Below are 69,963 nucleotides of genomic sequence, written 5' to 3'. Positions count from 1 at the left end.
TATCATCCACTGTACTGAAACATCTCAATATACTGTAAGTAATCATGGTATGTTTCACAAAAACTACCACTTTGGCTGCAAAAGGAGCATTAGCACCCTGCAATACCCTGTACACGTGATGTGGTAATGTGATATACTGTAGTACAGTGCTGTAAATACCATCTGAGTAGAGTAGAAGGTAGAGAGGTGAAGACATACCGGTTTTCTAGTCGGAATGTTCTTATTACAGATGCCACTGTGAAGCGGCTTAGATGTGGATGGACTCTCTGCCCAGCTTCCCTCATAGTCAGGCCATGGTTGATGACATGGTCCACCAAAGTTGCTCTTATATCATCAGAAATAGGGGTCCGTGCATGGGCTCTTCGACCTTGACCTTGACCTTGACCTTGTCCTCTTGCTCTTGCTCTCCCTCCATCCATGCTTGCAAAGTTCTTGAAATGGCTAAACTGAGGGCTTTTTGTAGCTGGCTGATTGGTGTTCAGTTTTGCAAGTAAGTGCCTTCAGGTGTGTATTTGAGTGGTTGCAATTGCCCGATGTGTTTTGTATTTTGGATACATGTGTTTTCTAAATGGCACCCTGAGATTTCATTTTTGAACAAAGTGTCTTATGTATGAAATAGAGTGTAGTATGCAGGACCAAGTGTGTTGCATAAAGGAGTAAATGTGTTGCAGAATTGCAACTAGAGTGCAAAGCAGCGCTTTTGTTTAAGTTATGGGTACATGTGTTTGAGGTATGGTAACAAAAGCTTCAAGTTGTGTTACTTTAGTCTAAGCATGGGTCTATAGTGTTCAAGCAACGGGCAAAAACTGTAAATACAGGATCACTTCATTTGCATATTGATCAGATGCTTCAGTGCTCTGAGAGTGTTTATAGTGCTGTGAGTTTAACACTTCATCACTGACACACACAACAATCTTCATCAACATGACCTTCATCATCATCTTCATCTGGACTCTCACAGCGTTTGCTCAAGGTTTGTGGAGCACAAGTTTGATATCAATTCATTTCTTCAAGTATATTGTCAAAGTTTTGAGTTGATTTTCTTCTTGTTGTGTTTCAGAGTGTAGAGGACAGATCACCGTCACTCAGAGTCCCTCAACGACAGCAGCTCGACCAGAAGAAACAGTCAAAATCAGCTGTAGAACCAGCACAGATGTGTACAGGGATAGTGATGGGGATGAAGATTTATACTGGTATCTACAGAAAACCGAAGAAGCTCCTAAACTCCTGATTTATTTTGCAAAAAAACTCTACACTGGAACTCCATCTAGATTCAGTGGCAGTGGATCTAACAGTGATTTCACTCTGACCATCAGTGGAGTCCAGACTGAAGATGCTGGACATTATTACTGTCAGAGTTTTCATTGCAGAACAGATTCTGATGGTGATTGTGTGGGTGATTATGTGTTCACACAGTGATAAAGAGTCGTACAAAAACCTCCGTCAGTCAGAGTCACAGAGACTGAACTGATCCTGCAGCTGCTCAAACACTATCACTCACTACTGACACACAGAGACAAACACAGCAACTACACATGAGCTCAGAACTGAGTTAGGAGTGTCCAGTGTTCACAATTCATCATCATCATCGTCACCATCAAACATCAATAAATGAAAACAAATGACTACTGTTTCTTGATTCATTTTAAAAGAATAATTAATAATTTATTCATCAAAAATCATAATATTCATCTTATCTTTGAGCTGGAAACACACTGAATAAATGAATTCACAAATTAGATTTAAATAAATGTGTTCATTAATGAGGGGATGATTTCCAATGAATGGCTTAAATCTCTGTCTGTTCCTCACAAAGAACTTCACGTGACTTCATGATGATGAAGAATATAGAGTACTAGTGATATTAGTTCTGTGATATTTTATGGTGCTTCTTTATCCTGTCAGCACTCAACATGCTGCACTAAAGCACCTCTGATCAATAAATGCTTTTGCTTGATGGAAAATAGCAGCAGGAACATTCTGATAAAACTCTTTGGAGTTTGGTTCGTTGCCGCTGTCGCCTCTTGCTTAGTTGGGGACACTTTATCTCCAGTGATATCATCCACTTGATTGCACAGATACTATTTAAACTGAACTGAGCTGGACGATGACATCACTGAATTCAATGATTAACTGACTTTAACTGAAAATTGAGTGTTTACTGTTTTGCATTATTACACACTATTTTTCCTATTTAAGGCTGTGTTCACATTTGGCATCTTTTTTGAAGCTGCCAGCGTCTGTTTTACATTACAGTCCTATGGAGTAAACTGTGTTTTCAAAAAAGTCCTGAGCGCTTTTTAAAACGCTGGTGTTTTTTTCTGCAGCTCAGAGTGATCAGAGAGATCCTTTCAAGTTGAAAAAAGTTCAACTTTTCTGAAAAAACGCCCTACGTCAAGCGAGTCGTTTCCATAACAACAAAAACAACAACAAAAAAGGAGTTGTTTGATATGAGCACAAAACTATATCTAGTCTAAAATTTGCTACAAACCGTGCATCATCCAACCGGAGCTCCTGGACTGAATTGTTGTAAGCACTACTGTTTCCTTCCCCGTATAATGTCGTGCACCCACAAACGTCATTGTTATCCAACATTATCCCCCCGTTAACTTCAAAAGCCAATGCCAGAGCCAACTTTTTACTCTTTCTTGACATTTCTGCAGCACACAGCGGTAGGTTACTGTTGCAGCTGTTGTTATAGCAACAAAAGACGCCCTCGGCTGCTATTTGTAACCAAAACGCTGCCAGCTTTTTATTTTACTAAAAAAGTGCTCTTGTCAACTTTTTCTCATCAAAAAAGATGCCAAATGTGAACACGCCCTAATACTGTAAAGCTGCTTTGACACAATCTGTATTGTTAAAAGCGTTATATATATATAAAGGTGACTTGACTTAGGTTTCTAAATGATCATGCATTTTTCAATGCATTTTTAATCATTAAAGCAGGTTTAATAATAGTTTTGATGACCTGTTGCCTCTGGAACGACTTTTAACCTCCTAATTGAGTTCAATGACATACTTAGTAATGCAACTCCGTTGTTTGAATCATCAGAAAACCCGTAGCTTCAGACACTTGAGTCAATGTTTTTGACTCATTACATGAGAAAAGATCCTAAACACTGTAATGTTTCACGTGCATCATCTGCTGTAACCCGTAAACAGATTTACATAGAGATGATTTGCATTGCACCACAAGCTTCAGGAGATTTTATAGCTCTGAGTTTGAACTCTGAGAATCTGAACCAACAGCAACCATGAGCTTCATCACCATCTTCATCTGGATCTTCACTAGCTGCTGTTTCAAAGGTGAAGAAATAAACACACTCTATTCTAACTGATCTTCTGTGCTAGAAATACTGTTCTACAACAAATACTGAATTCTGAATGTCTATTCACTTTTCTTGATGTAGAATCAGCAGCTGGAGTGACAGTCACTCAGACGCCTGCAGTGAAACCTGTTCAACCAGGAGACACAGTTACTATCTCCTGTAAAACCAGTCCTGAAGTTCGACAGGGTTGGAGTTATGAGCCTCTAGCCTGGTACTTACAGAAACCTGGAGAAGCTCCTAAACTCCTGATTTATAAAACAAATGTCCGCTGGTCAGGAACTCCATCTAGATTCAGTGGCAGTGGATCTAAGACTGATTTTAGTCTGTCCATCAGTGGAGTCCAGACTGAAGATTCTGGACATTATTACTGTCAGAGTTACCATTACATCAACAGTCAACGTGTGTTCACACAGTGATAAAGAGTCGTACAAAAACCTCCGTCAGTCAGAGTCACGGTGACTGAACCGATCCTGCAGCTGCTCAAACACTATCACATACACACGCAGAGACAGAGGATTTCAAACGTTTATTCTTCCAACACAGTCCACCAGAGCAGGGCCGCTGCTGGCCAAATGGGTGCCCTAAGCAGAATTGTATTGTTGTGTTGTAGAAAAAAAAAAAAAAAACAGATTTATATTTACAAATTACAATTGTAGCTCTAGACAGGTACCTACGGCTACGATTTACAGTTAATCTTAATCTTAGCACTCAGCATACCCAGTTAAAAAAATCACCGCTCGCCACTGATATATATATCAAAACCAGTAACAAAACCATGGTTCATTTGTGGTTACCATGGCTACAAGAACCATGATTTTTGGTTTTATTTGTAGTAAAACCATGGCTAACTTTCGTAAGGGAACATGGAAACTCAAGAGAGAATATTAGATGCATTGTTCGTGGTTAAATTATAACCGACATTAAAACGCGAAAAATGCCAAAAAATGAATGTACCTGAAAAAGTGATTCACGGACTTCATCTTTTTTCTTTTTCTTTTCTCGGCGCCGGATTGCTGATGTCTTTTCACGGGTATAGTTGTCCATAAATTATGATCATTTGCATTCAGCCGCAAACATGCGTTCACCATAAAATGCTTTTTTTTTATAATGATATATATGTTCATGTTTATATTTTTATTTATGTATGTTAATTTTAATATTAATATAGAACAAAAGGTTTATTATTAATGTTATTATTATTTATTTATTTATTATTATTTTTTGAACAACTGGGATGGTGCCCTACACAAACTGCTACTCTGCGTATAGGGAGCAGCGGTACTGCACCGGAGTAAACACATCTGTAAACAAACAAAACAGGCCTGATTTTTGTCTTATGGCGCAGGTTATTTCAGTGTCTTCTGGTGATCAGCAATTCTGCCAGGACCACTATCGGCCGAGATGATTGACAATTAGTGTATAGTTTGGATTGGAGGTATGGGTATCTAGGTATAAATCTAACAAAACGTATCTTTGCATTGATGTAACTTGGAGTAATTTGGTGATTTTAATATGAAAAAGGTTGACTGTGGGAGGAGGGATAGGTCATAGAATAATTTTTATAATTTTCTCACCCTTATGTCACTCCAAACCCATAACTCTGAGCTTTCTGTTTAGCAGAAAGTTCAAGCTTCTCTTATTTTCCACACAAAGGGAGTTGATGACTCTGGATGTCAAACTCTAAACATGAAAAAAGGCTTCATTAAAGTAGTTCACATGATACATTCAAAGTCTTCTGAATCCATGTGTGATGAGTAGCCTATACAGAATTTAATTAGAGAAATCTTGACTTCCACTCTACATCTCGTACAGTAGCTCCATTAGTCTTAGTAAACATTTATTTATTTATTTTATATGAAAAGAAATCGTACGAATCACCTGTGAGTTCTGACGCAGTAAACTCAACTCTCTGCTGGGGATTCTGATTCATCAAAGTGACTCCAATCTTTGAGACTTCGAGATGTCTCGGCACATTAAACCAACTTAAACTTGTTGACATTCTCTTGAAGCGTTTGCATAGAGAGTGTGTTTTACATGAGCGACACACGCTTCAGTGCTCTGCATGTGTTTATAACTCTGACAAACATCAAACATGATCAACAACTGTTTCTCACTCTAACTGAACCTACAACCAACAAAAATGACTTTCATCACCATATTGATCTGGACGCTGACAGTATTATGTAGAGGTTTGTGTCAGTAAAGATTACATGTGTTGTTATTTTTTATGTTCTGAAGATATATGTTTGTAAAAGTGTTTGTGATTTCTAATCTTCCTCATTTGACAGAATCTATTGGGCAGGTGACAGTGACTCAGACTCCCTCAGTGCTGCTCGCTCAAACTGGACGATCAGTCACTGTAACCTGTACATTTAACAGAGATGCAAACTGCTGTCATAACGGAAACCATTTTCTTAGCTGGTACCTACAGAAACCTGGAGAAGCTCCTAAACTCCTGATTTATGCAGCAATCAATCGGGGATCAGGAACTCCATCTAGATTTGCTGGCAGCAGATCATCTGGGAGAGATTTTACTTTGACCATCAGTGGAGTCCAGACTGAAGATGCTGGACATTATTACTGTATGAGTGCACACTGGATCAATAATGGCCATGTGTTCACACAGTGATAAAGAGTCGTACAAAAACCTCCGTCAGTCAGAGTCACAGAGACTGAACTGATCCTGCAGCTGCACAAACACTATCACTCACTCAACAGTGTAGCTTTTCATGGAAATTAAATTAAATATAAAGCACTTGTTAGAGTAAATATGTTAATCTAACACCATATTTGTGACATTCATAATATTTCATCATATATCTGCAGGTGTTTTTTCATGGCCAATTGAGAGAAGTTTCTAAAATTGATCCTGATTCAAATAAAGACCCAAAACAAAAATGACAAAAAAGAACATAGTTACAATTATATTTTATTTATTGAGTAAATTTTAATAGCATTACCACTGAATGATAAAGCACACATATAGTCTTGTACGAAGCACAGAAAGCGGAGCAGCTGCAGATGAGAGCGACTGAAGCTGGATGTGGAGAATGAAGGAGTCGCTCATGTGCTGTTAGTCTCCATGTGAGACATGAGTGAGAAGAGCAGCAGATCTACTCTGAACACTGCTGTCTCGTCACGTGTCCAGTGAGCGCAGGCTGGCCGCTCCGTGTGGCCTCACAGCTCACTGAGACGCTCTCCATCCACTCCTGCTCAGAGAGAGTCAGGCTGCTGCTCCAGCTGTACAGACCGTCCTTCTCCAGGAGCCCAGCGCTGCTCTCCTGAGACCTGCTGCTCCCGTCCACCTTCCAGCTCAGGCTCCAGTCTGACGGGAAGCCCTTGCTGGCCACACACACCAGTGTCGCTGTCTTCTTTGAGGAGATCTCTGCACTGGAGGGCGGCAGGACGCTCACTTTAGGACGAGTGACGCCTGACAAACACACAACACTCAACTCAGTCAAGAAGAAAGCATTTCTCTCCTTTCAGATTCAGAAAAATATATGAACAATTAATACAGTGATAGTTTTATTAGTCATTTTAACAACATTAAACTGCAAGTCATCTGAATTCATTTTTATAAAGCCTGTGATCGGCAAAGCAATGAAAGTTTGGTGAAATATATTGATTTGAAGAGACATTTACATAATCAACTTCAATATTAGTCTATTTTATTAAAAGCGTCAAAGATCAGATATGAATAAACAATAAATGCAGGAATTATTTACAATTTTTGACGATAGCATGAGAAAATTGGGTAAAAATGTTTGAAAAAGTAAAAAAAAAAAAAAAAACCTGAAAATATACTTTCGTCTGACAAAAATACAATTAAGCAACTAGAATTTCCCATTTGAAAATATCTGCAGGCTCTGTATACTCAATAAATCAACACATTAATATAAAAAGTTAAGTTTAATTACTGTCTTAAATTTTGAAGTTAAATGGTGCCACATGACAACCTCATCTACTTTTGATTTCAGTGCACCTTTTTAACATGTATAATCTAATTACCAATGAGGAAAAAATTTGTGTTTTACTTTATATCATGTGACGTGACTCACAATCAAACTCAGTTGATTCAGTGATTGACAGAGACTCGTGTGATGATCCTCATGTCTGTAAAAAACCTGCAGAAACATCCATGGATTTGGCATTAAATTTATGAATTAATAGTCGTGTTTCTATCCAACTACAGTCAAAAATATTCTCAAAGTCTCACAGGAGAGAGTCAGGATCATATACTAAAGTTGGCCTTGAAGATTTATTCAGAAATGAATGATCTGATAGAATTTATAACAGCTTGGCTATTAGAATATGTAATGTTATGATTAATTTTTCTAATTTCAGTAACTGTATTTTGTGTCTGTTAATGAGCGACAGTCTTCAGGTAAATGATCTGGAGTGTGTTTGCATATTGATCAGATGCTTCAGTGCTCTGAGAGTGTTTATAGTGCTGTGAGTTTAACACTTCATCACTGACACACACAACAATCTTCATCAACATGACCTTCATCATCATCTTCATCTGGACTCTCACAGCGTTTGCTCAAGGTTTGTGGAGCAAAAGTTTGATATCAATTCATTTATTCAAGTATATTGTCAAAGTTTTGAGTTGATTTTCTTCTTGTTGTGTTTCAGAGTGTAGAGGACAGATCACCGTCACTCAGAGTCCCTCAACGACAGCAGCTCGACCAGAAGAAACAGTCAAAATCAACTGTAGAACCAGCACAGATGTGTATTACAATGGAGCTTATTATTTTTTAGCCTGGTACTTACAGAAACCTGGAGAAGCTCCTAAACGCCTGATTTATGCTGCACAGCTCCTCCAGTCAGGAACTCCATCTAGATTCAGTGGCAGTGGATCTAACAGTGATTTCACTCTGACCATCAGTGGAGTCCAGACTGAAGATGCTGGACATTATTACTGTCAGAGTTACCACAGCAGTGGTGGTTATGTGTTCACACAGTGATGAAGAGTCGTACAAAAACCTCCGTCAGTCAGAGTCACAGAGACTGAACTGATCCTGCAGCTGCTCAAACACTATCACTCACTACTGACACACAGAGACAAACACAGCAACTACACATGAGCTCAGAACTGATTTACATTGTTATGTCATTGTGCGTTGACATCATTGCGTAATTACGACGCAAAAATGTGTCACTACATCAAATCTCAGCAAAAAAAATATATTTTATATATGTTAATATTAAAATATAAATAACTGTATTTTTAAATACAACACTGAATTATTGAACACTTACATAGTTTTGAACTATTAATTTTTAATTTATTTAATTTTTTATTAGCTAGTGAACTTATAAAACTACACATTCTGAACAGTTTTAAGCAGTGTATTAGTAGTTAGTTAGTGTGCTACAATCTAAGAAAAGTCTGTAAAAATAGGGCACAATCTACTATGTTAACATTAAGGAATTTCTTTTTACCTGCATTTTTAATTACGCATTGTATTTTGTGTTTCCGGGTTACAGGGTTACAACGGATAATGGATAACACATAATGTCCTGAAAAATCACTAGTACTAGTTCCATTTTTCTAGATATTTTTCTTACAGTGTACTAAATGATCAACAATCGCAGGTACAAGCTGAGGTGTATCATAAATGAACAATTATTCAGTTATTAATATCAAATCGAACAATTAAAAATAGCAGCTAACTTCATTCATGTGATGTGTGTGTGCTGGGCATCTTTGCTTTCCTTATTTTGTGTAATTTAGATGGAAATTGTGTGCCTTTTTATCATTTGAGTCATTTATCAAAAGTTGCTAAAAAATTGCCAAATAAATGTAAAAATAGCTACATTTGTTACTAGGTGCTTTTGGAAGAAAAAGTTGCTAGGGTAGTGTGAAAAGTGGTTAGGAGTCAATTCAGCTCTATTAGACTGTGATCTGTCCTGTGACCGACGGGTTTGACTCAGCTATGCTCATGACTTTGAGACAAAATGATTTTGAGAACAATTTTCTCAGTTCCAGTGTTGTAGTTTTTGAGCTTTGTTTTGGCAGATTTTACTACAATCATAATGTATCCCTGATTAAATTATCTTATGAAACTACCTCTCAAACGTCATAACTGTCTCATCACTGCATGAGCAGAAGTGAAACTGTTCAGTTCAGAGCGTTGAACCGATCAAACAGTGAAACTGTGAGTTTGGTGTAAATCAGATTTGCATTGACAGCTTTAGTGATTCTGATGGTCTCAGAATAGAGCAGCTCCGTCTCCAGAGACCATGTTCAAACCCCAAGAGCTTCAGTTCACATTTACTGCTAAACGCAGCTGTTCTCAACTATTACAATCCATCAACAGCAGCTGAAACTTTAGTGAAGGAAGGACACACTGATCAATGATGCAGTCGAACACAAATGTAAGGCGTTCAGAAGCTTTATTGAATGAACAGCAATGGCAGCAGATTGAAAGACTGCTTGAGTATTGAGCTGTAAATCACGTGACTGCTGTGAATCCTGCTGCTCTTCACTGGAGAAACATCAGCACTCGGAGCTCTTGAGGAACGAGGTCTCTTGAGCAGCTCCGTCATGTGTTACTCTGCAGGCAAGCGCTGTCGTCTTCCCAGCGTGCTTTGCTGAGGCTCAGGACGCTGCTGCGGCTGTAGCGTCCGTCCCGCTCGCTCTCTGCGCTGGTCTGAACCCCCTCGGTGACCTCTGACCCGTCCAGCGTCCAGCTCACCTGCGCCCCCTGTGGAGAGTAAGAGCTGAGCAGGCAGAGCAGTGCGGCTGAGTCTCCAGAGATCTGCAGAGAAGAGGGAGGCAGCAGAGACACGGAGGGCTTCACTGCGGGACCAGCTGAAACACACAAACACACACAAAACTCACTTCTTCACATCTGCAGCTACAATCTTCACTGCAGCAGACGTGATAATGCAGACAAAATCACAATCACTTCATCTTTACTGTAACTCCACATCACTGCTGCCATTCATATACACAAATATCCTGAATTAAGATTGAAAATATGTCCAGTTAAATCGATATTCAGTACTACTAAATGTATCGTGTACTTTTAAATATAAATATTTTCTCTAAAGCAGACATTATATACAGCAAATCATACAGTAATTTGATATTTTTGTAATAAAGTAGTTTAATCTCAAGCTGATTTTAAAAACATAGTCCACATGCAGATTCATGATTCATATATTTAGAAAACTAATTTAAATATTGGATTTTGAAGATATTAAGAGACTCACAATCATAAATATTAATAAATATGTTCAAATTATGATTTTTTTTCTGTCTGATAATGACGCCTACAAAATTTGAATTATTTTGTCCGTATCATTAAACATTTTGTATCATGCATTTCAAAGACTCTTAATTTTTAAATGTACCAGTAATTGTGGAATAATTGTGTATTTTCAGAAGTAATTGAATGTCAGAAAATATTGCACTCTATATATTAAAAATCAATGAAACGTTACAAATAATAACATCTGAAATTAAATATTTTTTAAAACAATAGGAAATATGCCTTGAAATGAAAAAAAAAAAGAATGTCATGAATTCAATAATGAAATGCCTTTAACTGAAAATTGAGAAAATTGAGTGTTTAATCTTATCATTATACATTACTGACACTCTGTCCTCCAATTTGATACTGTTAAGTGCTTTGACACAATCTGTATTGTTAAAAGCGTTATATAAATAAAGATGACTTGACTTGACGTATCTTTGAATATAAATATATATTTGAAAAAAGCACACAAGTTTTAATAAACGATGAAACAGTTAAATTCATCTTGAATATATTGCAATTAATATTTTTTCACTTTAACATATATATTTTTTAATTTTTAAATCTTGTTGCTAAATGCTTGCTTAAATCATCTAAAAAATAAAACATTACATTTTAATGATAGAATTGAAGAGACTTACTGATCGTCAGTTTAGTTCCTCCACCGAAAGTGTACCACAGTGCTTCATTCTAGTGAAAGCGTCGTACAAAAACCTCCGTCACACTCAAATAAACACAAACTCCAGCAGAGAAAGAGAGAAACACACTCACACACACACACACATACACAGACACACACACACACACACACACACACACACTCACACACTGATATGAGACTCAACATCAGCTCTTATCATCACACATGGATTATTGGACTGAAGTGACTTTCACAAAAACATCTTTATCATCTCTAAATGTTTCTTGATGCATGAAAACTAGGAGTTAAATCTAAATAGATAATATAATCACACTCTGTATTGATCACATTTCACTTCTTAATTTGGGGTTTCTAAATGATAATTTTTAATTCTTTTTTATGACCTTTGACCTCTCATGGAGTTCACAGTGACAAACTTGTTTCTTTTAGTGATTCAGCTCTGCTATTTCATAGCAAATGATAATGAATATAATTTATTGTAAGATCAATGAATTGAAGAATTAACAATGATATAAAAATGAATGTGAAAATTAAAGATCAGATTTCCCAACAGGTGCTGTTCACCATCAAAAAACAACATATGCATATCACCATATTTATTTAAATTTATTTTATAAAGATTCATGAAAAGTGAACATGTTTTATATCACGTGTAATGTGACACAATCAAACTCAAACAATCAAAGTGATTGATAGAGACACGTGATGATCCTCACGTCTGTTAAAAACCTGCAGAAACATCCATGGATTTGACATAAAATGAATTAACAGTCATGTTTCTATCCAGCTACCAGAGGTGGAAAGTAACTAATTACAAATACTTTCGTTACAGTACTTGAGAACATTTTTACATTTTTTAAAATGTAAAATAATTAAATTGTGGTACTTTTACTTTTACTTGAGTAGAATAAAATCAAAGTATTCAACAAAAAATAAATAAATTGCCTAAGAAGGCGCCGATGGAGAAACAGAGCGAGCCGCGTTTGACGGGCACTTTAACAGCCAATAACAGAGAGGTCTGACTCGGGTGCAAAACCAATCAAAACCTTCAGTTCAGCTGCGGGGGCGGGGCGTCCGTTTGCTTTGACCGTCAATCAACGGCGTTGTCGTTTTAAATCAGCATCTAGTGTTTCCGTATTTTAGTGAATGTGAGCTATGCTCTGATTTTAAATCGTAATTTTGTCAGCTCCTGAAATGGGTCATACCTGATATTACCAGAGCACACAGCAGTATGAGTCATAATATTTTTCAGTACTTTTAGTTGTACTCAAGTAAATTATTCCTTAAGTAGCAATATTTTTACTTAAGTACAATTTCTCAGTACTCTTTCCAGCACTGCCAACTACAGTCAAAAATATTATCAAAGTCTTGACAGGAGAGAGTCATAATAATATACTAATGTTGGTTTTGTAGAATTATTAATTCAACTTTATGATTTGATACAATTCACAACAGTTTAGCTATTAGAAGATATAATGTTTTAAAAAATATTTTTTTATTCTCACTTCAGTAACTGTATTTTGTGTCTGTTAATGAGCGACTGTCTTCAGGTAAATGATCTGGAGTGTGTTTGCATATTGATCAGATGCTTCAGTGCTCTGAGAGTGTTTATAGTGCTGTGAGTTTAACACTTCATCACTGACACACACAACAATCTTCATCAACATGACCTTCATCATCATCTTCATCTGGACTCTCACAGCGTTTGCTCAAGGTTTGTGGAGCACAAGTTTGATATCAATTCATTTCTTCAAGTATATTGTCAAAGTTTTGAGTTGATTTTCTTCTTGTTGTGTTTCAGAGTGTAGAGGACAGATCACCGTCACTCAGAGTCCCTCAACGACAGCAGCTCGACCAGAAGAAACAGTCAAAATCAACTGTAAAACCAGTAGAGATGTGTACAGTTATTATGGGTCATACTATTTCAGCTGGTACTTACAGAAACCTGGAGAAGCTCCTAAACTCCTGATTTATGCAACAAGCAACCGCCAGTCAGGAACTCCATCTAGATTCAGTGGCAGTGGATCTGGGACTGATTTCACTCTGACCATCAGTGGAGTCCAGACTGAAGATGCTGGACATTATTACTGTCAGAGTTTTCATTGCAGAACAGATTCTGATGGTGATTGTGAGGGTGATGATGTGTTCACACAGTGATAAAGAGTCGTACAAAAACCTCCGTCAGTCAGAGTCACAGAGACTGAACTGATCCTGCAGCTGCTCAAACACTATCACTCACTACTGACACACAGAGACAAACACAGCAACTACACATGAGCTCAAAACTGAGTTAGGAGTCAAATTAGACTGTGATTTGTCTTGTGACAGACGAGTTTGACTCCGAATCAGAGAAAACAGTGTGTAAACTGATATCAAACAGACAATAATGGCACCATATGTTGTTTTGTTTTTTTAAGTTAATGCACATTACATTGTAAAGTCATTGTGTATCAGCAGTAGCAAAGATGTTGTGAACCTTTTTCAAGAAAGTGCTTAATCTCAAGCTGATAATGAATTTATTACTCCTCCTCTGCACCAATCAGAAGTCTGCAGTGATGATTATGATCCGCTGTGATGTTGAGTTTAATGCTGCATTCACGTGCTATCAGAATTATCGTAAATACAAGCTTCCTAGTCGGAAATTGGACATAAACGGCCTTAGAGAGGCCATATAGGGCCAATTTCCGACTAGGAAACTCGTATTTACGAGCACAACCTGATATTGCCAAGTGCAACGTGTTCCTGGGTCAACATATTTTGTTGACCCTGGAACAACATTTTAATCCAAAAATATAATTTTAAGCATATACCTACACCTAAACCTAACCTTACCCATGAGTAATCCCTAAAATCAGAGGAACTGATAGATGAATTACACTGATGTACAGGCACCAAACACTGATTGTAATCCTAAACTTCACAAAAATTATAAACTGGTTCTTGAAATCCGATTGGTTAATCACAATGTTGTTCCAGGGTCAACAAAGATGTTGACCCAGGAACATGTTGCACTTGGCAATATCAGGTTGTGCTATTTACGATAATTCTGATAGCACGTGAATGCAGCATTAATCGCAGTGTTCTGTGATGAGCAGCAGAGAGTTTTGATGAAGTAGCTGCTGTCAGGCTGTTGAATGCGTTTCTCTCTTGAGTCTTGATTATTGTTCGTTGTCTTTTTTTTCTTTTATCTGAATGTTTTGCTTTTCCGGTTTGAGTCTGTTGTGATTCAGAATCAAACACTCATGTAGTTGGTTTTGTGTGTCACAACACCTTTCAGAACTGACTGATTGAGTTCAATTTCTTTTTGGTTTATTTACCAGTGCATTGTTGTTGAATTCTTAAAAACAGTCATTAACAGCCACATGTTCTTGTTTCATCATGAATCTGCAGATGTTTTCATGCTCCAGTGAGTGGTTTATTTATAAAATGTGAGCTGAAGCTTTGATCCAATAAAAGACCTGAAATGAAAATGGGGGGTCTCCTCATCCACCACCAGTGTGCAGCATCCACCTGGATGATGCGACGGCAGCCATAGTGCACCAGAACGCCCACCACACACCAGTTTATTGGTGGCGAGAAGACAGAGTGATGAAGCCAATCAGCAGATACTGATTTTTCACTAGACACTTTCATAAACACTCCCTGCTACAAAGAACTCAATAAGATAATATATGTTTACTTGTGCATTGCACTACAAATCATCTTGCACTCTGTGCTGCTTCCCCTAAAATATCTCTTTTGCACAAACTCATGTACAGTATTTATGTAAAGCTCTTGTACAGTCTCTCTCAGATTAATTGTATGTATAGTCAGCATTTTATAGTATATGAGTTGGTTAACTGTTGTATGGGTTTATAATTGTTTTTCTTATACTTCAGTTGTTGTATGTTTATATTTATGTTTAATTAGTGTTGCACCGTGATCCTGTGAGACACGACATTTCGTTCTACTTTATGTCCACACATATAGCAAAATGACAATAAAGTTCGACTTAACTTGAGACAACGGATCACTGAAAAAGACTAACAAGAGACAAGTGAAACAGCACATTCAAGGCTGTTTTATGTAAATGTATTCATGAGATAAACTTTTTTGTAATATAGAAAGTCACAATACAAGGCAATAAAGTCACATTCATTTTATTTGATGATTTACTGCCATAATTTAGTTTGCTGCTGCTTAGAGTAAATCACAGAGTTATAAACATCAGATGAGCGGAAATAATGTGTTTAATTGTAATATTTGTGATTTCTGTTCTCCTGTAAGTGACTGTGACACATTTGAGAGGACGCTCTGATCATCTGCTTTGTCTTGTTCCTAGCAAAAATATTTAAAAATTCTTATATCAAGAAGGATTTTCTAGACAAAAGATAATATAGAAAGATAATCTTGATTTCTGTTTGAAATAAGATTATCTTTCTTACCCCATTGGCAGATTATTTTGCTTGTTCTAAACAAAAACTCACTTAATTTTGACTTATTCTTTCTGAAAACAAGACAATAATTTTTCACTTCTTCACAACGGAAACCATTTTCTTAGCTGGTACTTACAGAAACCTGGAGAAGCTCCTAAACTCTTGATTTATGGAGCAATCAATCGGCAAAATATAAAAATGTATAAAGAGTGAACATATTTTATATCATGTGTAACATAACTCACAATCAATCTCAGTTGATTCAGTGATTGATAGAGACACGTGTGATGATCCTCATGTCTGTTAAAAACCTTTCTATCCAACTACAGTCAAAAATATTCTCAAAGTCTCACAGGAGAGAGTCAGGATCATATACTTGTAAGGATCCACCCGCTAGTCCAAACAACGAAATCCAGCGGCCTGGTCGAAGGTTTAATGCGTATTCGGTCTTTTACTTGCGCTTCTGAATTTATTAGGATTTAGTTTCAATTTTAGTCTAACTCCGTGCTTGATCTGACTCCAATTTCAAGTGATCATTAAACTTAGACAATATTTATAATTAAACTGATCACAGATATCGATTGTATATTAAAATCACTTTCAATTATTCGTTCATTAGGGACTAGGTATCGCATAGGAATTACACTTCGGCCGATTTTTTAGTGAATCCACGACACAAACTCGTCAGTTCTGAACTTACTCAGAGGGTGCAGAGCGGTTATAATACCTTTAAGTGAGCTGCGCCTGCATACTCATAACAAAAAGTGTATTTTTCCCTACAACCACGAGAGCTACACCGTGTTAAGCCAGCGACAGTCAGAAATCCAAAGTCTCCTTCATGGTGCTCCCCATGGTTCATCCATTAGTGCTTTGGTGTGATCTGTCCTGAACGCAGATTTGCGGAAATACCCCTACACATTAACCTACTTGAAAAAATGGCTTCAGAAGAGATCAGAATAAATCAAATATAACAATTTATTATTACTCAGGTAAACGTATCTTGCCAATTACATAATAAAACAATAAGAAGCCAATTAAAAAATAAGAAAATACATAACAGTTGTTCAAAGATGAATCTAAGAATAAAATGTTTACCTGGCTTCGAGAAGAAGATACATAGTATGGAACATATTAAATACCCTCCACACTACGGGCTGATCTGGCTACAAATCGCGCTGACTGATTTGCAACTTTCCCTTAAATACTACCAGAACAAAAGGCCCATTAACATTTATTCTCTGCCCCAAAACAGATTAGATCTGTGTGGGGGGGGGATGAGAAACCTCAGTAGGAGATGTTCTCGTGCCCCAAATGGTCACACCTGTAGAGCAATGTTTATCAGGTTTTGAAAGGAGACCGCCCACAACAGAGGTACAGAATTCACTTAAGTTTCCAATATTTCCCATAATATAAGTGACTTCTGTGAAATTGAGACCAGTTTACCCATCGCACAGAGACCTTTAAAATGATACCCAACATGAAAGGGTTAAGATCATTAATTCTTAAGATATAGTAAATATTTATGTAAGAGCAGCAACTTGAGTTCTTTCAGTGACCAGTACCATGAGTCCAGGGGGGAAGGATGGGTGAGTGGACCAATGATCAAATGGTCTTTTTTCTTCAATTTTGTCAAAGTTTTGAGTTGATTTTCTTCTTGTTGTGTGTTTCAGAGTGTAGAGGACAGATCACCGTCACTCAGAGTCCCTCAACGACAGCAGCTCGACCAGAAGAAACAGTCAAAATCAGCTGTAAAACCAGTAGAGATGTGTATGGTGGTGATCGTTTATCCTGGTACTTACAGAAACCTGGAGAAGCTCCTAAACTCCTGATTTATTACGCAAACACCCTCCAGTCAGGAACTCCATCTAGATTCAGTGGCAGTGGATCTAACAGTGATTTCACTCTGACCATCAGTGGAGTCCAGACTGAAGATGCTGGACATTATTACTGTCAGAGTTTCCACAGCAGCAGTGCTAATGTGTTCACACAGTGATAAAGAGTTGTACAAAAACCTCCGTCAGTCAGAGTCACAGAGACTGAACTGATCCTGCAGCTGCTCAAACACTATCACTCACTACTGACACACAGAGACAAACACAGCAACTACACATGAGCTCAGAACTGAGTTAGGAGTGTCCAGTGTTCACAATTCATCATCATCGTCACTATCAATGAAAACAAATGACCACTGTTTCTTGATTCATTACCTACAGATCATTTTAAAAGAATAATTAGTCAAAAAAATGTTATTCATCAAAAATCATGATGTTCATGATATCTTTGTGCTTGGAAACACACTGAATAAATGAATTCACGAATTAGATTTAAATAAGTGTGTTCATTAATGAGGGGATGATTTCCAATCTGTTCCAATCTGTTTCTCACAAAGAACTTCACGTGACTTCATGATGATGAAGAATATAGAGTACTAGTGAGATTAGTTCTGTGATATTTTATGGTGCTTCTTTATCCTGTCAGCACTCAATATGCTGCACTAAAGCACCTCTGCTCAATAAATGCTTTTGCTTGATGGAAAATAGCAGCAGGAACATTCTGATAAAACTCACTTTGTGAGCTGCACTCAATTTCAACACATTGCGATTTTTCTTGCTCAGCAGCCAGTTGGTAAAGGATAATGAATCAAAACATGCAATTATGAATTAAATATTTGATTCAGATACCTCCTACAGCATGAAATTCATCAAGTCAGAATGCATTGATTTGTGCAATATATAGAACAATTCAAAAATTATATTTGCAAAAAAGTAATTATAATAGTTTTTTCCATGTTCACATCAGCAATATACAATGTATCTATATTGCATCACAATCATTATTTGCTTTACTTATTGCTATTATCCAGTGTAGTGAATGACAGTAAAACAATTTAATAAATCAGCTGAACAAAAACCTCTGAGTGATTAGTGCACTTAAAGTACCGTATTGACCCAAATATAAGACGACCCTGATTATAAGACCCCCCCTTTTTCCAGATGTACCTTTTGGAAAAAGGCTTTTTGAAAACCAAATCTTGTTTTTTTGTTTTTTTTTCTCTCTCTCTCTGTAAAACACATTTTTTCTTAAATTATTTTCATATTGCATATTTTTCCTATTTTAATTTTTGTTTTGAAAGTATGGTAAATACTGGTAAAATGTACCAACAATGACACTGAAAAATATACACTTTTTGATATACCACTGAAATAACAGGTAGCCCATCTGAATTATATAACATTTAGGCTATCCATCTCATAGTAGCCTACCAAAATGTTATTATCAGTAGAAGTGAAATCTTATTGAAGTCTTCAAATCTGGGTACTCTTATGTTTTAAAATCACTTACGGAGGAAGTTTGTTCCCATCAGGTTAACATGACAGTCACGACTCGTGCCACTGTAAGCTTTTCTTTTTCTTTTGTTTTTACTCGCGATCTTTACAACACACATTACATTACTTCATGGCACACTCGTTTTATGCGTTTTTGGCACCACCTATTGTTGTGGGTGTATTATTGACCTGTCAAAGTCTAGACCAGGGGTCTCAAACTCGTGGCCCGGGGGCCAATTGAGGCCCGCGGGATGATATTTTGTGGCCCCCCTACTTGACATCAAAGTTTAGTGTTAGTGCGGCCCGCACGTTGTTCTCAAACACACCTTTTTGCTGAGTCTTGCCGCGCTTTTATTTTATTTTTTTTTATCACTTTTGTGCTACCATAGATAGTCTCGTGACAGCTTCGGGCGGTGTTTGTTGTCAACGGTTGTCAAGCTAGCCTACCGCGAAGTACCTGGGGAAGTATCAACGTTAGTCACTTGGTTGAAACGTGTTCCGGAGTGACACCAAGTGGACGGAAAATATATGGCATCACCCAGTCCAGTCATGTCTCTCCCAAAACGTGCCGTGAAGAGAAAGGTTGGCGACGAGCACAGGCAATTTCAGGAAAAGTTGGAGAGCACAGGGGCACCCCTACGTGTCTCATATGCACAGAGAAAGTTGCGGTGTATAAGGGATACAACGTCAGACGTCATTACTCAACTAGACATGCTGAGGAGTATACAAAATACCAAGGAGATGTGAGAAAGAACCGGGTCGCCAATCTTAAAAAATGTCTATTGAGGCAACAAGATTTATTCAAGAAAGCAAGCAAAGAGAATGAAGCAGCAGTCGAAGCTAGCTACGTGGTGAGTGAGATGATTGCTAGGGCCGGAAAGCCATTCAAAGAAGGCGAGTTCATCAAAAAGTGCATGTTACTAGCTGCAAGTAAAGTCTGTCCGGAAAAGAAGGGTCAGTTTAGCAACATCAGCCTTTCAGCTAACACAGTGGCAGAGAAAATTTCTGACCTGTCAGAAAACATATATGATCAACTGCGTGAGAAAGCCAAACGTTTTTGTGCATACTCAGTCGCTCTTGATGAGAGCACAGACAACACTGACACTGCGCAGCTCGCAGTATATGTCCGTGGTGTTGACGACAATTTTGAAGTGATCGAGGAGTTGCTCGCAGTGATTCCAATGCATGGTCAGACCACCGCTCAGGAGATATTCCACCAGCTGTGTGGTGCTATTGAGAATGCCGGTTTGTCATGGAAGAGGTTTGCTGGAATAACCTTTTCAAATTTTTGCTGACCCCTTCTCCTTCGATGTGCAAGATGCTCCTCCTGTACTTCAAATGGAGCTCATTGATCTGCAGTGCAATTCTGAACTCAAAGCCAAGTTCAGGGAGGTGAGTGGAAACGCAGACAAGCTTGGACAATTTTTGAGAGAATTGCCACCCACCTTCCCTGAGCTGTCCAGGATGTTCAAGCGGACCATGTGCCTTTTTGGGAGCACATATCTATGTGAAAAGCTCTTCTCCACCATGAACTTCAATAAGTCAAAGTACAGGTCCAGACTTACTGATGAGAATCTTCAAGCCATACTGAGGTTTTCAACTGTTTCCTCCCTCAAGCCAAATGTGTCTCAGCTGTGTGAGAGGAAGCGCTGCCAGGTCTCTGGCAGCAAGGAGTAGGCAAGAGAAGCCTATGTTCTGAAGAACCGTTCATGTTCAGAAGGACAGTTCATGAAGAACCTTTCATTTTCAGAAAGGAAAGTTTAAATTCAGAGGAACCGTTCATGTTCAGAAGAAACATTCATGTTGAAGAACTGTTAATAATAAAGATTGAGAAGATTGGATAAGTTGTGCTCCTTTTTTTGGAATACTTGAAACCCTTTTTTTGTGAAATACTTAATGCGGCCCAGCCTGACCCAGACTCTACCTCCAGCGGCCCCCAGGTAAGTTGAGTTTGAGACCCCTGGTCTAGACCCTGAATATAAGACGACCGTGTTTTTTCAGATGCATTTCCAAGAAAAAAAACATCGTCTTATATTCGGGTCAATACGGTACATCAATCATCACACAACACATTTACTGAACGTTCAGTCTTCAACTGTCAACAGTCTGACAGCATATAAAAGCTCATAATGACTGTTAAACAAACTCAACATCATAAAAAACCTGTAATCCAGTGATTCTTAGATTCTCAATGAGCTTTTGTATGTTTGTGTTTTTCTCTGTATAATGTGCTGATGATGAGAGGCGCTGCAGCTGCTCAAACACTATCAGTCACACTTAATCCTTCAGATTTTCATGGATATTAAATTAAATATAAAGCTTTAATTTCAGTTTTCATGCTAAAAACGTTAATCTATAACACTTTTTATATTATTAAATTAATCTAACACTATCTCTGTTAGGGTTCATAATTTGGCCGTAGTGGCAGTGCACAGACCTCTGGAGGGGCAGGGGTGAATTCGTGGTTGGGGGGCACCTAGATCAGACCAAAAAGGCATTTTAGTTCCCCCCCCCCCCCACCTTGTGCACGCCACACCTGTTTGGCCACTTGTTCTTGTTTCATCATGACTCTTCAGGTGTTTTCATGGTTCACTGTGTGAAATTTATTTAGAAAATGTGAACTGAAGCTCTGATCCAATGAAAGTCCTGAAATGAAAATGGAAAACAGAGACTTAAACTTACTATTTTATTGATTGAATTTTAATAAAACCATGACTAAATGATAAAGCACACATGCAGTCTTGTATGAAATGCATAAAGCAGAGCAGATGACAGATCACTGAAAAAGACAAACAAGTGTCCAAAAGAAAAAAAAAACACATTCAAGCCTGTTTCTGCCTTAGAGTAAAAATATATATTTAAAAATTCACAATAAAGGGTAAAAAGTCACAATCAAAGGTAAGAAAGTCACAATTATTTTTTAATAATTGTTTATTTCATGATTTACTTACGGCCAACATCCAGTTTGGTGGTGGTGAGATTGAATCACAGAGATACAAAGTAATATCTGCTGAGTGTTAAGGTAAAATTTTATTTTTAAATCAAGTTTTTAATTGTAATATTTCTCGTTTCTGCTCTCCTGTAAGTGACTGTGACACATTTGAGAGGAAACGGCTTTGAATGTGTGTCCCACCCTGTGATTGAGCACAATATCAGAGCGTCTGTCAGTCAACATCACTGTCCTTCAGTTCTCACTCATTCCCAGCAAAGATGAGGACACTCGCTCTGATCATCTGCTCTCTGCTGCTCCTCAACGGTCAGACTTGCTTTTACTGCAGTCAGTACTTTACATCTGCTTGTTTGGACAAAGATTATTGATTTCTCCTGGCATTTTCTTCTTGTTGTGTTTCAGAGTGTAGAGGACAGATCACCGTCACTCAGAGTCCCTCAACGACAGCAGCTCGACCAGAAGAAACAGTCAAAATCAGCTGTAGAACCAGCACAGATGTGCACAGGGATGGTGCAGGGGATAATCATTTAGCCTGGTACTTACAGAAACCTGGAGAAGCTCCCAAACTCCTGATTTATTGGGCAAACACCCTCCAGTCAGGAACTCCATCTAGATTCTGATTTCACTCTGACCATCAGTGGAGTCCAGACTGAAGATGCTGGACATTATTACTGTCTGAGTTTATACTGGCCTCACAAAAGATCACAAAATGATCTTATAATAAACATTAGTTTTGTTAAGCTTCATCATTATTTATTTCTGATTATGAGTTTTCTAAAATCATTTTAATCTCCTGTTATTTTCATGTAGAAATTCAGTCACTTTTAATCTTCCCTAATATTCTTCACCATATTGTATATATAAATGCATTTATAATTTATACTCATTCTTCTACCCTGCATGATCAGTATGAAAAAGTTCTGTTTGAGCTGTTTAATAAGTGTATGATTTATTGTCTTGTTTTTGCTCTTCTCCTCATATTCTGACTCTCTGTAGGGAGAAGAGTGATGCTGGAACTGGACGGATTGAATCTGCACAGCTTTGAGGCTTTGATTTGATTCATTGTGCTCTTATAGATCCGTCACCTGATGGAGATTGGAGCTCATCTTACAAACACTCATGCAGCTGTTTTCAGTCACACAACTGCAGCTCCTATAGGGGTAGAGTGGGGAAAACGCCCCCCTTAAGGATTGTCCTTTTTTTTTCAGTGAAACAAAAGTTAAATGTGTTCAGAAAAGTTATCATAGTTTTAGTGACAATGACATAAATTATAAACCAAGTTTGAAAAATGTCCAGATGTTATTAGATTTTTAACAAAAAATTAATTTGTGCCAAGGGGGCGTTTTACCCCACATATGGGGGGTCAGACGCAATACGTCTCTCCAAAGATGTATATCTGATACGCTGGACATCGGCAGATGAACGTTTCGTCCTGGGGCTGTCTCCGCATCTCCCTGTACAGACAGATACTAACACACATACGCACATATGCATAAATGTAACTTTGATGAATAATTATTCAAGAAATATTATAATTAATATTATTATGAAGGCCATTGTAGATCTGCGATCCACTCCTTCAAGGGCGACTGAAGCTGGATGTGGAGAATGAAGGAGTCGTTCATGTGATGTTAGTCTCCATGTGAGACATGAGTGAGAAGAGCAGCAGATCTACAGCAGATTGAATTTTTATAAAGCCTGTGATCAGCAAAGCAATGAAAGTTTGGTGAACTATATTGATTCGAAGTGGCATTTTCATTATCAACTTCAATGTAAGTCACTTTTATTAAAAGCATCAAAGATCAGATGTGAATAAACATAATTGCAGGAGTTTATTACAGTTTTTGATGACAGCATGAGAAAATTAAGGACCGACGGTTTGTTTTAAAAATTAGAAAATATAACTTTTGTCTGGCATGTCCACTATAAATTATTAACCTGTCAAATATTAACAAAAATACAATTAAGCAACCATTATTTTCCAGTTTGAAAAAATCTGAAGGCTTTACTTAAAATCAACACACTAATCTGAAAATGTATGTTTAATTAATGTCTTAAATGTTCAAGTAAAATCAAAGAGATGCCAAATGACAAACTAATGTACATTTGATTTCAGTGCACCTTTTTAACCATTTATAATTAAATTATTAATGAGGAAAAAGAGTATACTTTATTTTATTAAGTATACTTAAGTAAAGTTCAAGTATATTTTAAGTATACTTTATGCAGTAAGTATACAAATATCAGTGTACTAGTAGCATACTTGTAAGTGTACTATTTCAATACTCCTTGGGACTAAATTGGCCCACTTTCTAGTATATAAAAGTATACTTTTAAGTATACTTTAAGTATAAAGGTAGTAAACTTTGAGTACACATCTAGTTTACATCAATGTTTTTAGATTGTACTACAACTATACTAAAAGTGAACTTATAGGTATACTGATAGTTTACTAATTAAATACTTGTAGTAGCATGGAGTCGATCAACACCCCAGAGCTTGACAGTCATTATTACCTCTTCATTGGTTGACATTTTATTCCATAACGTTACACAGTTTTGATGCTGTTTTATGTCAGATGATCGTGTTAGATTACATGTGGAAGCATCTGTTGTTTCGGTTTCTTCTTCACTTGTGTTTTTTTGGGAAATTCTGTACAGAAGATGTGTACTAGCGCCCTCTACCATTTAACAATGAAAACACGGATTCTAGGAGCACAAGTATAGCTCAAATATATTTAGACCTTTTTCTAAGTATAAGTCAAGTATACTTAAATGTCATTAAGTATATTTCTGAGAAGTACATGAAAAGTTAACTAAAAGTATTCTTTCCTATTTTTAGTTTAAAAGTATAGTATACTAATAGCACACTTGGATAAACTTGTTTTTCGTAAGGGATATTAAATGATGATTTACTTACTGCCGACATCCAGTTTGGTGCCGCTGCCGAAAGTGACCCACAGAGACACAAACTAATAGAGCAGCTGAACAAAAACCTGAACGCTTCACTAACTGCACAAACACACATCAACTGAGTCTCCAACAAACACATCCACTCACAGCACAAACTACCTTCATTTACTTCATCTGCTTTATGCAGTCTGTGTTATTACTAAAGCACAAACATGAATTTATGGGGGAAAAAAGTATATCTTTATATCATGTGTGATGCAACTTGTAATCAAACTCAGTTGATTCAGTGATTGACAGAGACACGTGTGATGATCCTCATGTCTGTTAAAAACCTGCAGAAACATCCATGGATTTTGTGTAAAATTAACAGTGACATTTCAATCCATCTATAGCAAAAAAAAAATAATTAAAGTATCACAGGAAATAATCAGGTTAATATACTAAAGACGATTTTGTAGATGTATTCACAATCAAATGAATGTGCAAAATGAACACAAGCAGCATGACATGATATGAGACTCAACATCAGCTCTGTTTATCAGCGATGGATAATTGGGTTGACTTTCACAAAAACAGCCTCATCATCTCTAAATATTTAAGATATTTTAATTTTGGTTATCTAAATGATCATTTATTTCTCGAAGCATTAAACCAGCTTTTAAAATATGTTTTGATGATCTGTGACCTCTGGAAAGACATTTTCCCTCTCGTGGAGTTCACAGTGACATACTTGTTTCTTGATGCAACTGTCATTTGAATCATCAGAAAACCTGGAGCTTCAGACACATGAATCAAAGTTTTTGACTTGTAACATGAGAAAAGATCTCAAACACTGTTTTTGATGATGTTTCACGTGCATCATCTGCTGTAACCCGTACACAGATTTACATAGAGATGATTTGCATTGCAGCACAAGCTTCAGGAGATTTTATAGCTCTGAGTTTGAACTCTGAGAATCTGAACCAACAGCAACCATGAGCTTCATCACCATCTTCATCTGGATCTTCACTAGCTGCTGTTTCACAGGTGAAGAAATAAACACACTCTATTCTAACTGATCATCTGAGCTAGAAATACTGTCCTTCAACAAATACTGAATTCTGAATGTTTATTCACTTTTCTTGATGTAGAATCAGCAGCTGGAGTGACAGTCACTCAGACGCCTGCAGTGAAACCTGTTCAACCAGGAGACACAGTTACTATCTCCTGTAAAACCAGTCCTGAAGTTTACCAGGGTTGGGGTGTTCAGCCTCTTTCCTGGTACTTACAGAAACCTGGAGAAGCTCCTAAACTCCTGATTTATGCTGCAGACACCCTTGAGTCAGGAACTCCATCTAGATTCAGTGGCAGTGGATCTAACAGTGATTTCACTCTGACCATCAGTGGAGTCCAGACTGAAGATGCTGGACATTATTACTGTCAGGGTGTACATGAAATCAACAGTGACTATGTGTTCACACAGTGATAAAGAGTCGTACAAAAACCTCCGTCAGTCAGAGTCACAGAGACTGAACTGATCCTGCAGCTGCTCAAACACTATCACTCACTACTGACACACAGAGACAAACACAGCAGCTACACATGAGCTCAAAATACCCTGCGTCCCAATGTTCATATATCCATCCTTGATAGTGTGTGAGATTAGAATAAGTGTGTCCCAAAGCATAGCATGTTGAAAAGAGTATGCCAAAACTCCCCGGATGGTCTACTATTTCAGGTCGATTTTTGAAGTGTGGATCCGTGCACACTCTAATGGCTAATATTGCCCACAATCCATTGCGCTGTGGTGAAGGATTCAGTTCAGAACTACAATCATGAATAAAAAGGGTTAAAAAAACAAAAAAAAACAAGAAACATTGCGGATTTGGGCGACCGACAGTAATGTAGAGAAGTTTAGATAAAGGGGTTTGAGTTACTAATAATCAACATTTAACCTGGTAAAAATATTTATTTAATGTTATCTGTGTTATATTTCATCTGCACAACACTGTGAACTTTTATAAACATCCGTTTGGCCATTAACTTTTAAATGCATCATTATGCAAAAATATGAGCTTGTTTCTCAACATAAAGACCCAAGGCAGGCAGATCAACATGCTCATTTTTTTCTCTCTAATACGGTAGGAAGTTGAATTAACAAAATGTGGAGGATGTTAACTGTGACAAGATGATTGACAGGCAGGTTTACAGTGACAGGGTGCGTGTAACAGATGCGACAGAACGGTCCGTTGAAGACGCAATTGTATGACGTTAGTATGTCCCAAAGATTGCCTACTCTTCTACTACACACTCAAAAGTGTATACTTCCTCACCAAAAGAGTACATACTTTAAGGACATAGTATAAGTAGACACATTGGGACGCAGCACGAGTTATGAGTGAAATCAGCTCAGTTATTTGTCCTGTGACAGATGGGTTCGATTCAATTATGATCTAATTTTGAAAACGAATTGATATCAAATCAAACAAAAAACACACAACAATTTTCTCAGTTCTAGTGATGTAGTTTTGTTTTGTTTTTGTAGATTCTACTACAATCATGATAAATTTGTCTTATGAAACTACCACTCAAACTTCATAACTGTCTCATCACTGCATGAGCAGAAGTGAAACTGTTCAGTTCAGAGCGTTGAACCGATCAAACAGTGAAACTGTGAGTTTGGTGTAAATCAGATTTGCATTGACAGCTTTAGTGATTCTGATGGTCTCAGAATAGAGCAGCTCCGTCTCCAGAGACCATGTTCAAACCCCAAGAGCTTCAGTTCACATTTACTGCTAAACGCAGCTGTTCTCAACTATTACAATCCATCAACAGCAGCTGAAACTTTAGTGAAGGAAGGACACACTGATCAATGATGCAGTCGAACACAAATGTAAGGCGTTCAGAAGCTTTATTGAATGAACAGCAATGGCAGCAGATTGAAAGACTGCTTGAGTATTGAGCTGTAAATCACGTGACTGCTGTGAATCCTGCTGCTCTTCACTGGAGAAACATCAGCACTCGGAGCTCTTGAGGAACGAGGTCTCTTGAGCAGCTCCGTCATGTGTTACTCTGCAGACGAAGCGCTGTGCGTCTTCCCAGCGTGCTTTGCTGAGGCTCAGGACGCTGCTGCGGCTGTAGCGTCCGTCCCGCTCGCTCTCTGCGCTGGTCTGAACCCCCTCGGTGACCTCTGACCCGTCCAGCGTCCAGCTCACCTGCGCCCCCTGTGGAGAGTAAGAGCTGAGCAGGCAGAGCAGTGCGGCTGAGTCTCCAGAGATCTGCAGAGAAGAGGGAGGCAGCAGAGACACGGAGGGCTTCACTGCGGGACCAGCTGAAACACACAAACACACACAAAACTCACTTCTTCACATCTGCAGCTACAATCTTCACTGCAGCAGACGTGATAATGCAGACAAAATCACAATCACTTCATCTTTACTGTAACTCCACATCACTGCTGTCATTCATATAACATATAAACACTATCATGAGTTAAGTTTGAAAATAGTCTCCATTAGCTAAATTAAGAATTAAGAATTATTAAGAAATGTACTCTGTGAAAAATTTTATAATTGTAATTGTACAAGACTATAGAATTGCTACAATAAAAACCTGTAAAACTAAGCTCTTTCACTATACGATGAAAAACTGTAATACAGTAAATCTAACAGGATATTTAATGTTATTGTACAGTAAAATACTGTTGAATTTACGGTTTTTGGAAGTGAAAAAATAAAAAATGTGGCAATCACAGCTTCTATTTTTGCTGTAAATTTTATGGATTTATTTTTTACAGTCAAGAATAAGATATACTGTACATAAAAATATATATCACTTCTCTGAAGCAAACATGATACACTGCAAAATTTATGTTACTTTCTGAATGAAGCAAAATGTTTAAAGTGATTTTTAAAAAATCTCTGTCCAAGTGCAAACTGATCATTTTATTGTGATATTGTTTTAAGCATTTAAGAACAAATTTAACTGATTATTTCATACATTATTTGTATTTTGAAATACTCATCATTCAGGAGATTTTATCATAAACAGAATTATAAGTAAACTTATAGTTTAAATAATTTATTTTAACATGCTTATCAATGTTTTTTTCTTTACTCATGAAATTGAATGTATTTTGTCTATATTATTCCGCTTTTGTGTCATCCACAAATTAAAATATTTTAAGAAATAACTGAGAATTCATTTAAAAATTGCCTTTAATTAAAATAATCGAAATATTAGCACACATTAGATGTGAAATTACTAATGTAAAAACTTAAGTACAAATATGGAAAAATATGGAATATCACTAAATATGACTTACACATAATATAGCAGACAAAATTTAATTTTTTAAATACATAATTTGGTGCAATAAATCAATAAAATAGAATGAAACTTTACAATAAATAAGATGCAAGATGTAATTAAAGCTTTTTAATAATACATTTTTATAATAAATTAAGAATAGTGGTGCCAAATGTTTTTAAACTATCCTAAACCTCCTTTTAAAAAAAACATACACACATTATATATTTATTTTAGATAATTTAAGAAAGACTTACTTCTGATCACCAGTTTAGTTCCTCCACCAAAAGTCAACCACAGTGCTTCATTCTAGTGAAAGCGTCGTACAAAAACCTCCGTCACACTCAAATAAACACAAACTCCAGCAGACACACATGAAATAACAAGGATTTATTAATAATAAATCCTTGTTATTTCATGAAAACTAAAATTGTTTCATAATCAGTCCTAAAATACATTCCTCGCATTAACACTAATTCTATTTACCTGCTTTATAACAAAATCTTTAGCAAGATTTATATGGTGATTCCCTATTGGATGACCTTTGACCTGTTATACAGTATCCTGGATGATAGCAAATCTGCAACACATGTATTAAATGTTCTCAGCTTCAAAATCTGAATGAAACTGATCGTTAAAACGGTGTTTGGAGGAAGAACTTGACCCAAAATAATTAAATGACATGCAGTAAATCATAAGTGTTTGTTTCTGAAAACTGAAAAAAAAAAAAAAAAACTTAAAATAAAACTAATTTATTAGCAAAGATGCTAAAGGCCAAAACGGTTTATCTGCTGTCTTCAGGTAAATGATCTGGAGTGTGTTTGCATATTGATCAGATGCTTCAGTGCTCTGAGAGTGTTTATAGTGCTGTGAGTTTAACACTTCATCACTGACACACACAACAATCTTCATCAACATGACCTTCATCATCATCTTCATCTGGACTCTCACAGCGTTTGCTCAAGGTTTGTGGAGCACAAGTTTGATATCAGTTCATTTCTTCAAGTATATTGTCAAAGTTTTGAGTTGATTTTCTTCTTGTTGTGTTTCAGAGTGTAGAGGACAGATCACCGTCACTCAGAGTCCCTCAACGACAGCAGCTCGACCAGAAGAAACAGTCAAAATCAGCTGTAAAACCAGCACAGATGTGTACAATTTGTTAGATGCTTTTGATTGTTTAGCCTGGTACTTACAGAAACCTGGAGAAGCTCCTAAACTCCTGATTTATTACGCAAACACCCTCGAGTCAGGAACTCCATCTAGATTCAGTGGCAGTGGATCTAAGAGTGATTTCACTCTGACCATCAGTGGAGTCCAGACTGAAGATGCTGGACATTATTACTGTCAGAGTTTACACTGCAGAACAGATTCTGATGGTGATTGTGTGGGTGATCGTGTGTTCACACAGTGATAAAGAGTCGTACAAAAACCTCCTTCAGTCAGAGTCACAGAGACTGAACTGATCCTGCAGCTGCTCAGAGGAGGATCTGAAACAACATCGTCAGACATGCATCTGAAATAAAATCATATAAATGAATATGTCGCTCTTAATAATCATAGAGATCAAAGCATTAGTCAAGAGAAACAACTAGACAGAGAGTCCATCAGAGTCTGTATCAGACCCACAAACACTCAGACACAGTTGTGTTGGTCTTTGATTATTATTTTTGTCTTTTTCTTCTCCCACACTTTGGAATTGTGTGTTTTATTATTTCCTCAGATTCATAATTTCTGTATGGAGAGTAATAATGTGTTAAAACTGGACTAATTGAATCTGCACAGCTTTGAGATTTTGTGCTCTTATAGATCAGAGACACGACTGAGATCTGACTGATTTTTGACAATTACGCATTACCTCACTCGTGCTTAGTACATGTAAGTGTGAACTCGTGAAATGACAATTTATTGTGTAAAATTCACGATTGTGTCTACAGAGCCTTCAGATACAAGCACTGCCACAGCTCCAACTTGACGTGACCTCTGACCTCTGCCAATATGAGTGATTCTGTACAGTTTTAACTGAACTTTAACTTTTGCTGAACTTCTCCACAAAACTATGAGAAGGTGCAAACCGTTATCTGATGATAACATGATCTGATCAATCTGTGAACTGATGAATATGAACAAACCTCGTCTCTCTGTTAGTCAAACTGACTCAATTCACAGAATAAAGAGTGAAACAGTGAAACTGAGTTAAACTCATATTTGCATCATCTGACTGTGTTCCTCTCAGAATAGAGCAGATCTTCATCATCCTCAGAGACTGACATTCCTGTAATACTAGTGTGGCCAGGTTGTAGAACAAGGCACTGTTTCTGTATTGTGTTTCAAAAATGTTCGTGGCTCCTTTAAGAGATTACCTTTCTCTACTCGCGAGATCTCCTGAATGAGTGTGCGTGACCAAAACAGCCATTTTGTCATAATTCGATGAAGCAGCCAAGTGTGACGTTAATCGTGTGGCATCGGGGAGATTTATTGTGAAATAATGCTGTCTTCCTGGGTAATATTACTGCAAAAACCTCTTTGGTATCTGTGGGAACCTGGGCCCGGTTGCATGAAAGTCCTTAAGTAATTTGTTTTAGGAGTATCCCTGAAGGGAAAAAATTCCCTGAGGTAAGGGATTTCTTTAAGAGCGTTGCAACAAACGTCTTAACTGTCACACTTACCTAAGTGTTTATTCTAAGCGTTTCACGGTAGTTCCTGGCAACATACGGCAATGAGCGCGCGGTTGCTATAGTTACTACATCTCACAATAAACATAGATATGTATATCTCTGACAATAAACAGAACATAATGAAATACAAACCTAACCAATTAAAACACGAACAAATAAACGAGCGCTGCCCGTTTCTGTGCTGTTTTGTGTACAGTCGTTACCGAGGAAACCGCTTTGTTTCTAAAGTGAAAGCGCCTCCTGCTGAACAATGACGGAAATGTTAATAAATGTGAAAATTAAGTTAAGTTAAGTCGTGACGTATTGTCAAGTATGGTGACCCATACTCGAAATGGTGCTCTGCATTTAACCCATCCAAGTGCACACACACAGCAGTGAGTAGTGAACAAATGCACGCACACACACACACACACACACACACACACACAGACAGAGTGAACACACACCCGGAGCAGTGGGCAGCCTTGCTCCAGCGCCCGGGGAGCAATTAGGGGTTCAGTGCCTTGCTCAAGGGCACCTTAGTCATGGTATCGAAGGTGGAGAGAGTGCTGTTCATTCACAATCCTTCAGGTTACAAGCCTGACTCCCTAACCATTAGGCCACGACTACCCCTCATGATTAACCCATGTTTTGATGCTGCAAACACGCAGTGTTGTGAATGTGAGCAGGTGGATCGACAAGAAGATAATGCATTATAAAAATCTAAACAGTTAAGGCATACATTACATTTATATTGTTATTTAATTAATGTAGGCTAATAATTGATTAATAATAATTGTTTAAATTAATATAATAATTGATACAACTCATCCGTTTTCTTAAAAAAATATAAAAAATTGTTTTGTGAAAACCTGTAAGTCATGCATTTTACAGTCATTTTACAGTTTAATATGTTACCACAGTCATTGCCCTACTATGCTTATATGATATTTTATTTGTGCAGGTCTTAAAAAATGTCTTAAGTCTTACATTTGAGTTTAAAAATCTTAAAAATACTGAGATTAAGATGATTTAAGGGAGCTGTTTTGATCCCTTAAATTTATCAAGGTGAAATAGTTACTAAGGACTTTGTAGCAATGCTTAAGGGAACACTTAGATAATTAAGGGGAATATTTAATGACAGCCTTAAGGTTCCTTTAAGTTGACCCTTAGGATTTTTCTTGCAACCCAAGTTTCACTAAGGGTTCCCTTAACCTTATAACTAAGGGATTTCTTAGCTTAAGGGCTTTCATGCAACCGGGCCCAGAGACCTGTTTGAGTGAATTTTTGATGTGTAATTCTTCGTAGATGAGATCGGAGTTTGTGGGATCCGCGTGAACCTTGTGATGGGTGATAGTGGAAATTTCCAGTGTAAGTTCAGTATTTCTTGTTCCATTCATGTTAACATCTGGAATTGTACAAATGCTATCGATCCTGTTAAATCTGTGTTTTAATACTGAACAACGTGTGTTTATGTGAAAATGTGGTATTGGGAGAGCAACGTAAGATGACTTTATTAATGTGTTTCTTTTATCTCTTCTTTGTACCATAGCACTACCGTATTCTTGACTGTGTCAGTACCTTATTTCTTACTGTGTTTGTATAAGGATTCAGTATTTTGAGGAAACAAAAAGGGTTCCTTAAGGTTCTTCGTACTTTGTCTATAAGGCCTGATCAAGTGTGTAAGATAATTTTTTGGTTGTCCTCACTCCAGAGAAACTAAATAGGGAGTGCGTATACTGGTTTTTAACCAGTGTTTATCTGATATTACTCATTGTCTAAATTTTTGTTTTCTTTACACAAAAATTTGAGAAACGTTGCGTTGTTTTTTTATTATTCTGTGAATCTACGGTGTAATTTCACTGTATAATTCTTATAGAGTAACTTGAAGAGAATAATCTGAATTTGGGTAATTGTCTTATTTTTCCTTTGACTATTATCTTACGTATTATTATCATTTGTGCTCAGTGGTGTTCCCACCGACCGCTGTAAACTCTTTTAATTAATAAAACAGCAGTCAGATAAAACCCCGTACAAACAAAATTAACCTGTTGCCGTGTGTGCTTCTTTTTCCTGTTCACCCGGTTACACTAGAAACACTTCAAATAACTACATTTAAACATCAAAACACTGATAATATGTGTGTCATGCTCGTTTATCTTCAAAACAATTATATTTATCTATCATTATATCTGAGGTTCATCATTTGGCTGCATGTACTTGTTTCGTTATGAATCTGCAGGTGTTTCACAGTCCACTGAGCAAAATTTATTTATAAAATGAAGGACCTGAAATGAAAATGACGCAAAAGATTGCACATAGATAAAGTTACTATTTTATTTATTGAATTTTAATTTTAATAAAACCATCACAGAATGAATAATAAAGCACACATATAGTCTTGTACGAAGCACAGAAAGCGGAGCAGCTGCAGATGAGAGCGACTGAAGCTGGATGTGGAGAATGAAGGAGTCGCTCATGTGCTGTTAGTCTCCATGTGAGACATGAGTGAGAAGAGCAGCAGATCTACTCTGAACACTGCTGTCTCGTCACGTGTCCAGTGAGCGCAGGCTGGCCGCTCCGTGTGGCCTCACAGCTCACTGAGACGCTCTCCATCCACTCCTGCTCAGAGAGAGTCAGGCTGCTGCTCCAGCTGTACAGACCGTCCTTCTCCAGGAGCCCAGCGCTGCTCTCCTGAGACCTGCTGCTCCCGTCCACCTTCCAGCTCAGGCTCCAGTCTGACGGGAAGCCCTTGCTGGCCACACACACCAGTGTCGCTGTCTTCTTTGAGGAGATCTCTGCACTGGAGGGCGGCAGGACGCTCACTTTAGGACGAGTGACGCCTGACAAACACACAACACTCAACTCAGTCAAGAAGAAAGCATTTCTCTCCTTTCAGATTCATGAAAAATATATGAACAATTAATACAGTGATAGTTTTATTAGTAATTTTAGCAACATTAAACTGCAAGTCATTTGAATTAATTTTTACAAAACTTGTGATCAGCAAAGCAATGAAAGTTTGGTGAAATATATTGATTTGAAGAGACATTTACATTATCAGCTTAATAGTAATATTAGTCCATTAATAATAGTCCATTTTATTTAAAGCATCAACGATCAGATGTGAATAAACTCATATGTGAGTTTATTGCAATTTTTGATGACAGCATGGGAAAATTAGGTACAAAAGTTTGTTTTAAAATATAGAAAATATAACTTTTGTCTGGCATGTCTACTATTAATTATTAACCTATCAAATAAATATTGACAAAAATACAATTAAGCAAGCATTATTTCCAGTTTAAAAATATCTGCAGGCTTTACTTAACACATTAATCTGAAAGTGTAAGTTTAATTACTGTCTTAAATTTTCAAGTAAAATCAAAGTGGTGCCAAAATGACTATAATTTAATTATCAATGAAGAAAAAAAGAGCTGAAGCTCTGAAAACTCATAAAATCTAATTAAGAAATAACAGAAATGATTATAGTTCACTGGATGAAAACGAAGATGCCATGACAATGAACACCATCTTTACAATATTAAAGTGCCCCTATTATACTCACAATCAAACTCAGTTGATTCAGTGACAGACAGAGACTCGTGTGATGATCCTCATGTCTGTAAAAACCTGCAGAAACATCCATGGATTTGATATAAAATTTAGGAATTAACAGTGACATTTGGATCCAAATACAGTAAATAATATTATCAAAGTCTAATATGAGAGAATCAGGTTAATATACTAAAGCTGATCTTGTAGATTTTTTTCAGAAGTGAATGATCTGATATAATTTATAACAGTTTAGCTAAGATATATTTAAAAATAAATAAATAAATAAAAACAATTCTAATTTCAGTAATTGTATTTGCAACGGTCTTCAGGTAAATGATCTGGAGTGTGTTTGCATATTGATCAGATGCTTCAGTGCTCTGAGAGTGTTTATAGTGCTGTGAGTTTAACACTTCATCACTGACACACACAACAATCTTCATCAACATGACCTTCATCATCATCTTCATCTGGACTCTCACAGCGTTTGCTCAAGGTTTGTGGAGCACAAGTTTGATATCAATTCATTTCTTCAAGTATATTGTCAAAGTTTTGAGTTGATTTTCTTCTTGTTGTGTTTCAGAGTGTAGAGGACAGATCACCGTCACTCAGAGTCCCTCAACGACAGCAGCTCGACCAGAAGAAACAGTCAAAATCAACTGTAAAACCAGCACAGATGTGGCTGAATATAGTGCACCACGTTACTATTTAAGCTGGTACTTACAGAAACCTGGAGAAGCTCCTAAACTCCTGATATATTGGACAATAGACCGTTACACTGGAACTCCATCTAGATTCAGTGGCAGTGGATCTAACAGTGATTTCACTCTGACCATCAGTGGAGTCCAGACTGAAGATGCTGGACATTATTACTGTCAGAGTTTCCACAGCAGTGGTGGTTATGTGTTCACACAGTGATAAAGAGTCGTACAAAAACCTCCGTCAGTCAGAGTCACAGAGACTGAACTGATCCTGCAGCTGCTCAAACACTATCACTCACTACTGACACACAGAGACAAACACAGCAACTACACATGAGCTCAGAACTGAGTTAGGAGTCAAATCAGCTCCATTAGACTGAGATCTGTCCTGTGACAGACGGGTTTGACTCAACTATGCTCTGATTTTGAGCAAAAAACACACAACAATTTTCTCGGTTCCAGTGTTGTAATTTTTTATTTTATTTTTTTGTAGATTTTACTACAATCATAATGTATCCCTGATTAAATTGTCTTATGAAACTACCACTCAAACTTCATAATTTTCGACTATAATAAGAACTATACTCTCATTCCGGCGTAATAATCAAGGAACTTTGCTGCCGTACCATGGCCGCAGCAGGTGCAGTGATATTACGCAGCCATGGTACGGCAGCAAAGTTCCTTGATTATTACGCCGGAATGAGAGTATAGTTCCTAGCCATATCAGCCTAGAAAATCGCAACTTTTCATTTTCTGCCGGTCTTAGTACACGATATAACTACAGAAGAGTCAAGTTTTAAATAGGACAAATATCAAAACTCTTTGGTCATTTTTGAATGCGATGCTACTGGTCTAATCGGATTCAATGATCTATGCTAAGCTATGCTAAAAGTGCTACCACCAGACCCGGAGATCGGCTGAATGGATTCCAAAACGGTAAAACTCAACTTATTAACTCTGGGGGAGTTGGAGAATGAGCTTATTTCCAAAAAAAGCGGAGTGTTCCTTTAAGTGTCAATTTTTCGAAATTGAGATTTATAAATAAGCTTTCCATTGATGTATGGTTTGTTAGGATCAGACAATATTTGGCCGAGATACAACTATTTGAAAATCTGGAAAATATTGAGAAAATTGCCTTTAAAGTTGTCCAAATGAAGTTCTTAGCAATGCATATTACTAATCAAAAATTAAGTTTTGATACATTCACGGTAAGAAATTTACAAAATATCTTCATGGAACATGATCTTTATTTAATATACTAATGATTTTTGGCATAAAATAAAAATCGATAATTTTGACCCATACAATGTATTTTTGGCTATTACTACAAATATACCCCAGCGACTTGAGACCGGTTTTGTAATCCAGGGTCACAAATATATTTAGACTTTTTCTAAGTATAAGTCAAGTATACTTAAATGTCATTAAGTATATTTCAGAGAAGTACATAAAAAGTTAACTAAAAGTATTCTTTCCTAATTTTAGTTTAAAAGAAGTATACTAATAGCACACTTGGACGAACTTCTTTTTCGTAAGGAATATTACATGATGATTTACTTACTGCCAACATCCAGTTTGGTGCCGCTGCCGAAAGTGACCCACAGAGACACAAACTAATAGAGCAGCTGAACAAAAACCTCCTGAACGCTTCACTAACTGCACAAACACACATCAACTGAGTCTCCAACAAACACATCCACTCACAGCACAAACTACCTTCATTTACTTCATCTGCGTTATGCAGTCTGTGTTATTATGAAAGCAGAAACATGAATTTACGGGGGAAAAAATTAAGTTTTACTTTATATCATGTGTGATGAGACTCACAATCAAACTCAGTTGATTCAGTGATTGACAGAGACACGTGTGATGATCCTCATGTCTGTTGAAAAACCTGCAGGAACATCCATGGATTTGGTGTAAAATTAACAGTGACATTTCAATCCATCTATAGCAAAAAAAACAAAAACAAACAAACAAAAAAATTTAGTATCACAGGAAATAATCAGGTTAATATACTAAAGATGATTTTGTAGATGTATTCACAATCAAATGAATTTGCAAAATGAACACAAGCAGCATGACATGATATGAGACTCAAAATCAGCTCTGTTTATCAGCGATGGATAATTGGGTTGACTTTCACAAAAACAGCCTCATCATCTCTAAATATTTAAGATATTTTAATTTTGGTTATCTAAATTATCATTTATTTCTCGAAGAATTAAACCAGCTTTTAAAAGATGTTTTGATGATCTGTGACCTCTGGAAATACATTTTCCCTCTCGTGGAGTTCACAGTGACATACTTGTTTCTTGATTCAACTGTCATTTGAATCATCAGAAAACCTGGAGCTTCAGACACATGAATCAAAGTTTTTGACTTGTAACATGAGAAAAGATCTCAAACACTGTTATGTTTCACGTGCATCATCTGCCGTAACCCGTACACAGATTTACATAGAGATGATTTGCATTGCAGCACAAGCTTCAGGAGATTTTATAGCTCTGAGTTTGAACTCTGAGAATCTGAACCAACAGCAACCATGAGCTTCATCACCATCTTCATCTGGATCTTCACTAGCTGCTGTTTCACAGGTGAAGAGATAAACACACTCTATTCTAACTGATCATCTGAGCTAGAAATACTGTCCTTCAACAAATACTGAATTCTGAATGTTTATTCACTTTTCTTGATGTAGAATCAGCAGCTGGAGTGACAGTCACTCAGACGCCTGCAGTGAAACCTGTTCAACCAGGAGACACAGTTACTATCTCCTGTAAAACCAGTCCTGAAGTTTACCAGAGTTACAGTCTCAGCTGGTACTTACAGAAACCTGGAGAAGCTCCTAAACTCCTGATTTATGCTGCAGACAATCTTGAGTCAGGAACTCCATCTAGATTCAGTGGCAGTGGATCTAACAGTGATTTCACTCTGACCATCAGTGGAGTCCAGACTGAAGATGCTGGACATTATTACTGTCAGAGTGTACATGAAATCAACAGTGACTATGTGTTCACACAGTGATAAAGAGTCGTACAAAAACCTCCGTCAGTCAGAGTCACAGAGACTGAACTGATCCTGCAGCTGCTCAAACACTATCACTCACTACTGACACACAGAGACAAACACAGCAACTACACATGAGCTCAAAATACCCTGCGTCCCAATGTTCATATATCCATCCTTGATAGTATGTGAGATTAGAATAAGTGTGTCCCAAAGCATAGCATGTTGAAAAGAGTATGCCAAAACTCCCCGGATGGTCTACTATTTCAGGTCGATTTTTGAAGTGTGGATCCGTGCACACTCTAATGGCTAATATTGCCCACAATCCATTGCGCTGTGGTGAAGGATTCAGTTCAGAAATACAATCATGAATAAAAAGGGTTAAAAAAACAAAAAAAAACAAGAAACATTGCGGATTTGGGCGACCGACAGTTATGTAGAGAAGTTTAGATAAAGGGGTTTGAGTTACTAATAATCAACATTTAACCTGTTAAAAATATTTATTTAATGTTATCTGTGTTCAACCCGGTCTCACGGCAGTTCGTGATTTAGTCACGTAATTTAATCTATTTATTCGTGGCAGGGACACGTTTATTTCGTTATTTTCGTAAGTCCAGCACGTTTTTTAAACTAATGCATTTCAATTGGATGCATCTTTCGTGCAACAGCACGATTCTTTCTGCCAGTCGGGCTGCAGCAGAGAAGCTGTTTAATCAACATTTATTGACGAGATCTTATCACGGTTTATATATGTGCAGTGCTGCTGCTAGCCATTTTGGTGCCCTAACCATAATTCCTTTATGATTTTAAACATAAAGACAGTTTGCCAGTCTTTTATATACCTCCTACTGTCAAAGTCAAACTTCGTCAGGTGCTGCGCAAATTGCGCAATCCAACGGAGCACTGGGGGCACCATCTCTAGAGCAATTAAATACTCTTGTTATGCCTGAAAGGTGCCTAATAATATATACTGAAATAATATCGGCATTATAATTATTGACTATGATTATTGATTTTCATTAGGCTATTTTGGTGCCCCTCAGCAAGTCGGTGCCCTACGCACTGCGCGTGGTGGGAGTGGCGGCGCTGTATATTAATTATGAATTATTATTTCGGTTTTTTTCGGTTATTATTTCGAAGCTGGATTGCTTTGCTGTTTATTGATATTTTTACAACTATAACGCTACATCTATCGACATTTATTTAGATGTTATCATTGTATTCATTCATTTCTTTATTTTAATAATATTATTTCGGTCTTATTACCGGTGAAATATTACAGTAAGCCAGAACACGGGCCGAGCGGGGCTCATTCTAAGCCCATTAGCCACAATGCAATGCGGACATTCATATCACAGCATCTGACAGCGATCAGCGGGTCATTAACGACAGTATAGGCTATTGCATTTATAAGCAGCCTTTACAATATATTTAGAGTCTAAAGTTTAAAAAAAAATTGAAAAGCCCAAAGATCTGTAGGCCTATCTCTGCTAAATGAATTTAACATACGTTTGTGGTGCCCTTTATTTTAAGTTTCTTTTTTTTTTTTGGGTTCTTTTTATTTAAACTATATTGTTACTAAATGTGAAAATGTGTAAAAGTAATGTGTCAAGGACTTGATATTGAATTCTGTAATTTTAAAAATTCAATAAAAAAAAAGGAAAAAACAAAAACAAAAACAAACCATTGCGCATCTTACAGCAAAAAAAAAATAAAAAATTAATCTGTGTTTTTGTCACCAGCAATACAGTATGTTGCTCAGTTTTGTTACAGTAAGTTAAGCTCCGAATTTTTTTTAAAGTTCCAGTGAGTTTCTTCTGTTGTCCTGTTGGAAAAAAAATTCGCAATGTTTTAATAATTTTAATTTTTCGCAATGTTTTTTTTTTTTTTTGCACAACAATATCCGGGTGACGGCGCTACCGCCAATTAGCTACTACTTCCTCTGGAGTCGTTGAGTAAGGTAGGATAAAATTATTGGCAACCTCATGAACAAGTAGCCTATATAATTCGATGAAATATGTATGCAAAAGTGTATTAGTCAAGTATGTTGCTGGGGTATTGTCATGACTGCCTTAGGCCCTATTTTATTTTTTTGTGACATTGCTTTGGTGTTTCTATTTGTCTGATATAAAACCCTATAAAGTGCTAACTGCATGTCACATGTTAGTGTAACTAGTTCACAATCATTTTCTCAACTCTTCCTTTTCGCTTTTCGTGTAATTTAATAATGTGATATTAACATAAGGCATTCAGTAGACATTAAAATGTCACATTTTTCCTTTATCAATAGGACTATGTTCTGTCTCTCATCTGGGCAACACACACACACACACACACACACTTTATTATTGTGTAAATGGCAGTTAAAAATCAGAGAAATGTTTACCCTTATCACAATGTCATCACGAACAAAGTTCAAAACTCAGAAGAATGACTGGTTAAGACAATTTGACCATTGAAATTAAGAAAGCACATAGCATCCCTTGCATAGTGTGATTTTAAATCCTATAGTGTGATATTAATTCAGAATGTTTCTATGGGTAGCCTATATTATACATAAATAACTTTCTCTTTTTTCTCAGACAACATGGTTTCTAATGAAAAGAAATGCCCCAACTGCCCCCAGGTCATGCCCTGTGCCACTAAGGTTTGTAAGGCCTGTGGGGCAGAACAGCCCAAGAAGGCTCGTTTGTTGAAGAGGCTGCAGGCCCTTGATATGAAGAAGGGGGAGTGGCTTGGCAATCTTAAAAAAAAACACAATGAGGCAGCCATGCGGGATGAAGCCATCATTTTGGTGTGTACAATTAACACTACCTTTTTTAATAGGGTCGCCACATTTACCAGTCCTGATTGAGTGACATTTTTGACAGAAGATCATAATATATTTTTCAAATGCTTTTATTTTTATTTTTGAAAAGAGGGATTTAAACCAGATTTCTGAAATATAGGGTTTACCGACCTCTAAACAGAGTTTAAACACCAAATGCAACTTGAAGGTTCTCTTTCACACAGTTAAAGCCTAGTGCAGGCGTGTTAAACTCAAACACACGGTGGTCCAAAATTAAAAACTGTCCAAGTTGCGGGCCAGGTAAATCTTTATTGAAAAACTGACTTAAATTGAGCATGTGATTCTTTCACATACTTTCAGTAGTATGTGATGAATTTAATGTAGTCATGGCATTCATGTAATATTAATAAGGAATTTAGGTACTACTGTTAAAAGTGGAGTTTAACTTTAAACAGATTCTTCAGAATAGAATAGAATAGAATAGAATGCCTTTTATTGTTATTATACACATGTACAACGAGATTGATGCAACTCCTTTTCCAGTGTCAACATGTACGTAAGAAAAATGTAACAACAAGGAATAAAATAAGTATTGCAAGGGGGTGTAAGGTGCACAGTTCTGAGAAGCTATATACATTAAAATAGAAAGATAAATATGGTTTGTATACTGTGTGATTATGATTGTATCAGAAGTATTAAATATTGAACAGTAATGAAATTGCACAGAATATCAGTGTTATCAAAAGTATTAAATGTTAAATATTGCACAGTAGGTGGGCAGAAGAAAGTCCGGGATCAGGGGGTAAGTGTGGAGTCGGTGCCTGTGTGAGTTCAAATTGGTTATGGCTTTTGGGAACAGGCCAGCAGATTTAACCATTAAGGTCACTGACTGTTAACTTGAAAGGCATATTAATGAACTAAGTACCCGTTGCCAAAAAATCACTCTCCAGAACATTCTCATTCACGGTTCCATGCTGGTGGAATGATCTCCCCACCATCATCCGGAATGCAGAATCCCTGACAACATTCAAAAGACAACCGAAAATTCATTTATTTCATGAGCACTTAACCTTGTAAAAAAATATATACAGTATGAATAGGTTCACCAAAGTAAAGAACACAGCTATATTGTGTATTTGACTAAATCCTGTATCCTAGATGTCCCACCTTCCTCCTCGTAGAACTAATCCTGTTATGTATTTGCAATGTATTGAAATGCATTGATTTTCAGTGTAAACCTATTCATTTGGGGTGGTAAATATGAAAGATGGATGGAAAAATCTATACATCTACAGGGCTCAACATTAATGGTTGCCCTTGGCTACCAAATTCATACAAGTGGCAGCCAGATTTTGACTTTTAACCACTTTTAAAATTTAACGTTGAGTCCTGATCTGTTAATAATTCTAACATCAAATTCAAGCCAGAGATTATTTTTCATACACAGTAAATTTGACAAAATAGAAAATTCACTTTTGAGGATGACTCCGTAATTTTGCTTTTGCTGGTTATAAGTGCATTCAAATTCTGTCAATATGATCATTGGAACTTAGTATAATATGACATGTAGTAATGTGCAGTTTTTTGTCAATGTTTGGTCTTACAACTAATTTCAAGTCTTGCCTCAAACTGAATTTACACTTAGGTTTTTTGATAACATACATTTTTTATCCTTTACAAATAAATGTCTCTGCAGCTTGAGAAGCTACATGCAATGGGCTACAAGCCACTCCTCCTCCTTCAGAAGGAAGGCAATGGCAAGAAACCTAAAATAACTTCCCTCACCCCAAGATGCGAGCTGGACCCACTGGCTACACAACACCTCAGCAAAATAACAGCATTTTATGAGTTGGTTTGTGCAGGTGAGATGTACAGTATATTTTTTTTCAGTCGCCATACAGTGTACAGTTGATTGTCAATCCTTCCCTATTTATTCAGCACTTATCAAATATTTATAGTTTATACATTTAGTCATTTGGCAGACGCTTTTATCCAAAGCGACTTACAATTGGGGAATACATAAAGCAATTCATCTTGAAGAGGCAATCCGACAGACGAAGTGCTCGTAACACCAAGTCTCAGTCATTGTTCAAATAAGTACAAGCTAGCAAGGGAAGGAGAGAAAGATAAAGGGAAAGGTTTTTTTTTTTTTTTTCCGAACAAGTTTAGGATGAAGTCAAGTAGTGCCGAAAGAGATGAGTCTTCAGTTGTTGCTTGAAGATTGATAGGGATCCAGCACTCCGGATAGGGGTGGGAAGATCATTCCACCAGCCAGGAATGGTGAACGAGAATGTTCTGGAGAGTGATTTTGAGCCTCTCTGTGATGGTACCACGAGGCGTCGCTCACTAGCAGATCTCAGACTTCTGGAGGGGATGTAGATTCGTAATAGTGAGTGGAAGAAGGAGGGTGCTGAGCCTGTGGTCGTTCTGTATGCAAGCATCAGTGTCTTGAACTTGATGAGAGCTGCGATTGGTAGCCAGTGCAGTGAGATGAAGAGAGGTGTAACATGGGTTCTTTTGGGCTCATTGAAGACCAGTCGTGCCGCTGCATTCTGAATCATTTGTAAAGGTTTGATTGTGTTTGCTGGAAGACCAGCCAGAAGAGCATTGCAGTAGTCCAGCCTAGAAACGACAAGGGCCTGGACAAGAAGTTGTGCAGCATGCTCCGTCAGGAAGGGCCTGATTTTTCTGATGTTGTGTAGTGCAAACCTGCAAGATCGAGCAGTCTTTGCAATGTGCTTTTTGAAGGTCAGCTGGTCATCAAAGATTACACCAAGATTTCTGACCGAAGTTGATGGGGTAATTGTCGAGAAGTCATGCTGTAGAGTCGGAGTGGCAGGGACGACAAGAAGCTCAGTCTTTGCCAGGTTGAGCTGTAGGTGATGTTCTTTCATCCATGGCGAGATGTCCGCCAGGCAGCTTGAGATCCGTGCAGCTACCGTTGGATCATCTGGTTGAAAAGAGAGGTAGAGCTGTGTGTCATCGGCGTAGCAATGGTAGGAGAAGCCATGTGCCTGTATGATGGGTCCCAGTGATGTAGTGTATGTGGAGAAGAGGAGGGGTCCAAGAACCGATCCCTGAGGAACCCCAGTGACCAGTTGATGTGCTTTGGATACCTCCCCACACCAGGTCACCCTGAAGGACCTACCGGTGTGATAGGATTCAAACCAGCGAAGTGGAATCCCAGTGATGCCCAGCAATGAGAGGGTGGACAGGAGGATCTGATGATTGACAGTGTCAAAAGCAGCAGAAACAATGCAACAAATGACAACCTTATTACATTTCAACGTTGTGGAATGTTGGTTACATGGACGAGACAATCGTGGCAAACAAGACACTGTCCACTGAAGGTAGAACTACTTTTTGTTGCGGAGAAACTAAGTCGAAAAATAAATAAATAAACAATACTCTAGTGGTGTTTTAAGGTTATAATTCCAGCCATGTTCAATACATAGCCTTGTTAATATAGCTTACCAAGTGTAGTCTGAAAATTTGGTAAAACATAGTTGGGTTTTCTTTAGATGCCAGTTCGATATTTGGTGTATGTTGTACCAAGTTTCCCTGTTTTCCCCATTTTTTTCACCTTTAGCTATTCACGCCTTAAACAAAATCATGTAAACTTGCATCCAGTGTGAAAAATAGCCTATAGCCCATTTTTTGCCTGTGTTTCAGAAATATGTAAATGCATACAAGCTGAGAAATATAGTCTTAAAATTCTTGTGTGTGGGAATGTCAAATAATCTGCCTGTTTGAATTTTATAATACATTATAGTTCAGCCTCATTCCTACTTTTTTTTTCTAATCAAATTTGAACAGGTTGGAAGGCGAGTGAGGACACTGTCCTCACCCTGACCCTCACCCCCTGTGACGAGCAGGGCACCTCAGGGGAGGCGGGGCCAGAAATCCTTGTGCAGGAGGCGGGGCCGGAAGGCCTCGTGGAGGAGGCGGAGGAGGCGGAGCTGGAAGGCCCAGCTGTGGAGACTGAAGGCCTCGTGGAGGAGGCGGGGCTGAAAGGACCCGCTGTGGAGAATGAAGGCCTTGTGGAGGAGGCGGGGCTGGAACGACCCGCTGTGGAGAATGAAGGCCTTGTGGAGGAGGCGGGGCTGGAAGGCCCCGCTGTGGAGAATGAAGGCCTTGTGGAGGAGGCGGGGCTGGAAAGCCCTGCTGTTGAGGCTGAAGGCCTCGTGGAGGAGGCGGGTGAAATACATCTACCTAAAAAAGGTAACTCTTACAGCTAACTTTTAAAGCTCTTAAAGCAACATTCTGCTTTTTTTTTTTTTTTTTTATTCGCTCACTTGCTGTCTACCAGAGAGTTAGATTAGGGAGGGACATATCATTTTTTTGTATTTGCATGCAACATCCCAGTTCGACATATCCCCCTATTAGCCTAATTCAATTGAAGTCGGAGGGGCCGACTAGCATGTAAGCTAAAGGCTAGTTGTCTCCAACTGAAATCATTAGCTTAGCTTGGCCCAAGTACTCCTGTGATTTGGCCAAGGTAAGCTAATGATGTCAGTTGTTACAATGGAGGTTATTGCACACATAAGAAAGAGTATGGTATGTAATGTATCCAACAACTTTTTCAGCAATTTTGCTGGGCAACTTCTCAACCGATTGATTTAGTTCTGATTGGGTGTTCATGATCATTTTTGTGGTATGACATAGGTTACACATGAGGGTTTGTGTGCGTATTGTTCTGTGTGTGTGTGAGCGAGCAAGTGAGTGTGTGAATGTGAGCCTGTTTTAATGAACGTATAAAAAGACATAACTAGATAGTCCTTAATTGTTTGCCACTCCATACTTAGTTTGACATCTGACTTCTTCAAAACCACAGGGTCAACAGGGAAGAGAAAGCGGAAGTCAGGCATGTTTTGCATTTGTCAGGTTTTTTTAATGATATTGATATTTGTAATAAATGCTGATGAGCAAGAATTTTTGAATTGTTTGCCTTTTTGAGTGGATATATGTCTGTTTTTCTATCCCACAGAGGCAGAAATGGATAAAAGCAAAAAAACAAAAAGTAAGTTTAAATGACTTAATACATTTGCATTCAGACTTGATATTTGATCACTTTGATGTGAATGCTTGACCTGAATATGTTAATGATGTTGTTGTGTTCGTAATCTGAGTTTTGATGCCTTCAGATTGCTCCTACCACACAGGCCTAGGTGTTTATCCAATTAGGAGTGCTCTGAAAGAAAGAGTGAGAAAGGTAAGACATGCATAACAGAACACCATACTACTCTTTATTTGTTCTATTTACGTCAAACTAAAGTCAAGATGTTAAGTTAAAATACATGTCAATCACAGAAGTAAAGCTGGCAAATAGTCAAACAATGTAAATTTTGTATACAGTATATACTACAGTCTCTTGACTAAAATACTTTAAATATCATGGTAAAACATGAAACAGGAAACATGGTGGCTGTTACCAAAGCCTGATGCAAAAAATATGTAAGCATGTATTGTTGTTCCTGTCATAGGGCCAAACAGAATTGCTGATTGACTGGGAGCCTTGTGCAGCATGGTATGTTTTCTACTATATGACAAATACAGAAATAAGATTGCTCTGACTCTCTATTTCACTCTCACTCTCACACACGTTTTGAAGTCAATCGCGTTTACCTAGACCTGTTTTGAAGAATGTGCAAATGTTTTTGAATTTAACATTCCCAATCGAATAATTGAAATATCACATGTAACTTAATTGTCTCCCTTCTGTTTTCAGTGGGAAACAGTGGACTCCTACTTGGGAGCCCAAGGAGTCATTTGTTTAAGTTAATTCATTTAGTAATATATGTTGTTTTATTTTTTTATTGTACATTGCATATTCAATAAAGTTTTTTTATAGTAATTTTGTGATATTTCTATACAAAGTAAATTGTTGTTTACAAGCCCTGTGTTGAAGATGGTAGATGTTCAACATTTCCTGCCATTTCAGAACTGGATAATTCAAGAATGCATAACTCCATACAGAAACATGTTCTTCTTTTGATATGTGGTTTATCAAGAGGTTAGTAAATTATTCAAACGAGCAAAATGCGTGCACAAATGGAAGCAGGACTCTGTACATGCTGTAAGTCAGATGCAATTTATTGTAAATTAAAAAAAAAAAATCCCTTACGAATGACAGTGTTAATAATTTAAAATGAATGTGCAATATCCATAATGATCATCACAAACACATGTTTCCATATGTAATATGCATGGCAGTTTCCAACATTCATACAATAGAAGGTGATGTAGTGTGATTATTTATAATATTTTTTTTAATTTAGGATTGGTTTGGGGGGTTGTGTGTGTGTGATTGATTTAGCTGAAACTTGTTATTCTTGGTGGTTTAAATGACCTTACATCTGTCCCTTTTACTGATGTTTTACCAGTCACTGCTCCTGATAGGCTGATGTGGTCCCACTCCATTATTTGGTTGCAGTTCCATCAGTGGTCCCTGGTAAGGTAGATGAGTAAGTGTTGTACTGTTTTGGACATCCTCAATTTTTTACTTTACCAACTTCTGTACACCCACTGGAAAATGTCAGCTGAGCATTACATATTTGTCCCCCCCTACCAGAAACAAGCTGAAGAAGCCGGTCTTTGTCGTGCCCCACTTCCCTGTAGTAGTCCCACTCCACTGTTTGGTCGTTGATCCTTGGTAAGTACATCTTTCACTTTCATTTCACAGCCACACGATATGCCTGTGAATGACTGTAGTAATTTAATAAGTAAGGGATAATGTGCAGAACGCCAGTCATTATATTGAAAATAACTCCCTACAAGGCAAACAGGTCTTGCTTCATCCTGAAGGGACTTATTTCCCAATAATGACCGGCATTTTGGGCATAAATCTATGTTTTTCCCAATTTGATTTTTAGGCTCTCCTGTTATATTGTGGTGGTGAGACTGTAAAAGGACCCAAAAAGAAGACCCAAGATGATGAGAATGTTCCAGTGGACAATGGTGGTGGTGGTGCTGCTTTTACCTCATGCCGCTTTTTGGCTGTCCAGTCAAACAGCCTGTTAAGCCTAAACACAATCCCCCCCCCACACACACTCCTTTTTTTCCACCTTTCATCTGCTTGCATCCCTGTAGTTTCCATTAAATGTATATTAAATAAAATTTTTGAAAAATATTGAGATATTTTTGTCACTTTCATACATATATGCATAGAGAAGACAATAACTGTGATACTTTTGTCACTTTCATATAGACGACAACATTCAACAAAGTACAAATTAATTAAAAGAAGCAAACAATGTCTGTGAATGAAATTAGTATGCATTACATTAATAAACATGGAATAGTTTTTAAATTTAGTACGTTAACAGTGTTTTATTGTTAAAGGTAGTTGTGCAGTTTGTGATCTGAGTTGATTTGATATGTGTTGATGTTTACAGTCAAATAGAGTATGCCCACTACTCCGGGTGTGCCCCCAATGTGTGTGGAGTGGACACTCTTCCTCTGACTGAATGTTCATGTATTGATAATCCATAGCATAAGTAACAATAAAAATTATTTCCTTCTAACAATGACTCAATGCGTAATTGGGTGATAACAATCTCATGATTCTTATGCATTATAATTTAATGCATATTAAATTATAAGTTTCTGTAGTTTCATGCAGCCTATTCATTGTTCTTTAGCCAAGCTGTACAGGGTGTTTCCTAGCAACAGGGGTCAGAAGTACACATTTTTTATATATTTTGTATAATTACACTATTTTTATTGTTTGTCATTGTATGCTGTGGTTCATATAACATGTTTGTACATGAGATGGACCAATAAGAGATATAATCATTATAAACCATATCTTAAGTAATTAGCATAACACACTTCAGAAAGATCTGTCCAGTGTTTCAAGGATTCAAGCCCTTTTGAATGTGCCATTTTTTATACCTTTGGTGGGCTCTACTGAGATAACTTGGGGTCCAGGGGCAGTAAAATTTCCTCAGATGCTTCCTTCTATCTGGTTAAATAACATATGTCATTTTATTGCCACACACACACACACACCAGGCATATCATATGCAGAGATACAGTACAATTTCATGAGCATGTCATGAACAATAATCATGACCATAAAACATAAAGATATGTGCAATTTTGGCAAAATAAATTCTGATGTATATGTTTTGCTAAAATATATCCAGTTTCATAGCTGACCTGCTTTGGCAAGTCAAGGGCCCAGACATCCTCGGATCATAAGACAGCATGTGGGCAGTAATTTTCAGGACAGACCAGTTCCTAAATAATTCTCCAACCATTGACAGAACATTTACAGGCTATAGGCTTTTAGAAAAATATATGGTTTTGGTGGTTGAATCAGCTGTCCCTCATTGGTAAATAGGCCAAAATGTACCACCTGTAAAGTTGGTTCCTCAATCTACAATATGGGGCTATGTAAACTGTAACCCATATGCTAAAAGCCTGTGCATGTCAATTCATATGAATTAAGACATGTTCCATCTTCCTGCTTACTTCGGTGCATCATACTGCATACATAGCCCCATATTCTATATTGATGAACTAACTGTCCAATGCATCAATCTCATCCATGCATCAATCTCACCTCCAGACTGGACTACTGCCACAGTACAGGTGCATCTCAATAAATTAGAATGTCGTGGAAAAGTTCATTTATTTCAGAAAAATAAATAAATTCAATGCACACAGGCTGATGTAGTTAGTCTTTGGTTCTTTTAATTGTGATGATTTAGGCTCACATTAAAGAAAAACCCACCAATTCACTATCTCAACAAATTAGAATACTTCATAAGACCAATAAAAAAAAAAACATTTTTAGTGAATTGTTGGCCTTCTGGAAAGTATGTTCATTTACTCTATATGCACTCAATACTTTGTAGAGGCTCATTTTGCTTTAATTACTGCCTCAATTTGGCATGGAGGTGATCAGTTTTTGGCACTGCTGAGGTGGTATGGAAGCCCAGGTTGCTTTGATAGCGGCCTTCAGGTCATCTGCATTGTTGGGTCTGGTGTCTCTCATCTTCCTCTTGACAATATCCATATATTCTCTATGGGGTTCAGGTCAGGCGAGTTTGCTGGCCAATCAAGCACAGTAACACTATGGTCATTTAACCAACTTTTGGTACCTTTGTCAGTGTGGGCAGGTGCCAAGTCCTGCTGGAAAATGAAATCAGCATCTCCATAAAGCTTGTCAGCAGAAGGAAGCATGAAGTGCTCTAAAATTTCCTGGTAGATGGCTGCGTTGACTGTGGACTTCAGAAAACACTGTGGACCAACACCAGCAGATGACATGGCAGCCCAAATCATCACTGACTGTGGAAACTTCACACTGGACTTCAAGCAACATGGATTCTGTGCCTCTCCACTCTTCCTTCAGACTCTGGGACCTTGATTTCCAAATGAAATGTAAAATTTACTTTCATCTGAAAAGAGGACTTTGGACCACTGAGCAACAGTCCAGTTCTTTTTCTCCACAGCCCAGTTAAGATGCTTCTGACGTTGTCTCTGGTTCAGAAGTGGCTTGGTAGCCCTTTTCCTGAAGACGTCTGAGCGCGGTGACTCTTGATGCACTGACTCCAGCTTCAGTTCACTCCTTGTGAAGCTCTCACAAGTGTTTTGAATCAGCTTTTCTTGACAGTATCCTCAAGCTTGCGGTCATCCCTGTTGCTTGTGCACCTTTTCCTACCCAAATTATTCCTTCCGGTCAACTTTGCATTTAATATGCTTTGATACAGCACTCTGTGAACAGCCACACCTTTCAGTAATGACTCTCTGTGACTTACTCTCTTTGTGGAGGGCGTCAGTGTTCGTCTTCTGGATCATTGCCAAGTCAGCAGTCTTCTCCATTATTGTCTCCATTATTGTGGTTTCAAAGAACAAGAGATACGGTGAATTTATACTGTAGGGATGGTCATTTATTGAAACTCGAATGTAAATATTCTGATATTTTGAGATACTGATTTTTTACTTTCATGAGCTGTAAGCTCTAATCATCAAAATTAAAACAAAAAAACTTTTGAAATGTTTTACTTAACATGCAATGAATCTAAAATATATGAAAGTTTCACTTTTTGAAATAACTTACAAGAACAAAATGAACTTTTTCACGACATTCTAATTTATTGAGATGCACCTGTACTCTCTATGGCAGTGTTTCCCAAACCTGCTCCTGAAGGACCCCAACACTCCACATATTTTTGTCTCCCTAATCAAACACACCTGATTCAACTCATCAGCTCATTATCACATGGGTTAATGAGCTGAGGAGTTGAATCAGGTGTTTGATTAGGAAGACAAAAAAATGTGCAGTGTTGGGGTCCTTCAGGAGCAAGGTTGGGAAACACTGCTCTATGGTCTTAAAAGCACTATACAAATTAAATGTATTATTAGTATTATTATTATTTAATGCCTGTAGTGCTGCTCTGTATTAGCATATACATTTGATGTATGTTTTATGCGCAGTTAATCCACAAAAAAAATCTTCTAAAACTACCGTTCAGAGAGCATATTTTTGACATGTTGGTCAACAAAAGTTCTGAAATCATACACAAACCATTAAAACGTCCATATTTTGATTGATTATGATACACAGAGGTGTGCTGTGGTGAAATAAACCTAATTATGCTTATCTTAGGTGCTGTGGGAATTTTGATGCACAAGAAATCTTCAAAAACTACTGTTCAGAGAGCATATTTTTGACATATGTTAGTCAACAAAAGTTCTGAAATCATGCACAAACCATTAAAACGTCCATATTTTGATTATGATAAAAAGAGGTGTGCTTTGCTGAGATAAACCCAATTTCACTGACCTTACCTGCCGTGGCAAGCTTGATGCACCGGATATACTTATAAACTACAATTCAGACACCCATATTGGCCAGACAGGCCTAGGTAAGTGTTACACCCATTATTTCATGAAATGCCAGCATGTGGCACATATTTTGATACAGGGAATGATAAACTTGTTAGTCAAATTTTAGACCTCCAGCTGCTTGTGTGTTGTCAGGAGGCGGAGCATAAGATTGGAAAAATTTAGATTTCTAGGAGGCGCTATAGAATCAGTGAATGTGTAAGGTGTGATTTTACTTAGCTCATGTATAAACCTTACAAGTCCAGAAAAATGGAACAACAGTGTAACCCTGACCAGGCTCCTTTTTGCCCAGGCAACATGAAATGGGAGACCACACGTGGATGAAGATACAAAAAATAGTGATTTATTACAGTAAATATGTGAGATGAAAAATGAGAAATAAGCAATAATCAGTATAAATTATATGGTATGGTATGAAATGAAAGTGTGGCGTAATCAGTCATATGGCAAAAAGGCAAACAAAAAGCAAAACAATGTGATACAGGAGAGAAAGAACCCGGAATGGCAGCCATGAAGTCCTTTTACACTGCCCAGGCCGCAATCAAGCGATTACAGACACCTGCCCGGTAGCTCCTCACTGAGAGACACAGACACAAACAGACCAAGGAGTAGACATTAAACATGTCCCTATTCAAACTCTGGAAAATAATACTACATTTGATGTTATCTTTACTCAATTTGACAGGTTACATAAATTAAGGATATTCAAATGACACTTTTCACATATTCATTACCTGCACTCCTCCTCTTCATTTTCACTGGTGTCTGGACTGCTGAAATCACTTTCATTCTCCTGTTTATCTTCCAGTTCTATAGCAGAGCCCTGAGGGCCTAAAACAGCCTTGTATTGAAGGAGCACCTCTTTCAACGTATCCGAAACTTCAGACAGTCGTCTTCTGCAGAGACAGGAAAGGCCCTTATTTCGCTTGGCTGTAAGTGAAAAGTGAAAAACAAATCCAAATTACCATGACATACCCACTTGCTTTGTAATATTTGTTATAACTCACCAAAATTAGATGGTCAGTGTAATGTTTTTCAACTGCTTTCTAGTAAGATACGTCTCTAGTTAGGTAAAGTTAAAGTATGGTGTCCTTATCACCATCACTTCCTTGTTTGATTGGTATGGTTACAAAGATGAAACTTGCCTTCCTCTGAAGTTTTTCTTTTAAGAGTTGCCTGCAACTTCTGCAACCATGAGCAGTGCTGGGCCATCTCCTGAACAAGTATTGTCCTTTCCTCCTCCAGTCTCATTTTCAGCATGGCTTTGTTAAAAAATGTTAACTTGTCTTCGATTTGTGCTACAACAGAGGTAAAGAAAATGTATAAATAACAATTTTGACTTGAGTCTTTACAAAATAAATCAGAGGCCTCAGGAAACTCCGCTTACCGCTGCCATGAACCTCCCACGGCCATGTCGGGGACGAGTTGTCTCCTGATAGCGACTGCTCCACTTCATTAACATCAATTGGCATGGCAGGCTCATGACTGTTATAGGTCTCTATGTCTTTCAATAGCAGTCTCTTGCTCTCAGCAATTTTCCTCCGCAGGCGGTGACGAAACTTGCCACTATCTGTAAAGACATGAAGCAGAAGGTAAAAACAGTGACCAAAAATACAGTGAGCAATTATCTATAGACAATGTAATTATACCATTTTGGCGGTATAGAGCCTGCTTCCGCTGCCTCACGTTAAGGTAACGTCCCTCAATGGACTGCTCTAGGGAAGTACCTGTTGTGTCTGGAAACACAACACAAAAACACAATAGTGTAAAGAAGGACGAGTTGGGAGGGGGTGGGTGCCAAAAAAGGATTACAGAGATAGTGGCATGCAGCATAGTAAGCAGTAGGCAGCTTAAATATCATGATCTAAATGATCGCTGCCAATGAGGAAGCACAAAGTGAAACATGTTATTGGTTCAAACTTACCGCCAGCTGCCCATTCCCTCACATCAGACACCCACACTGCTTCATCGGTGCAAGCCAAGCTTTCTTTAAGCTCCGCTAGACTTGCAGTCTCCTCCTGAAGCCTCTGGCAAGTCTAATGCGACAGTTAAACAATGCAGTTACACAAAGCTACACAATAACCACAAATTGAAACCATTTACAGAGAACACACCTTCACATATCTTGCAGACAATGCCCGATGTAGTGTTGCGATTTTTTTGTAGTTCCAGGCCATAGCATGGATTGTAAGCATATCCACACGTGCTGTTGAGAGTAAATGTTGAGTGAATGTCATGCAATAAGCGATAAAAAATTACATTAGAAGAGAAATACTACAATCACCTCCTTTTGACATGTATTTAGTCGTTAAGGCACAGCGGGAGAGGTAGCTGTTCACCTGTTCAACTTCCTCCCCCGCAGTTGACCCTGCTCCTTCTTGGTTTTTGCCACTCCATGTAATCTAGAAGTAAGAAGACATGTAAGGGATAATGTAATGTCCGCCGGTCATTATCGTATAATAAGTAACGACAAGGCGAACCGGACCCTGATGCGCAGCAGAGGGACTTATTTTCCGATGATACAGTTAAACATAGTAAACACTGAACATACCTCACACTTAGTGGAATGTGCTGTAGCGTGCATGACGCTTAGGAAAGGCCTGATTGATGTTAGCCCCTGGAGATCAGGAAGGATGTTTGCTGATGTGTGTAAATATGGCCAGTATTTACACATTACTCATCAACTCCTTGTGCAGATACATGGGGTAGGCAAAGATTTCACCTAGGGATATACAAATTGTATTAGAAATGCAAATATCCTATTATTGTACATTCTAAAGAGCACATCATAATGGGAAACTCAACCAAGCAATGGTATAAGCTGAACTAATAGTGATAATTGAGATGCTTCTCCATATTATTATTTTATTTAGCTTTTGTCCAAAGCGACATACAAATAACAACAATACAAAGTTACATTTAACAGCAAACAATTTATTATAATCTCACCTCTGAACATATTAAGCGCTTTAAGGAGGAAACCATGCCGACACACCGCAACCTCCATGCCCTCTTCGTCCAACTTGAAGGTCCTCCTAGAAGTCTCCTTCGCTGCTGTCCACGAGGAGCTCCCACATCTGCCTTGTCCAGGTAGCTGTGATGTAAATGAAACACACTATAAACATACTGTATATACACCTTGTATTTTGAAGTTGAGGGCAGTTTTTCACCAATGCAAAGAAAATCTGGGCTGTCAAAGCATAGTAATTCAATTAACAAATAATTTGAAACCTGCCTGTTTCACAGCTTTATGCAAGACATCAACAAATGCAGACACAGATGTGTCTTCTGCGATAAATGCCCCTTCAAAAAACGAAGAGTCGGAGCTGAGGAAGAAACGAAACAGAACATTTATCCATGCTGAATATTGAATCTAAAAAATCTAGATCAATCTATACTGGAAGAAAAAAATATCACCTTCCGTTTCGGAGAAACCGGTATAGCTTCCTGTTGCCATCCACAGAGATTGCCAGCATGTCTGGGGTGCAAGCGGGGCAGGTGAAAGGTGCACCGCAGGACAAGTGATCTTCCTCAAAAGCACAATAGGAAAACTCCAGGAAGCTGCGCTGCAGCGTGTCCCCGCACACTGGTCCTGACTGAAAGATGCATTATATTAATTGTTACTTCGGAGATGTCTTCATATGTTAAACAATTCTATAATATGGTGAACACTTACCCGCCCACCACACTTTGTACGATGCTCCAGCAGCTTTGCAAAGGCTTGTCTGGACAGTGCCGGAGCGATGACTTTCAGTTCTCTTACACTGCTGAAAAGGTTGAGGGAATACAAAATAGAAGAGCTGGTGGAAGCTGGCCAGTATCCACTGTTTACGAGGTCCATGAACTCTGGAGCCCACTGCTGCTGGCATGTTTGACATGCAAACAATTGCTGGTGCATGTCATAACGCCCTTGGGGTTATAAGAAAACAAACCCATGGATACCTGAGCTTTTAGAAACAATCAGCTGGCACACTTTAAGACACTTGGGCTACATCTTGAGTAGAATCACACCAGCATAGTTCAAATTAGTATATTTTTGTTGGTTTATCATAGTGACAAGATGTATTCTGTAATTTTTGAGTACTGTTATTTTCATTGCAAAGCAAAGCCAAAAAAAGGGGGAAAAAGCTGAATATTGAAAAAAGATCAGAGTTTAGAAATATTACCATTGATGGTAATTAAAATGACCGCTTTGCCAGGTGACAGAGTTATGCTGGGGACTTCACAGGGACATTTTTGAGTCACTCTCACCGTTGGCAAAATACAAGCTAGCAAAGGAAAGATAAACACAAAATTAGCCTACCAGATTTATTAGACAAGAGTACAAAAGAGTTTTGCAATTACCTACCTTGGTCGTGTGAGCTGTATCCTCCCTCCCCTCTTACAAAATATGTGGATGGGGGAATAGCTTTAAAAAAGCCCTCAAGGACTGACTCCCTATCGTGGAGTGGCCATCTCCTGTGATTCTTGGTATCGCAGGTTTCACAGAACCACTGATCTGGTAGACACTCTCTGCATCTAGGAACGAAATCAATGAACCAATTTAGTCATTGAATCAACTCTTTGAAACAGACCTGATTCCACCATAAACATGCAGTTTATCCGAAACATGAAGACATCAATTAGTGATGCACTCTAAAAACCTACAAAGTATGAAAGAACATTAATGAGATCTCACCTAACAACCGCAGGCTTGCTGCAATGGCTACAAAATGGTTGGCCAACATCCTGAGTTTGGATGAGGCATTTAAGGTGGAATGGCCTTGCCTCCTTCCATCTTTGTGAGGCTTGCTGCTGCCTGAAAGTCCATGATGATGATGCCCTCTGGATTTCAGGGGAGTCAGACATCATAGCAGAGAGGCTCTCCATGTTTTTTTCTGCAAAGACAAATATTAATTTAATTGACAAAGGACCACGTCTATGCAGACCCATTATTTCATAATAATGGGTAAATATCTTGCCAATGCTTTCAGTAACATCAATTTCAGAACTTTTCCAAATCAACTTTCCCACAGTCTAGGGCCAAATTCAGCATACTTTGAAACATGGATCAGGGTAAATTGTATCAACGTGAAAATTGAGACGAAATTCCATTGGGACAAAATTGAAACGACTACAAAAAAGTGGTTCAATAATGGGACTCAGACCATTGTGGACACAATTCGTGGCTTTGCTGATTTATAAAAAAACCCCGAAAGCCAGAAAACCGCCACAGGTAACTAGGCACGGGAGGTCTGGCAAGCTTTCGAGTTTTTACATTTTTTTGCCAGGATTTTACATGAATGGCAATCTAGTCTCCAATGATACAGGTGTTCCAGGATTTGTGTGAACCCTGCTTTCAGATCTGCCTCAGAAAATTACCTAATAATAATTCAAATGTATTTGACCATATTTTACCAAATTCCACTTGAGGATCAAGACTGGCTGCAGGAAGCTCTTCAGTGAGCAGGTAGTTCCCGATCTGGTTGTGTGTAACTACAACAGCACACAGAGGAATAAAACCAAGTTAGACCACCAATGCATACTTTTTTGGTTGAATCTACATATCTATACATTTCAAATACGGGGGGAAATTACATTTAAAAAATGAATAACAACAGAACTAGGAAATAATAAATGGAAATAATAGTACAATTAACCTGTGGATGCAATAAGAAGTTGAACCATGTGGAATATGTTTATGCAGTATTTGATTTGATAACAGTATAAACATATTCCACATGGTTCAACCTCATTATAATGAGCTCATTATCTGGATACAAGTACATGTTACTTAAGTCTACCAGCAACACAACTTGATTTCAGCTAGATGCAATCACAGACTGAATGAGTCTGAGGTACCTAGGCTTATATAATACTGTTTTCTGATAAGCTACAGAGTGATTATTATAGCCTAAATATTTCTTCAACCATTAAGATACAATGGATAGTTGTTTTTTGTACGTGGCAATACATAGAATAGGACTCGATGTAGGCACTCTACTTCACTGCATCCGAAAATTCAACACCTAAAATGCACCTACCCTGGCTTCAGTCAGAACATGTTCTAAGCTCATTTCAAGAGCCATCCGTCTCCCCTCCATGTAATAGTCATCTTGACAGTCGGTGACACGTGTAGTGTTCATCACAGAAACAGAGAGAGGGGCAGACAGAGATAAGAGACAGACAGTAATGAGAGGCAGTGCACAAATCCAGATAGGTTGGCGCTTAAAAGGGCCTTTGGTTGTGGTGATCTACTGGTGATCTACTAGTAGGTAGGTTGGTAGAATCTAAATAAAAAAAAACAAAAAAAAAACACTCGTTTAGGGGAAGGGAGTTAATTGGACAGAGACAATGAATTTACTTAACAATGGATAAAATATAACATTTTTGTGACTGGAGCAGCTAAATATAAGTTTTTTAATGAGCACTGAAGATCTCAAAAACTAAAATGTAAGCAGTTCTGTTCACTCGGAGTCTGGAGGACAACTATCAATCCGCTGAAAGAAGTCCGGATAATTAAACAGAAGTTTACGTTGCAGGATTACAACCGTAAAAAACTGAACGGACTATTTTCTTTAGCGGAAGCAATAAAATCGTATTTAAATCAATAAAGTAAACTCAATATTTTGTGTCAAATGATTGATTTATTTGGTAAGTAGCCATGTAATAGGATAATGTAGAGAGATGCGGTTGTTATAGTGAATACAACTCCGAGAGGGTTTTATATCAGACAAATAGAAACACCAAAGCAATGTCACAAAAAAATAAAATAGGGCCTAAGGCAGTCATGACAATACCCCAGCAACATACTTGACTAATACACTTTTGCATACATATTTCATCGAATTATATAGGCTACTTGTTCATGAGGTTGCCAATAATTTTATCCTACCTTACTCAACGACTCCAGAGGAAGTAGTAGCTAATTGGCGGTAGCGCCGTCACCCGGATATTGTTGTGCAAAAAAAAAAAAAAAAAAAACATTGCGAAAAATTAAAATTATTAAAACATTGCGAATTTTTTTTCCAACAGGACAACAGAAGAAACTCACTGGAACTTTAAAAAAAATTCGGAGCTTAACTTACTGTAACAAAACTGAGCAACATACTGTATTGCTGGTGACAAAAACACAGATTAATTTTTAATTTTTTTTTTGCTGTAAGATGCGCAATGGTTTGTTTTGTTTTGTTTTGTTTTTCCTTTTTTTATTGAATTTTAAAATTACAGAATTCAATATCAAGTCCTTGACACATTACTTTTACACATTTTCACATTTAGTAACAATATAGTTTAAATAAAAAGAACCAAAAAAAAAAAAAAAGAAACTTAAAATAAAGGGCACCACAAACGTATGTTAAATTCATTTAGCAGAGATAGGCCTACAGATCTTTGGGCTTTTCATTTTTTTTTTAAACTTTAGACTCTAAATATATTGTAAAGGCTGCTTATAAATGCAATAGCCTATACTGTCGTTAATGACCCGCTGATCGCTGTCAGATGCTGTGATATGAATGTCCGCATTGCATTGTGGCTAATGGGCTTAGAATGAGCCCGCTCGGCCCGTGTTCTGGCTTACTGTAATATTTCACCGGTAATAAGACCGAAATAATATTATTAAAATAAAGAAATGAATGAATACAATGATAACATCTAAATAAATGTCGATAGATGTAGCGTTATAGTTGTAAAAATATCAATAAACAGCAAAGCAATCCAGCTTCGAAATAATAACCGAAAAAAACCGAAATAATAATTCATAATTAATATACAGCGCCGCCACTCCCACCACGCGCAGTGCGTAGGGCACCGACTTGCTGAGGGGGCACCAAAAATAGCCTAATGAAAAATCAATAATCATAGTCAATAATTATAATGCCGATATTATTTCAGTATATATTATTAGGCACCTTTCAGGCATAACAAGAGTATTTAATTGCTCTAGAGATGGTGCCCCCAGTGCTCCGTTGGATTGCGCAATTTGCGCAGCACCTGACGAAGTTTGACTTTGACAGTAGGAGGTATATAAAAGACTGGCAAACTGTCTTTATGTTTAAAATCATAAAGGAATTATGGTTAGGGCACCAAAATGGCTAGCAGCAGCACTGCACATATATAAACCGTGATAAGATCTCGTCAATAAATGTTGATTAAACAGCTTCTCTGCTGCAGCCCGACTGGCAGAAATAATCGTGCTGTTGCACGAAAGATGCATCCAATTGAAATGCATTAGTTTAAAAAACGTGCTAGACTTACGAAAATAACGAAATAAACGTGTCCCTGCCACGAATAAATAGATTAAATTACGTGACTTAATCACGAACTGCCGTGAGACCGGGTTGCCCATACACAAATGTAATATATAATAAACCAACAGATGATAAAACACCAGTCAAAATAATTGTACATGAAAGAACAAACAGTGTGGTGTGTGGATACAATGATGGACAGGAAGAAATAAATGAGCAATCTTCATTTAGAAGCTCATTTAAATACAGCATCAGTTCATTTGCATATTGATCAGATGCTTCAGTGCTCTGAGAGTGTTTATAGTGCTGTGAGTTTAACACTTCATCACTGACACACACAACAATCTTCATCAACATGACCTTCATCATCATCTTCATCTGGACTCTCACAGCGTTTGCTCAAGGTTTGTGGAGCACAAGTTTGATATCAATTCATTTCTTCAAGTATATTGTCAAAGTTTTGAGTTGATTTTCTTCTTGTTGTGTTTCAGAGTGTAGAGGACAGATCACCGTCACTCAGAGTCCCTCAACGACAGCAGCTCGACCAGAAGAAACAGTCAAAATCAGCTGTAAAACCAGCACAGATGTGTACAATGATGGTGCTTATGATTATTTATCCTGGTACTTACAGAAACCTGGAGAAGCTCCTAAACTCCTGATTTATGCTGCAGACAATCTTGAGTCAGGAACTCCATCTAGATTCAGTGGCAGTGGATCTAACAGTGATTTCACTCTGACCATCAGTGGAGTCCAGACTGAAGATACCGGATATTATTACTGTCTGAGCTTATACTGGCCTGAGAGCATTCAGTGGTTCACACAGTGATAAAGAGTCGTACAAAAACCTCCGTCAGTCAGAGTCACAGAGACTGAACTGATCCTGCAGCTGCTCAAACACTATCACTCACTACTGACACACAGAGACAAACACAGCAGCTACACATGAGCTCAGAACTGAGTTAGGAGTCAAATCAGCTCCATTAGACTGAGATCTGTCCTGTGACAGACGGGTTTGACTCCACTATGCTCAGGATCATTGAAAAAAATGGTAAAGTGATATTAAATCAAACAAAAAACAATACTTCTCAGTTCCAGTGTTGACATTTTTGTATTTTGTTTAGAATAGATTATTTTATTTGTTGGAGCCAATAGCCTCGTGGTTAGTGTGCCGACATATAGTGTAACTGTGCTCACGGCGACCTGAGTTCGATTCCCGTCTCGAGGTCCTTTGCCGATCCCACCCCCTCTCTTCACCCAATGCTTTCCTGTTTGCTCTTTACTAATATCCTATCTAATAAAGGCATAAAAAGACTCAGCTATGCTCAGAATAAGAGAAAACAGAGCGTGTAAATTGATATCAAATCAAACAGTCAATAATGGCACCATATGCTGTTTTGTTTTTGTACATTATAACACACCAATATCTATAACTGCAATAACTGTTCAGTTGAACCATAAAGATGTTCTTGAGCAAGTTCTCAAGTAACTTCTTCATCTCAAGCTGATAAAGAATTTATTACTCATAACTCATTTCTCATGAGCAGAAGTGAAACTGTTCCAGTTCAGAGCATTGAACCAATCAAACAGTGAAACAGTGGAGTCCAGACTGAAGATGCTGGACATTATTACTGTCAGAGTTTTCACTGCAGAACAAGTGGTTACAATTGTGTGGGTGATAATACATTCACACAGTGATAAAGAGTCATACAAAACCTCCGTCAGTCAGAGTCACGGTGACTGAACTGATCCTGCAGCTGCTCAAACACTATCACTCACTCAACAGTGTAGCTTTTCATGGAAATTAAATTAAATATAAAGCATCCATTGAGTGTTCCACTTGTTATAGTAAATATGTTAATCTAACACCATATTTGTGACGTTCATATTATTTCATCATATATCTGCAGGTGTTTTTTCATGGCCAATTGAGAGAATTTTCTAAAATTGATCCTGATCCAAAGAAAGACCCAAAACATAAATGACAAAAAAGAACATAGTTACAATTATATTTTATTTATTGAGTAAATTTTAATAGCATGACCACTGAATGATAAAGCACACATATAGTCTTGTATGAAGCACAGAAAGCAGAGCAGCTGCAGATGAGAGCGACTGAAGCTGGATGTGGAGAATGAAGGAGTCGCTCATGTGCTGTTAGTCTCCATGTGAGACATGAGTGAGAAGAGCAGCAGATCTACTCTGAACACTGCTGTCTCGTCACGTGTCCAGTGAGCGCAGGCTGGCCGCTCCGTGTGGCCTCACAGCTCACTGAGACGCTCTCCATCCACTCCTGCTCAGAGAGAGTCAGGCTGCTGCTCCAGCTGTACAGACCGTCCTTCTCCAGGAGCCCAGCGCTGCTCTCCTGAGACCTGCTGCTCCCGTCCACCTTCCAGCTCAGGCTCCAGTCTGACGGGAAGCCCTTGCTGGCCACACACACCAGTGTCGCTGTCTTCTTTGAGGAGATCTCTGCACTGGAGGCGGCAGGACGCTCACTTTAGGGCAGTGGCGCCTGACAAACACACAACACTCAACTCAGTCAAGAAGAAAGCATTTCTCTCCTTTCAGGCTCAGAAAAATATAGGAATGATTAATACAGTAATACTCATTTTATTAGTAATTTTAGCAACATTAAACTGCAAGTCACCTGAATTATTTTTTACAAAACCTGTGATCAGCAAATTATTTGAAGAGACATTTTCATGATCAACTTCAGTGTTAGTCACTTTTATTACAAGCATCAAAGATCAGATGTGAATAAACATAACTGCAGGAGTTCATTATAATGTTTGATGACAATATGAGAAAACTGGGTACAAAATTTAGTTTTAAAATATAGAAAATTTAATTTTCTTTTTTGGCATGTCTTAACCTATCAAATATTAACAATAATACAATTTAGCAACCATAATTTCCAGTTTGAAAATATCTGCAGGCTTTCTCTAAAACCAACACACTAATCTGAAAATTTAAGTTCAATTGTCTTAAATTTTCAAGTGAAATCAAAGTGGTCACAAAATGACAACCGAATGTAAATTTTTATTTCAGTGCATCTTTTTAACATTTAGAATTTAATTATTAATGAAGAAAAAAAGAGCTGAAGCTCTGAAAACTCATAAAATAAAGTTATTAAGAAATAACAGATATGATTATAGTTCACAGATGCCAAGACAATGAAAACCATCTTTACGATATTGATTGCCAAACATTCAATTTGAACTAAAAAATAAAATTAAAATATATAAATAAGCAGAAAGTGCATCCAAAGTGCAACAAAGTGTTTAACAGTCAGTTGTTGTATTAATAATATTAAATGATGATTTATTTACTGCCAACATCCAGTTTGGTGCCGCTGCCGAAAGTGACCCACAGAGACACAAACTAATAGAGCAGCTGAACAAAAACCTCCTGAACGCTTCACTAACTGCACAAACACACATCAACTGAGTCTCCAACAAACACATCCACTCACAGCACAAACTACCTTCATTTACTTCATCTGCTTTATGCAGTCTGTGTTATTACTAAAATATGAACCTGAATTTATGAAAGAAACTAACTTTTATATCATGTGACACAACTCAGTGATTCAGTGATTGACAGAGACATAAAATATATAGGCATTAACAGTCATGTTTCTGTCCAACGTCAGTCAAAAATATTCTCAAAATCTCACAGGAGAGAGTCAGGATCATATACTAAAGTTGGCCTTGAAGATTTATTCAGAAGTGAATGATCTGATATAATTTATAACAACTTGGTTATTAGAAGATCAAATATTGAAAGATTAATTAGTAATTGAATTTTGTGTCTGTTAATGAGCGACTGTCTTCAGGTAAATGATCTGGAGTGTGTTTGCATATTGATCAGATGCTTCAGTGCTCTGAGAGTGTTTATAGTGCTGTGAGTTTAACACTTCATCACTGACACACACAACAATCTTCATCAACATGACCTTCATCATCATCTTCATCTGGACTCTCACAGCGTTTGCTCAAGGTTTGTGGAGCACAAGTTTGATATCAATTCATTTCTTCAAGTATATTGTCAAAGTTTTGAGTTGATTTTCTTCTTGTTGTGTGTTTCAGAGTGTAGAGGACAGATCACCGTCACTCAGAGTCCCTCAACGACAGCAGCTCGACCAGAAGAAACAGTCAAAATCAACTGTAAAACCAGCACAGATGTGTATTACAACAGTTATTGGGGACATTATTTAGCTTGGTACTTACAGAAACCTGGAGAAGCTCCTAAACTCCTGATTTATTTAGCAGACACCCTTGAGTCAGGAACTCCATCTAGATTCAGTGGCAGTGGATCTAACAGTGATTTCACTCTGACCATCAGTGGAGTCCAGACTGAAGATGCTGGACATTATTACTGTCAGAGTTTTCATTGCAGAACAAGTGGTAGTTCTTGTGTGGGTGATTATGTGTTCACACAGTGATAAAGAGTCGTACAAAAACCTCGGTCAGTCAGAGTCACAGAGACTGAACTGATCCTGCAGCTGCTCAAACACTATCACTCACTACTGACACACAGAGACAAACACAGCAGCTACACATGAGCTCAGAACTGAGTTAGGAGTCAAATCAGCTCCATTAGACTGTGATCAACTAAAACACAACTTTTTTGTCAGTTCCAGTTTTGTAATTGTTGGGTTTTTTGTAGATTCTACTAGACTCATACCTTATAAAATCATAATGCATCCCTGATAAACTGGTCTTATGAAACTACCTCTCAAACTTCATAACTGTCTCATCACTGCATGAGCAGAAGTGAAACTGTTGAGTTCAGAGCGTTGAACCGATCAAACAGTGAAACTGTGAGTTTGGTGTAAATCAGATTTGCATTGACAGCTTTAGTGATTCTGATGGTCTCAGAATAGAGCAGCTCCGTCTCCAGAGACCATGTTCAAACCCCAAGAGCTTCAGTTCACATTTACTGCTAAACGCAGCTGTTCTCAACTATTACAATCCATCAACAGCAGCTGAAACTTTAGTGAAGGAAGGACACACTGATCAATGATGCAGTCGAACACAAATGTAAGGCGTTCAGAAGCTTTATTGAATGAACAGCAATGGCAGCAGATTGAAAGACTGCTTGAGTATTGAGCTGTAAATCACGTGACTGCTGTGAATCCTGCTGCTCTTCACTGGAGAAACATCAGCACTCGGAGCTCTTGAGGAACGAGGTCTCTTGAGCAGCTCCGTCATGTGTTACTCTGCAGACGGCGCTGTGCGTCTTCCCAGCGTGCTTTGCTGAGGCTCAGGGCGCTGCTGCGGCTGTAGCGTCCGTCCGCTCGCTCTCTGCGCTGGTCTGAACCCCTCGGTGACCTCTGACCCGTCCAGCGTCCAGCTCACCTCGCCCCTGTGGAGAGTAAGAGCTGAGCAGGCAGAGCAGTGCGGCTGAGTCTCCAGAGATCTGCAGAGAAGAGGGAGGCAGCAGAGACACGGAGGGCTTCACTGCGGGACCAGCTGAAACACACAAACACACACAAAACTCACTTCTTCACATCTGCAGCTACAATCTTCACTGCAGCAGACGTGATAATGCAGACAAAATCACAATCACTTCATCTTTACTGTAACTCCACATCACTGCTGTCATTCATATAACATAAATATCCTGAATTAAGATTGAAAATATGTCCAGTTAAATCAATATTCACTACTACTAAATGTATCGTGTACTTTTAAATATAAATCTGTTCTCTAAAGCAGACATTATTTACAGCAAATCATATAGTAATTTGATATTTTCATAATAAGGTACAGTTTAATCTCAAGCTGATTTTAAAAACATAGTCCACATGCAGATTCATGATTTATATATTTAGAAAACTAATTTAAATATTGGATTTTGAAGATATTAAGAGACTCACAATCATAAATATTAATAAATTTGTTCAAATTATGAATTTTTAATTTTTTTCTGTCTGATAATGATGCCTACAAAATTTGAATTATTTTGTCCGTATCATTAAACATTTTGTATCATGCATTTCAAAGACTCTTAATTTTTAAATGTACCAGTAATTGTGGAATAATTGTGTATTTTCAGAAGTAATTGAATGTCAGAATATATTGCACTCTATATATTCAAAATCAATGAAACGTTACAAATAATAACATCTGAAATTACTCATGTAAAATGAAAATATCTTTAAAACAATACGAAATATGCCTTGAAATGAAAAAAAAGGAATGTCATGACATATCTTTGAATATAAATGTATATTTGAAAAAAGCAGACAAGTTTTAATAAAGGATGAAACTTTAAATATATTGCAATTAATATTTTTTCACTTTAACATTTTTTTTTTTTTTGAAATCTTGTTGATAAATGCTTGCTTAAATCATCTAAAAAATAAAACATTACATTTTAATGATAGAATTGAAGAGACTTACTGATCGTCAGTTTAGTTCCTCCACCGAAAGTGTACCACAGTGCTTCATTCTAGTGAAAGCGTCGTACAAAAACCTCCGTCACACTCAAATAAACACAAACTCCAACAGAGAAAGAGAGAAACACACTCACACACACACACACACACACACACACACTCACTGATATGAGACTCAACATCAGTGATGCCTTATTATAAAAAGCAGCACAAAATGTTAATAATAAATCCTTGTTATTTCATGAAAACTAAAATTGTTTCATAATCAGTCCTAAAATACATTCCTCACATTAACACTAATTCTATTTACCTGCTTTATAACGAAATCTTTAGCAAGATTTATATTTATATTTATATGATTCCCTACTGGATGACCTTTGTCTCCAAATCTCCAAAACCATAAGCTATTTCTCAGCCTTTGACTCCGTTTCCAATTGCATAAAACACTTTTTTCAAAACACTACACACAATTCTCTACCTAAAACACAAAAATCTAACAGAAAGTGACTTGCTTTCCTTTTCCAAACACAACCAATCAAAATGCTACACTTATTCACCAGGTCACACACACACACTCACTTGTTGATCATGTGATCAACCACGGTTTGACCTTGAGAGAGGCTAGACTGAGAGTCCAGCCCAACTTGAGTCGATTTACAGTGGCGTCCATAATTCGAACCTTCAGAAATGAGAACAGGTATGCAACTATCTAATGACTATTTTAGCATTACAGTAATGTACAGTAAAATACGTATGACTGCATAGTATTGCATAAAAATTTGTAACTCTAAGCCATCCATTTACTGCACTGCATTGAATGAATGAGGTTGGTTATCATGCTGTACTACATTGTTTTTGTAAATTGTTAGTTTTCACCGGGCTGTTCTGGTCCAAAACTGGTTTGCCACCCATCCACAATTTGTAGTTTTGTACCTACCCCATATTCACCTTTACTAAATCCCATAGAGAAATTCTTCTCAGCCTGGCGCTGGAAAGTGTATGATCGCCAACCCTATGCCCGCATGGCACTTCTCCAGGCAATGGAGGACGCATGTGGGGACATAGAGGTTGCCTCTGTCCAAGGTTGGATACGCCATGCTAGGAGATACTTCCCTCGATGTTTGACAAGAGAAAACGTATCTTGTGATGTGGACGAAGTATTGTGGCAGACCCAGCCCGGAGAAGAGATGAAGCGTAGCTTGGCACTGGTGACTGCCCCTGTTCTGTTTCTGCATTGGTGTTTACAGTGTACTTGTTACCCCTCTCAGCAGATTACTTTCACTGTAGAACATTGTATTGAAATGTAAATATAAGCCTATGACAGACCAAAGAGCTTTAGATTTAGAAAAAGAGTGTTTACATGGTATATCCAAACATTTACTTTTACGAAATGATGTTTTATTAACAAGGTTCGGGAGGAGCACGATCAGATAATCAGTCTGGCCCAGGTGGAGCTCGTCACCTAATCACCTTAACAAGCACATCAGGTGTATATATACAGCCAACTCACCTCAGTTCTATGACAGTTTTCCAGCATTACTCGTCTGCTACCATGACTGAAGTTGCATCGTCTCCTTCTGACCACGAGCTAGCCACTCCAACTCGAGCCTCCGGCTCGAAGACGCCGTCTTCTCAAGCCACCGGCTCTAAAGCACTTGCCTCGCAAGCCACAGGGGAAAAAGCGCCTCCTTCTCGGCCAAGTGACGCCACCGAGCCCCGCACCTCGGCACGCGGACGCCGGCCTGCAAGATCAACAGCTCACACATCGAGCCATCGAAGACTTCGTTCACATCCACCATCAAGACAACCAACACCATCCTCAGCATCATCTTACGTCTCCGTTTCACCGTCTATTCCTCCCATAGCAAAATGGACCGTAGCAAGTTTGAGACAAGCTCTGGCCAATTCAGACGTCCGGTTTTCGCGGCGGATGAGTAAAGCCGAGCTCTACAGCCTTTACGTCTCCCTGGAACACACCAACACTCCTTCAAAGACAAGCAGAACCTGTAAAACTAAAACCTTACATGTTTCTGGCACTTCTTCTTACAGGTCTAGTTCCAGCCCCCCACGGTCGAAGAGAAACAGCAGGCCATCAGCAAGCATACCCCATCACCCCTTTTCTTCCTTTCCTACTTCTAATCTAGCTCCGGCGGCAGACACTAGCGTGAGGATGCCTCCGCTAGCCGCTCAAGCCCAGGTACCCTATTACTCCTCTTCTTCAACCTCTGCCCCCTTTTTCTCTCAGTGGCCTGCAGCCCTCGCCGTAGACGCTGGCTCAGGACTATACCAGCCAGCGACGCAAACCAACTGGCCTCCTCCCTCTCTTCCTTCAACTTTTTCTTACCCCCTACCTCAAGCTCCAGGGGCTAGTGCAAGCGTGAGGCTGCCTCCGCCTTCAGTCACAGCCCCCATTTCCCTCCCTTCCAGCTCTGCTTTCCTTTCTAAAACTCAGTACACTTTACTATCTGCTACATCGCTTCCCGCTCCATCAAATGCCATGGCTTCAGAACCACCTCCTGTGACCCACAACATCAGGTCTCAGATCCTCACAGGTGCAGACATTGATCTCTCCTCTCTGCTTTCTCTCCTCCCCGTTGCCGAAACTAATCGGCAAATAGATTGCGGGAAT

General features: G+C 38.0%; 4 protein-coding genes, 1 long non-coding RNA gene, 1 pseudogene and 12 gene segments (V, D, J or C); 13 read left to right on the top strand and 5 right to left on the bottom strand.

The window, feature by feature from the left end:
* Positions 1–529: 529 nt before the first annotated feature.
* Positions 530–1,597, top strand: LOC131532832 (immunoglobulin kappa variable 6-21-like). The segment is given in 2 exon segments: positions 530–973; positions 1,061–1,597. Coding segments are annotated over 2 exon segments (408 nt in total).
* Positions 1,598–3,242: 1,645 nt separating this feature from the next.
* Positions 3,243–3,745, top strand: LOC131532804 (Ig kappa chain V region K29-213-like). The segment is given in 2 exon segments: positions 3,243–3,306; positions 3,411–3,745. Coding segments are annotated over 2 exon segments (387 nt in total).
* Positions 3,746–5,377: 1,632 nt separating this feature from the next.
* LOC131533359 (Ig kappa chain V region 3547-like) lies at positions 5,378–6,010 on the top strand. The segment is given in 2 exon segments: positions 5,378–5,518; positions 5,618–6,010. Coding segments are annotated over 2 exon segments (390 nt in total).
* A 1,781-nt stretch (positions 6,011–7,791) lies between these two features.
* LOC131533590 (Ig kappa chain V region 3547-like) lies at positions 7,792–9,042 on the top strand. The segment is given in 2 exon segments: positions 7,792–7,877; positions 7,965–9,042. Coding segments are annotated over 2 exon segments (381 nt in total).
* A 3,404-nt stretch (positions 9,043–12,446) lies between these two features.
* Positions 12,447–13,642, top strand: LOC131533367 (immunoglobulin kappa variable 4-1-like). The segment is given in 2 exon segments: positions 12,447–12,969; positions 13,057–13,642. Coding segments are annotated over 2 exon segments (405 nt in total).
* A 3,610-nt stretch (positions 13,643–17,252) lies between these two features.
* LOC131532803 (general transcription factor II-I repeat domain-containing protein 2A-like) lies at positions 17,253–20,673 on the top strand. The gene is made up of 4 exons (XM_058764597.1): positions 17,253–17,256; positions 17,341–17,619; positions 19,501–20,241; positions 20,315–20,673. The coding sequence occupies exons 1-4, from the start codon at positions 17,253–17,255 to the stop codon at positions 20,671–20,673; spliced, it is 1,383 nt and encodes a 460-aa protein (XP_058620580.1).
* Positions 20,674–25,820: 5,147 nt separating this feature from the next.
* LOC131533720 (Ig kappa chain V region BS-5-like) lies at positions 25,821–26,697 on the top strand. The segment is given in 2 exon segments: positions 25,821–25,884; positions 25,989–26,697. Coding segments are annotated over 2 exon segments (387 nt in total).
* Positions 26,698–27,731: 1,034 nt separating this feature from the next.
* Positions 27,732–29,697, bottom strand: LOC131533690 (uncharacterized). Of its 2 annotated transcripts, XR_009269192.1 has the most exons (3): positions 29,632–29,697; positions 29,403–29,454; positions 27,732–28,168 (listed from the first exon to the last, which is right to left on the bottom strand). It is a non-coding gene; the product is annotated as an uncharacterized LOC131533690 (long non-coding RNA). The 2 variants fall into 2 exon arrangements; XR_009269191.1 differs by lacking the exon at positions 29,632–29,697 and having other exon boundaries at positions 29,403–29,622.
* Positions 29,698–29,725: 28 nt separating this feature from the next.
* On the top strand, positions 29,726–31,333 carry LOC131533689 (immunoglobulin kappa variable 4-1-like). The segment is given in 2 exon segments: positions 29,726–30,110; positions 30,198–31,333. Coding segments are annotated over 2 exon segments (408 nt in total).
* Positions 31,334–34,122: 2,789 nt separating this feature from the next.
* On the bottom strand, positions 34,123–37,777 carry LOC131532802 (Ig lambda chain C region-like). The segment is given in 3 exon segments: positions 34,123–34,642; positions 37,617–37,668; positions 37,772–37,777. Coding segments are annotated over 3 exon segments (375 nt in total).
* On the top strand, positions 35,443–36,582 carry LOC131533244 (immunoglobulin kappa variable 4-1-like). The segment is given in 2 exon segments: positions 35,443–35,850; positions 35,938–36,582. Coding segments are annotated over 2 exon segments (384 nt in total).
* A 758-nt stretch (positions 37,778–38,535) lies between the features above and the next one.
* Positions 38,536–39,344, top strand: LOC131533245 (Ig kappa chain V region K29-213-like). The segment is given in 2 exon segments: positions 38,536–38,652; positions 38,757–39,344. Coding segments are annotated over 2 exon segments (378 nt in total).
* A 1,631-nt stretch (positions 39,345–40,975) lies between these two features.
* Positions 40,976–46,901, top strand: LOC131533242 (uncharacterized). 2 transcript variants are annotated; one of them, XM_058765451.1, is made up of 6 exons: positions 40,976–41,024; positions 41,647–41,858; positions 43,549–43,714; positions 45,669–46,073; positions 46,687–46,716; positions 46,840–46,901. In XM_058765451.1, exons 2-6 carry the CDS (start codon positions 41,652–41,654, stop codon positions 46,884–46,886), a joined length of 855 nt encoding a protein of 284 aa, XP_058621434.1. In that variant the 5' UTR covers positions 40,976–41,024; positions 41,647–41,651; the 3' UTR covers positions 46,887–46,901. The 2 variants fall into 2 exon arrangements, with proteins under 2 accessions (XP_058621434.1, XP_058621435.1); XM_058765452.1 differs by lacking the exon at positions 46,687–46,716.
* A 6,169-nt stretch (positions 46,902–53,070) lies between these two features.
* LOC131533351 (uncharacterized) lies at positions 53,071–59,595 on the bottom strand. 5 transcript variants are annotated; one of them, XR_009269086.1, is made up of 12 exons: positions 58,104–58,604; positions 57,385–57,583; positions 57,055–57,224; positions 56,873–56,974; positions 56,383–56,615; positions 56,124–56,302; positions 55,942–56,032; positions 55,656–55,800; positions 55,258–55,428; positions 55,046–55,108; positions 54,821–54,912; positions 54,721–54,742 (listed from the first exon to the last, which is right to left on the bottom strand). XR_009269086.1 is itself a non-coding variant. In XM_058765655.1 (9 exons), the coding sequence occupies exons 1-9, from the start codon at positions 55,288–55,290 to the stop codon at positions 53,256–53,258; spliced, it is 1,002 nt and encodes a 333-aa protein (XP_058621638.1). In that variant the 5' UTR covers positions 55,291–55,360; the 3' UTR covers positions 53,071–53,255. The 5 variants fall into 5 exon arrangements, 2 of the variants coding, with proteins under 2 accessions (XP_058621638.1, XP_058621637.1); XR_009269087.1 differs by lacking the exons at positions 54,721–54,742; positions 54,821–54,912 and adding an exon at positions 59,581–59,595 and having other exon boundaries at positions 54,991–55,108; positions 58,104–58,181; XR_009269085.1 differs by lacking the exons at positions 54,721–54,742; positions 54,821–54,912 and having other exon boundaries at positions 54,991–55,108.
* Positions 59,596–61,155: 1,560 nt separating this feature from the next.
* On the top strand, positions 61,156–61,870 carry LOC131533322 (immunoglobulin kappa variable 2-28-like). The segment is given in 2 exon segments: positions 61,156–61,338; positions 61,426–61,870. Coding segments are annotated over 2 exon segments (384 nt in total).
* A 1,112-nt stretch (positions 61,871–62,982) lies between these two features.
* LOC131532801 (Ig lambda chain C region-like) lies at positions 62,983–64,421 on the bottom strand (annotated as a pseudogene).
* A 292-nt stretch (positions 64,422–64,713) lies between these two features.
* Positions 64,714–65,476, top strand: LOC131533239 (immunoglobulin kappa variable 4-1-like). The segment is given in 2 exon segments: positions 64,714–64,930; positions 65,020–65,476. Coding segments are annotated over 2 exon segments (405 nt in total).
* Positions 65,477–66,196: 720 nt separating this feature from the next.
* On the bottom strand, positions 66,197–68,685 carry LOC131532800 (immunoglobulin lambda-like polypeptide 5). Its single transcript, XM_058764595.1, has 3 exons — positions 68,283–68,685; positions 67,339–67,387; positions 66,197–66,405 (listed from the first exon to the last, which is right to left on the bottom strand). Exons 1-3 carry the CDS (start codon positions 68,385–68,387, stop codon positions 66,197–66,199), a joined length of 363 nt encoding a protein of 120 aa, XP_058620578.1. The 5' UTR covers positions 68,388–68,685.
* Between the last annotated feature and the right edge of the window lie 1,278 nt (positions 68,686–69,963).

Source organism: Onychostoma macrolepis, chromosome 24, assembly GCF_012432095.1.
Source record: "Onychostoma macrolepis isolate SWU-2019 chromosome 24, ASM1243209v1, whole genome shotgun sequence".
NCBI lineage: Eukaryota > Metazoa > Chordata > Actinopteri > Cypriniformes > Cyprinidae > Onychostoma > Onychostoma macrolepis.
Note: the sequence above shows the minus strand (reverse complement) of the source record. Positions and strands in the feature narration are given on the sequence as shown.

Bases quoted from the DNA above. Each gene is read 5' to 3' on its own strand.
- LOC131532803 (XM_058764597.1), top strand. The intron at 17,620-19,500 runs GTCAGAGTTTCC...CGTGTTCCGGAG, and splicing joins AGATGCTGGACATTATTACT to TGACACCAAGTGGACGGAAA. The intron at 20,242-20,314 runs GTTTGTCATGGA...TCGATGTGCAAG, and splicing joins TGGTGCTATTGAGAATGCCG to ATGCTCCTCCTGTACTTCAA.
- LOC131533242 (XM_058765451.1), top strand. From the start codon at position 41,652: ATGGTTTCTAATGAAAAGAAATGCCCCAACTGCCCCCAGGTCATGCCC. The intron at 46,074-46,686 runs GTAACTCTTACA...TCAAAACCACAG, and splicing joins AATACATCTACCTAAAAAAG to GGTCAACAGGGAAGAGAAAG. The intron at 46,717-46,839 runs GCATGTTTTGCA...TCTATCCCACAG, and splicing joins GAAGAGAAAGCGGAAGTCAG to AGGCAGAAATGGATAAAAGC.
- LOC131533351 (XM_058765655.1), bottom strand. From the start codon at position 55,290: ATGCACGCTACAGCACATTCCACTAAGTGTGAG. The intron at 54,277-54,355 runs GTATAATTACAT...ATGTCTTTACAG, and splicing joins GGCTCTATACCGCCAAAATG to ATAGTGGCAAGTTTCGTCAC. The intron at 53,637-53,851 runs GCAAGTTTCATC...TTTCACTTACAG, and splicing joins AAGAAAAACTTCAGAGGAAG to CCAAGCGAAATAAGGGCCTT.
- LOC131532800 (XM_058764595.1), bottom strand. From the start codon at position 68,387: ATGCGTCCTCCATTGCCTGGAGAAGTGCCATGCGGGCATAGGGTTGGC. The intron at 67,388-68,282 runs GTGAATATGGGG...CGCTTTCACTAG, and splicing joins CTCTATGGGATTTAGTAAAG to AATGAAGCACTGTGGTACAC. The intron at 66,406-67,338 runs GTAAGTCTCTTC...TGTGTGTTTCAG, and splicing joins AGGAACTAAACTGACGATCA to CTGGTCCCGCAGTGAAGCCC.